Source organism: Vigna angularis, chromosome 6 (genome assembly GCF_016808095.1).
Source record: "Vigna angularis cultivar LongXiaoDou No.4 chromosome 6, ASM1680809v1, whole genome shotgun sequence".
NCBI classification, from domain to species: Eukaryota; Viridiplantae; Streptophyta; class Magnoliopsida; order Fabales; family Fabaceae; genus Vigna; species Vigna angularis.
The window spans coordinates 28,048,196-28,120,284 of record NC_068975.1 but is presented as its reverse complement, the minus strand read 5'-3'; the positions used below and the strand labels follow the sequence as shown (position 1 = coordinate 28,120,284).

The 72,089-nt window shown below is 30.3% G+C and overlaps 7 protein-coding genes across 8 annotated transcripts in view; 4 read left to right on the top strand and 3 right to left on the bottom strand.

Annotated features, from left to right (window-relative positions):
* Window positions 1–368: 368 nt before the first annotated feature.
* Window positions 369–2,012, top strand: LOC108342054 (transcription repressor MYB6). The gene is made up of 2 exons (XM_017579756.2): window positions 369–625; window positions 1,217–2,012. Exons 1-2 carry the CDS (start codon window positions 493–495, stop codon window positions 1,927–1,929), a joined length of 846 nt encoding a protein of 281 aa, XP_017435245.1. The 5' UTR covers window positions 369–492; the 3' UTR covers window positions 1,930–2,012.
* A 6,912-nt stretch (window positions 2,013–8,924) lies between these two features.
* On the top strand, window positions 8,925–9,699 carry LOC108341566 (LOB domain-containing protein 1). The gene is made up of 2 exons (XM_017579235.1): window positions 8,925–9,110; window positions 9,394–9,699. Exons 1-2 carry the CDS (start codon window positions 8,925–8,927, stop codon window positions 9,697–9,699), a joined length of 492 nt encoding a protein of 163 aa, XP_017434724.1.
* Window positions 9,700–23,098: 13,399 nt separating this feature from the next.
* LOC108343585 (uncharacterized) lies at window positions 23,099–26,237 on the top strand. Of its 2 annotated transcripts, XM_052878806.1 has the most exons (4): window positions 23,099–23,335; window positions 23,762–23,809; window positions 24,602–25,362; window positions 25,519–26,237. In XM_052878806.1, exons 3-4 carry the CDS (start codon window positions 24,629–24,631, stop codon window positions 26,000–26,002), a joined length of 1,218 nt encoding a protein of 405 aa, XP_052734766.1. In that variant the 5' UTR covers window positions 23,099–23,335; window positions 23,762–23,809; window positions 24,602–24,628; the 3' UTR covers window positions 26,003–26,237. The 2 variants fall into 2 exon arrangements, with proteins under 2 accessions (XP_052734766.1, XP_017437436.1); XM_017581947.2 differs by lacking the exon at window positions 23,762–23,809 and having other exon boundaries at window positions 23,101–23,335.
* A 1,924-nt stretch (window positions 26,238–28,161) lies between these two features.
* On the top strand, window positions 28,162–30,863 carry LOC108342110 (uncharacterized). Its single transcript, XM_017579816.2, has 3 exons — window positions 28,162–28,318; window positions 29,284–29,366; window positions 30,486–30,863. Exons 1-3 carry the CDS (start codon window positions 28,240–28,242, stop codon window positions 30,513–30,515), a joined length of 192 nt encoding a protein of 63 aa, XP_017435305.1. The 5' UTR covers window positions 28,162–28,239; the 3' UTR covers window positions 30,516–30,863.
* A 5,907-nt stretch (window positions 30,864–36,770) lies between these two features.
* LOC108342335 (uncharacterized protein At4g00950) lies at window positions 36,771–37,937 on the bottom strand. The gene is made up of 2 exons (XM_017580092.2): window positions 37,352–37,937; window positions 36,771–37,070 (listed from the first exon to the last, which is right to left on the bottom strand). The coding sequence occupies exons 1-2, from the start codon at window positions 37,886–37,888 to the stop codon at window positions 36,981–36,983; spliced, it is 627 nt and encodes a 208-aa protein (XP_017435581.1). The 5' UTR covers window positions 37,889–37,937; the 3' UTR covers window positions 36,771–36,980.
* A 9,783-nt stretch (window positions 37,938–47,720) lies between these two features.
* LOC108343202 (auxin response factor 18) lies at window positions 47,721–52,573 on the bottom strand. Its single transcript, XM_017581318.2, has 15 exons — window positions 52,111–52,573; window positions 51,921–52,018; window positions 51,463–51,578; window positions 51,278–51,385; window positions 51,141–51,197; window positions 50,718–50,870; window positions 50,536–50,620; window positions 50,264–50,354; window positions 50,004–50,168; window positions 49,798–49,908; window positions 49,626–49,698; window positions 49,400–49,544; window positions 48,547–49,181; window positions 48,176–48,363; window positions 47,721–48,093 (listed from the first exon to the last, which is right to left on the bottom strand). Exons 2-15 carry the CDS (start codon window positions 51,973–51,975, stop codon window positions 47,925–47,927), a joined length of 2,151 nt encoding a protein of 716 aa, XP_017436807.1. The 5' UTR covers window positions 51,976–52,018; window positions 52,111–52,573; the 3' UTR covers window positions 47,721–47,924.
* A 15,966-nt stretch (window positions 52,574–68,539) lies between these two features.
* The window catches only part of LOC108343076 (exportin-2), a 4,634-nt gene continuing 1,084 nt past the window's right edge, over window positions 68,540–72,089 (bottom strand). The window contains exons 1-2 of the mRNA XM_017581126.2: window positions 70,222–72,089; window positions 68,540–68,863 (exon numbers count right to left, since the gene is read on the bottom strand). The exon at window positions 70,222–72,089 is cut by the window's right edge and continues 1,084 nt beyond it. Coding sequence (XP_017436615.1) covers window positions 70,222–72,089 — 1,868 coding nt within the window. The 3' untranslated portion in view covers window positions 68,540–68,863. The remainder of the gene's footprint in view (window positions 68,864–70,221) is intronic.

The window sequence follows — 72,089 nt, the reverse complement described above, 5'->3', positions numbered from 1 at the left end:
AATTAATAAATTAGAATAGCATTACTCTATTTATACACATATAATAAGATCACAACCTTCCAAATAAGACGCATAGCCATTTTGCGGTAAAAGTATTTAATTAAGAAATGGTTTTATTAAAAGCATAGGTTTATATATATATATATATATATATCATGTTTAGTATTTTTAAACTATGTAACTTGTGATAGAGAATTATGAACAAATCTGAGGTGAGAATTAGGGTGAGAGAAGGGGTAATGGTGGCTGGCTTTCAAGTTTGAATTAAATAATGAATTTAAAATTCAACAACCATGAATCAGATTTGTCGTGGTCCATGGAATAAAACAAATATATTATTTAAAAAGAGAAGAAACGTGGTATTTAAAAGGAGGGTAAGGTGTTGAGAAGCTGAGAAGCTATGGTGTGCTTCCTCATTACGAGGTAGAGAACCTTCTGGATCTCTCTCCATCCACCACTTGAAAGTGAGTTTGGTTTTCTTGTGTGAAGAAGATGGGAAGAGCTCCTTGTTGCTCCAAAGTAGGGTTGCACAGAGGTCCATGGACTCCACGAGAAGATGCTTTGCTCACTAAGTATATTCAAGCTCATGGAGAAGGCCAGTGGAGATCACTGCCAAAAAGAGCTGGTCATAATCTCTTCTTCTTCTTTCATAATCTTCCTTCCTTCTTCATCTTCCATCTCAATGTTCTTCATCTGCTTCTCCCTTTTTAATATATTAATCTCAAATCAACTTCTTCCTCTTTCTTCTTTGCCTTTCTCTCCTATCTTTATTATTTTTTCTTCTCCTTGTTATCATCGTCAAACTTTCGTTATATAATATGTTCCTGATCAGTATGTATGTGTAAATGGCATCTTTCGTTCTTTCTTACACCATTACATCTCATTGTCTTTATTCTATTAAATTTATTTATTTTTTAATTATCATATTTAATAAATTTGTTAATTTGTTGAATAGCTAATCATCATAAATAAGGTTAGTAAAATTTATATCGTGTATTTTTCCGTTTTTAAACATGCGTATAGTGGGGACAACAAGGTGTTCCGTGATAGCTGTCAAAAATTATATTTTCTTGGTAACATATTAATTCAAGTTGTCCCCCACCTTCAATCATCTGAGTTAATTGATTTTACCATATGATCATGGTAAGTTTACGATAGACACAGTGTCTTTTAGTTTTGTTTTGAGCTAGATAATGATGGTTGGTGGTTGATGCAGGTCTTCTCAGATGCGGAAAAAGTTGCAGACTGAGATGGATGAACTATCTGAGACCAGATATAAAGAGAGGAAACATAACTCCAGAAGAAGACGATCTCATAATTAGAATGCATTCACTTTTAGGAAATCGATGGTCCCTCATTGCTGGAAGGTTACCGGGACGAACAGATAATGAGATAAAGAATTACTGGAATACCCATCTTAGCAAGAAGCTGAGAAATCAAGGAACAGATCCTAAGACACACCACAAGTTAACCGTACCACCGGAGAAGAAGAAGGGCAAAAAGAAGAACAAGCAAAAGCATGAGAATAAGAAAGGGAGCTCTGAGAAAACCTTGGTTTATCTACCAAAAGCCGTGAGGGTTAAGGCTGTGTCATGTGTGCCTCGAACGGAGAGCACCTTCACCCTGGATTCGAATTCGGGTAGTGCATCGACGAGCCAGGAGAAAGTTCAAAGCCCAGAAGAAGTAGCAAGAGAGGTAAACATGGTTTGGGGTGTAGGCAACGAAGGAGACCATGGTGGGGTTGGAATTTTCTTTGGTGAAGACCACGACCTAGTCAACACCTCCTCTTACGTGGAATGTCATTCTGATGATGTTCACACTGATCATGGTACGCTACAAAAGCTCTACGAAGAGTACTTGCAGCTCTTGAAGGATGAAGAGAAACCTGCGGATGAATTAGATTCTTTTGCCCAATCTTTATTGGTGTAGATGTAGAAATAATGCTAAACTATATGCTTGGAAAGTAATAAAATAAAGTTTGCTCTAGCAAGCATGTGAGCATTGTATTATTATTCATTCCTTCATCAGCCTTGATTAATTAATTCCAATAACTTTCCAAGTTATTAATTAACAATTATGTATAAATTATTATCTTAATTATAGAGTAGTTTCTAATTTGTTGATGGAATTAATAATTAGAGCCTTTTTTGAACGACCCGTGACATTGGTTTGGTCACTCGTATAATGTTATAAAATTGTTTCCCATACAATTTGATGAAGTTAACTGATCTGATGATGATTAAGTAGAAGATAATGATTCCCATTTCTGAACAATGATTGAGCATAGATTAAATTATGTTGGAGCATTATGTAGATATTATATCAAGATGATCTAGATGAGGAAAAGGGATCAAACAGAACTTTTTCCTTTACGGTGAGTGTGTGAGTGAGGAAGAAAATTTCCCATTTAGTTAATAGGTGATTGTATGTGAGGAGTAACAGAAAGAGAAGTGCACATGGCTATTTTGGCTGTGCATGAGAGACTATAAGCTACGAGCGAGTTAGGTTCAATAATGTCATATTATAATTATAAATTGTGGACTATTAAACTAAGATATCTTACTATGTTAGAAAGTGAGATAAACTTCCAGCGAAGGGAGATGTTTGAAACTTAGCTTCTCACGTGCTTACCTTCTAGCTCCTCATCGCTACAATTTATATTACACCATAATTAACTCTTAGTTAATCTTACGAGTCTGCATGTAAAGAGAAAAATAGTATCATGAAATTCCAAATTACTTTAAGTAGTAGGTTTAACTTTATCAATTCATAGATTTATGTGATGTTTTTGAGTTCCCGAGAACAAAAAGTATAGACTTATATAGATTTAATTTTTTTTTCACAATAATTAATGTATTCGACAATTTGTATAAAATGCAGCGTAAATAATATTCAAATATAAGAAAATGAAAAAAAAATATTTATTAAACTTAATAATCGTACTTAATAATTTATGAGAATTGTCACATTGAAAAAAAAAATGGAGATATAGCATAATTCTAAAATAATCCTAATCTCTTGAAAACAAAATACAAGAGTCACAAAACAATGACTATATATATATATATATATATATATATATATATATATATATATATATATATATATATATATATATATATTAAATTTATAATATTGAATAGAAACTACTCATTTAAAGTGATTGTATCTGTTTTAAAGTTCATATGAACTTCGACGCATGCAATAAAAGAAAAGTGCAACTAGTTTGTGTATAAAAATAGAAAACTACATTTATATATTATAAATTAAAGCAACTCCCAATTTTGAATGATGATTATCAATTATTGAGATTTGTTACTGTAAAACCCATGGAAGAAATCCTGTTATTAGTGATAAGCATGGAGTTGCTGTAGTAATACAAACTAAGGTATCTTAACTTAAATATCCTTATTACTGTATATAAGCTATTTAACAATCTTATTATAATATTTAATTTTTTTCGTTAATTTAAATAGTAAAGTAGAAGCATAAAATAGAGATTGTAAAAAATATATGATTCTAATAATTACTCTAAATATTCTTTCTTCTATTTTCCACTTACTGACAACACCTTCGGCTAAAGTCGCCGAAATTTATGCAAGAGGAAGTGATGTGTTTAATGGATGCGTGTGACATAAGCTGAGTGAAATAGTAATTATGTTGTGTTTGTGTCTCCTGGAAAATCATATCGTGTAACTAATATATGAAAATCATTAATTATTTTCGATTAAGATCTGCGACTGTTAAAATGACTTACGGTAGCATCAATAATACATCCTAACAATTTTCTAGTTGGATTTAATTATCGCCTCTATAAAAAGATATATTTTGTTAAAAAAGGACAAATTTAGAAATAAATGAATTGATGTAATAACTAATTATCATATCATAAAAAATATTTTTTAATAAATTACATCATGGCACCTACCTCCAAAAAGAGGGAGGATCTTATTTTTATTTAGGTTCAAATCAAACTCTATCTGACAACTTGTCATTATACTTTGATATCAATCATAGCAAGGCTTGACACGAATTTAACTACTCAAGCTCTTAAGACTTTCTTACATTTTCTCTCTCTCTCTCTGATTTTAGTACAGTTGATCTTGAAAGTGTTAAAGCGAAAGAATTGTTTTTTCAAATAATTGGTGTTTAAAAAAAAGTTTTTTAGAATTGAATTTTCTTTTAGAACATTTTCAATGACATTATTTATGATAATTTAAACATGTTCAATAAAATTTATTCGTGAAGTACATGATGTGAAAACATAGTTATTTGTATCTAAAATTAAACAACAGATTTGAACAATATGATTCATTGTAAATGCATAGGACAACTAATGTTACTTTTAATTTAAAAAGTATATACTGGTATGTTTTGTGAACTAAGCAGTCCAAACATACCTATAAGTAGGTAATGAACTTATGTTAATGTAGTGGATGAAGCCCCCCTTCTCCAACCAGATACTATTTATTACGATTTTGAAAGCAGAACGCAATCAAATATGAGTTATATAAATAGATGGACAATTTACCATAAATAAGGTTACTCAAAGAGATCAGACGCCTCGAACAAATTCACAAAATAAGTATCATAAAGCCATTAAAAATTAATATTTTTAATTTGTTTGCGATGGGTTTCGATATTAAATTTTAATTTTCCAATTTCGGTTTTAGATTTTAGATTACATTTCCGGTGGGTTTAGCTCGGCGGTGTGAATTGAATCTGTAACATTGCATTTGGAAGTGACAAATTTTTGGTGGCAAAATGGACATGGGCAGCCAATACATTTAGACGACTGCTAGAAAATCAAATGTAATTGCCATAAATATATATGCAGATGAAATCTTCACGAGATAACAGTGTTCATGATTTCTTTACTATGGATTGTACAGAATAGATTATAGGTGTTTCTTTCACCACAATAGAGTCATAAAAATGGTTTGTTTAGGGGTGAAAGTACTGATATAACTACATTGTCAATTTTGGCACCCGTACACAATTTAATAATGTCGCAGTTGGTGGCGTGGCCGTGATGATTATTTTTTTCTTTCGGGTCGATTTGGTCATTAGCAAGGTAAGTTTTTTCTTATTGACAGTGTAATGTTGGATGAGTTGAGTTTTGACTGAATGAGCCAGCACGACTATTCTTCTCGAATTCTAAATTCTTCCTGACCATATTCAACAGTGAGTGAAGCAGTGGAGATTTTGTGGGGAAGACAACTTCTTGTGCTGTCGTAATTAACCTACAATCCTTAATAGATACGTTAATTGGTTTGAATTAAATTTGGTTGCTGTTGTCCTGTTGCAAAAATTTTTCCTGCTAGACATATCACATAAAGACCACTTTTGTTTGACGGGTTGATGAATGTATTCTTTGAGGGTTAAATTTCTGTTTTTGGGGAGACAATTTCATAGCAAACAACAGAAAACTTGCAAAGAGAAAGAGTTAGAGTCGAATAAAGTGACTATATTTTAAAGCGGCAAACAAGTTCTTTGATATTGAATTCAACGGGTATCTAATATTCCTTTCACATGAACAACTGCACCCTCCCATCTAATCTAAATTGTCCGATATCTTTAACTTTTACCATTTTTCCATCCCTACCAAACCACCTTCATCTGGACTCAATTTCCTGCATAGCACAAGTGCACTCATTTTGCACTTTTACACCTTCCTTGCCTCCTCTTAGAAATCGATCTTTTAAAGGCTTAAAATCCACTTTTCTAAGCCAAAGCAGTATATTTAGGAATCTGGGTGCTAGCAGTGTCTCAACAATTCTAATAATACGACAGATACATGGCTCACATTAACATTTCATAATTATATAGTTCTTTTTCAAGTGTAATATTTTTAAAACACGAACAACTATCTAGAATGTGACGACAATATAACGTTTTTAATAAAAAAAAAAGGAAATTTAACTAGAATTTTCAATATCTGTAATGTAAATGTAATTTGTGAAAACATTATTCATTTAATTAATCTAAAATTAATTATTTCCTTTATTAATATTTAATTTATAGGTTATTAAATGTTATGCAGAATGTATTATGTTTCTATTATTTTAAGTATACTATATTAATATTTCATGTTATAATTACATTTTGTTTTTATTTTAATTTTTTTAATCATATTTTGAATTGGATGGTTATAGACCGAAAATCAAGATAGGTCAACAAAACCAAAGATCAAAATAAATTATTTTAGATAGAAATTTGATCCAAACGAAATTTAGTCAACTTCGATTAGTTTATTTTAAATGAAATTTTGTCAAGATTTCGATTTGACACCAATTGAAATTTGACTGAGTTGGTCTAGACTGAAATTCGGGTGAGTTCTATTGAGTTGGATTTGATTAAAATAAAGCCTAAAGTCCAAAACACATAGAAATAACAAAAAACAAATTACTGACACATACTTTTGCCCAACAAAACTCAATCGCTCAATGAATTTAACATTCTGTACAATTAAAATAAAATCACAATTTATTTAACTTTCTATATTATTCTTTAATGTGCTCACGGTTAAGTTACTTCATGAAATATTATAAGATTTTAGAAAACATTTTTTGATTTTTAACCTTGTCATAAATAATTTGAATTGAAAATTTTCTTCCCCGAGTTTTTTTTATATGTTCATGAGATAATTATCTGTTACAAAGTTTAACAAAGAGAAAAGGCAAGGCTATAGAATATGACAATTTCATCGAGTATGGCTTTTCTACATATCTTGTCTTTTATTTTGGATAAAAATTTATTTGTTATGTACATGTCTATAATTTTGACTATTGATTTCACGAATGATGAAGTTATTTACTTTATCATGTTAAAAAGGAGGCTGGATCTGTGTCTGTCCCTCTTATATCCATATCTACATATTACTTAAACACAAAAAATAATTAATTGATCATGTTTTATAAGTGAACAACTCATTCTAGTTTATAATTACATAATAAAAAGTACTAAAAAGAAGAAAAATAGAAAATTGATGATTTTTTTTTAATTTTGCAATCATTTTTATAATTTTTATTAATGATTTAAGATAGCAAAGTACTTGAGTCAATAATTCACAATTACATCCATGTAAATATCCACAAAAAGAAAGACTACACATTAAGACAATTTTTACATTTAGAGTCAATAATTTAATTTGTCTTGCCTTTTCCACTTAATCATATTATATAGACGATACCACCTTACTTCCAACAATAGATACTTACAATAAATAAAAAAATAAGTAATATTTTATTAAAATAAATTAAGATAAAAATATAATTATTGAAATAAATAAAAGTAGAAACATAATTATAAATAAACATAATAAAAAAATTCCAACATATAGATTATAATGGATTTGTTACATATATGTTAAATCAGATTAGCATGCACATAATGCAGTTAACATCTAATAATATACTAGCAAAACAACTATAGTATAAAGGCAGCATACAACTGCACAATTTTTTGTAGTATAAGATAAAGCTAAACTGAATCAGTAAAATATCTCTCATATATGGTCTCCACCACACAGAATGTTTATGTGTCATTGGAAGATAGGATTATCCGCCAAAAACTTTTATCTGAATAAAACATTTCCTCCTCCATTTAAAAAAGAAACAAGTTTTTCCAACTTATATCCATGGCACCTTATTATTCGCATTATCACATCCATTTCATTTGAATGTTCTTTGTACATACAAATACTAAACTCACCCAACATGTTCTTAGAAGCTTTATAAAGAATGAAAAGTAAGGAAAAGACCAGTAGAGATCACCGAATTTAACCAGATCAGGAAAAATATTTACTCTTTTAGAAATTCATGATCTTTTCCTTTCAAATATCCCGTAAATTTGACAGGTTTTGTTAGGGTGTGGTTTTGCTGCATATGATACACATTCTTTTTTCGACAAAAAGAAGAAAATTAGACAGGTTTTGCCCATCACATTATATATACATATAATAAATAGGAAAATCTTTTGACACATGGTCTATTATCAAATAGTTATTAAAAAAAATTGATCTAGTTAAAGTTCTTAGTTAAATTTATCAAATATATATACGTAACTTCTTAGTTAAAGTTGATCTAGCATGACTGGCACCTAGCTTGCGAGCACCGACAAAAAGGGTTTAATTAATTCCACTTTATTTTGAAGATTTTGTTTCGTATATATTTTGCAGTTCCACTGCAGTCAAAGTCTCCCTGTGATTATTGCATATGGTAAACACGTAAGGTATAATAAAACGCTACCTGTCAACGAAAGCTAGCTAACGCTTTTGTTTTTTGTTTTGAATTTTCAAGGAAAGAAACCACTGAAAGGAACACTGAAAGAAAATAATATGTTATATCGAAATGTGCATGGTAAGACATTTTACACTTCCTACTTTGAATTCACCCCTATATATTTGACGTATGGTATGTATGTCCAAAATTCAAAAGATATGCCATATATGTTTTATATATTTTTTCAACATTTCATTAGGTAAAAAATGAAGTTTATTATACAAAACATTTAAACTTCTGACGGTGGTCCTAATGCATTTCCTTCCAATGTAGTTGGAGTTTGGCGTAGCCACGTGGGAGTTTGTATTAATTTGGTGAATCAGTGTGCTTGATCTTATTTGTCTAAACTGGGGAAAACCTAATTGGATTACCTGTGTTAGGTCCCCTGTCCCAACAGTGAGATATACAAAAGTCACAGAATGTTTTCAAGTTATTGTTTTTATGTCTACTTTTACGATTACCGTCATCCAAAATCTGTCTTTTGTGGCCGCCTCTGCATCTTCCTTGCACTTAACCTTTGAAAAGGAGCACACACATGCAAGAACTTCTCTGCTTTTCCTATTGTAATAACAACTTCATCTTCTACATATATAACCTTGATTATACTTATGACACTAATAATATTTCTTCACAACACAAGATATGGCTTTCCATGCTGATGAGGCAAAAACAAGTATGCAACATCAACCTTGCGCAGCTTGCAGGATGTTACGCCGCAGATGTGACAGTAAGTGCGAACTTGCTCCGTATTTCCCAACCGACGAGGTTGAGAATTTTGCCGTAGTGCATAGAGTGTTCGGTGCTAGAAACGTTATCAAAATGATTCAGGTGGGATATATATATATAATGATGCATCCATTTTGTTACTAACAAAAGGTTTATCTAATATTTTAACTAAAATAATCTTCCATATTGTCTTGTTAGACGGCCTTTTTTGTCCAATGTTTACTATATGCCGTGATTGTAAAATCTGTTGTAGAATAAAATGATATCTCTTCTTTAGGAAAGAAAACATTTAACTAACTTAAACCATGAACTGATACATATATATGAGCACCTTGTGTCGTTTCTTACACACGAAGCATGTTAAATAATGTTGTTGTTGTTGTAGACGGTTGAGGAAGCAAAGAGAGGTGATGCAGTTAAATCCATGGTGTATGAGGCCACAGCAAGGCTTAGAGATCCAGTTTATGGGAGTGCTGGAGTTATTTATGAGTTACAAAAGATGATCGAGGAACTTAAGGCTCAGTTGGATTCGATAAGAACACGGATGTCAGAGATGAGAGAAGAAAAGGAGCAGTTGTTGAGCATTGGTAACAACTACGATCCTATGTTTGATTCTGCTATGACCTCAGATCCATTTGATTTTCCTGTGGAAGGTGGCTGGCTATACAGCAATATCTCAACACCCTCCTAGAACACTCCCTGCTCAGTAATATTGGGTGCTCATATTTTAACAATTTTACTTTCTTTTCTAAAGTATGATCCATGTTTTAGAAAACTTTTCTGTGCACCTATGGCAAACAAATTAATTTCTCTACTTGTTACACAGATTTCAAATAAAGATCTAGAAAGTTATACAATAAAAGTTATACAAATTACATTATGTATAAATTAAAAATTCTTTTCATCTTTTTCTCTCTTCAAATTTATCTGAATCAATCCGGAATTACAAAGATAAAATACATTGTAATCAAAATTGGCAATGTGAAATAAACACACCAGAATGTCAATTTTATTTTATTTTTCTGAAAAAAGAATATTCTTTACGATTACTTTATAGTGATGTAAAAGTTATACTGAGTATTTTTTTTCATTTCATGTAAGAAATTATACCAATAACTACATTACTAAACTCAAAATCTATGTATAAAGCAAAACAGAAAATATGTATTCATATTAATTCTAACTTTCAAATATTGTATAAATATATTTAACTTAAACTTAATAGAAAGATAAATCTTTAATTTTTAAAATTAATGGATTTTCTCATAGTACTTTGATTTACATTTTTCACGTGACATTTCGCTACCATATAACCTATAAATTATTTTTTTTTGTTTGAGTTTTGTATTTATTATTTAATTAAAATCTCAACTTTTGAGTTTAATAAATACTAAAAATATATACTTTTCCACATTAATTCTGGCACTCAAAATTTGGACCTAATGAAAAAGATTAAAATATCTCATCTTTGCTTAAATCAACTTTAATTTAATATTTATTAACTAGCCAAACTAATTGTGATGAACCTTTTTTAACTTCAATTCGAATTTGAAAAGGATTTAATTAAAAGAAAAGAGATAAGTTCGTAAATATATAAATGGAAAGGAGAAAAATATAACTAATCCTAATTTTAATTTCTGGCCGATAGAGTTGTTAATTTCGCAACAAACAACAATGTCAACAAAAATCCACTGAAAGAGGCAATGACATTTTACAAAGTAACAAAATAAAACTCATAACCTTAACCCACCCAACATTTTGTTTGCTATACCGACACAGTTGTGGAAATAGAGACAGGGTTCTGAATTTCTAATATATGACAAACAGTAATGGTTGACGTATCTTGGAGACACGTTATCTAATAAATGCAAGGCGGAAAAGAACTCGCACAACTCAAAATGGTTGACATTGATATCCTCGTGCAAATTTGGAGCACATTGAATACCTACTTTGCTAGTCACTCTCTAGCACTTATCAAGAATCCTTACACTGGTATTCATCATATAAAACTTAGAAATTTATCAAGTTTACCCATTACCTATACTAGATCTACTACTCTTTCTTCTTCATTTAATAATTCTAATTTTATTTTACTTAATCTTCTCCATGTACCCACTATCACAAAAAAATTTATTAGTGTTTCCCAATTTGCACGAGATAACAACGCTTATTTTGAATTCTTTCCTGACTATTGCTATGTTGTTCATCAAGTCAGCAAGCAGATTCTTCTTCAAGAAAGACTTAAAGATTGCATTTACGCATTTCCATCATTGCACCGAACTCCTAAGGATAGAAGCAACCTGGCTCTCAAACGGCTCTCTTCACCTCTACCAAGCAAAATATTTGCAAACTATTTTGCATAAAGCTCAAATGAGCGCTGCCAAACCGCAACGTTATATCGAGAAGTTGCTTTTGATGCATCTGTTGCTTTTGAGGATCCCACGTTATATCGACAAGTTGTAGGTTCCCTCCAATACCTTACTTTTGCAAGACCCAATATCACTTTTGCTGTAAACAACGTTTTTCAGTTAATGCAAGCTCCTCAAATAACTCATTGGAAAGCTGTCAAAAGGATTCCATACGTTATATTGCGGGTACTGCAAATTATGGAATTCGTTTTACGTCTTCTATCAATCGCTCCATTAAGTGTTTTAGGAATGCTGATTGGGTGTCTGATCTCGATGATCGTAAGTCCACTTCAAGTTTTTGCTTTTACATTGGTCCAAATCTCATCAATTGGTCATCCAAGAGTTGTTTCTCGTACAAGTACTGAAGCTGAATATTGTAGCCTTGCTTCCCCTGTTTTCAATGTTTCATGGTGGTTGTCGCTTCTTCATGGACTTAAAATCTCATCCTTTTCTCCAACTATCTACTCTGATAATCAACGGGTTGTTCTTCTCACTTCAAATCCCATCATGAACTCACGCATCAAACACTTCGAAATAGATCTTCACTACATTCTTGATCACGTCCAGAACAATATCATCCGTGTTCAACAGATATCAGCTTGCTTCCAAGTCGTTGATGCTTTTACTTAGCTAATATATGGTTCTTCGTTTCTCTCTTTTCGACACAAACATAAGGCCATTGATCTTCAACAACCACCCTAAGTTTGCATGGGCGTGTTAGCATACAATCTTTATGTCTACGCTTTTTTTAGTTTTCATTTTGGATTACGATATTTTAATAACTTTTTTTAATAACTTTTTTTAATAATCTTTTGACAACAACTATGTCTTACTATTTTATTGGTCTGTATATTTGAAACGGACCAATCACAAACTAACACATGTTGTTGTAAAAAAATTGTGGACAAAAGTTGTTAAAATTTTTTTTCCTTTCATTTGTTCTGTTTGTTGTTTGTCAAATATAAGCATGACTTTTTCTCTTCTTACTAACTTTTTTTTACAACTTTTTACGCTTTTTTACAACTTTTTACAATAGCGTAAGTAGTAGCTTGTGATTGGTCTGTTCCAAATATACACACCAATAAAATAGTGACATATAATCTATTATAAAAAAGTTGTTAAAAAAATTATTAATATATGATTGACTTGTTTTAAATATACAGACCAATAAAATAGTGACATATAATCTATTATCAAAAAGTTTTTAAAGAAAATTATTAACATATATAATAAAATCACTTTCAATCTTTATTTCATAAAGTATCTTCTAGTAAATTTTTTCACGTGTTAAAATTTGAAATATTTATGTTTCTAATTTTTAAAAAGTGGATAGATATAATTTTTCTAAAATAATATTACATTTTTTATGTGTTAAACAATATTGATATTTAGATTGAAATATATCAAATAATATATATATATATATATATAATTTAAAATTCAAACTATATCAAAATTTAAGACAAAGTTTATATCAAAATTTATTGACTAAAACATATTTAACCATCAAACAAAAGATAATTCAATAATCATAGTCAAATTATAAATTATCAAGAACTTTTAAAGTGCTACATATTTATTTATTTTAGTATATGAATTTTATAAAACTCTTATTTTTAATGGGTTAAATATGTTTTTGATCCCTTAACTTTCAGTGAAAATTAGAATTAGTCCTTTTTCAAAACTTTGGACTAATTTAGTCCCCAAACTTTATAAATGTGTGAATTTAGTCCTTTTAACCAAATTTTGTTAACTTTATTTAATGTTTCAAACGCATTTCTCAGTTAACATTGAAGCAAAAATGTGTCAAACGGTATAAACAACTCAAATGCTATCATAAAACGCACTTGAAACATCAAATAAACCTAACAAAATGTAGTTAAAATGACTAAATTCACACATTTCTAAAGTTTGGGGACTAAATTAGGCCAAAGTTTTGAAGAGGGACTAATTCTAATTTTCACTAAAAGTTAAGGGACCAAAAACATATTTAACCCATTTTTAATTTATTTTCATTTTATGTAACATCCCAATTTAGTAATATAAAACTACTAAAATGAAACATTACATGGATAATGATATAATAAGAATTACAGATTAACTGAGAACAAAATTCTTCACCTGAAGAATAAAGGTTCAACCTAATCTGCAAACTTCGCTCCTATTCTCCCGCTACGACAACTGAAAGATTTCATCCCTAAGCTCACACCATTAAAGTGATCATTGCAAAAGAGAAAACAACATACAAAGACATACACAGAAAAACAAGGGTAAGTTAGTGTAATTTAATAGTCATGTGAGCATATAATTCAAACATACAAATCAGATAATCATACACATGTATAAAATATATAAACACATATTGACCGACCACTTTAACTTGACTGTCCGGACTAGTATGAATACGTAGCCTTAAATGCCGCACGAGGTTAACCCGTTATAACTCACCGTAGGACCCCTCCTCGGCTAGGGCCTCCTACTATTCTCACGACATGACTTACCCATCTCTACTTGAGACTTGGTAATCATTAGAATGTCAGGATGAACGCCGTGGATTTCGCTGTCCATATTCATACTATAACACCACCTTGATAACCAATCACTGAGACATTCCTCCTTGAAATTCTCTTTTATACTAGTTGGAACATTATGCCTTCTTCGAATATTAATACAATTTCTCATACATAGTAGATCAATTCAATTATAATAAGCAATCAGAGTCAAACCATGAAATCAATATTTGAATACCAAATAGCATTTCGTAGAAGAAGACCGAACGACAACAATACAACTCCTGAACATGATCGAACGGAAAAGATCAATATAACCTACGAACAAGACCGAACGGGAAAACTAACAACACGCGAACATGACCAAACGGTCATTTAAGGCTCAAGCATAAGCCTAACACAATTTGAGGAACGAACAATATAATTAAACTGAACGCTTATAGCTTAGGCCAAACACTTAGAACTTAAACCAAATACTAAGAACTTAGACCGAATCCTTATGGCCTAGACCGAACATTTAGAATGTAGACCGAAAATATCATAAAATCGATTACTAAAGCATGATCGAACAGTCATTAACAGAAGACCCATAGGAGACCGAACGCTAATACAAAACCGAGCACTACTAAGAAATCGAGTGCTAGTACGAGACCGAGCACTACTCAGAGACCGACTACCCACCTAAGACCGAACGGTCATGAACGGGTAAGACTAAAGAGTCTGAACCCAGTTAATGACCAAGTACCTGAACATGGCCGAGCGGCTAATCAGCGCATGACCGAGCGAGTCGAACACAGTTAAGACTGGACGCTAGTAAGACCGAATGCTATATTCAATCGAAGACTGGTATAAGACCGATCGATCATTAACTGAAAAGCTCCACGGAAGCAGAACTTAGTTAAGACCGAACACAAGAGGAAGGTCAAACGATCATCGACTTCCTCTTCTCAGACTACATAATTCTACAGTTATACTGTAGAATTATGAACTACATCTTTACCCATTCCCAACATTTCTCCCAACTTCTAATCCTCCAGACTTGTATCATATACCTATTTACATTCTTCTAAGGATATCAAAACCTTTCTATACATTTTCTAAAGGGTTTGCTACCAGATTCACGATCCAAAACTACATCATCATCATCAACTTAAAGACTCAAATTCGATTCTACTGGTTTTTGGCACAGTTTGAGTGACTATGGGTCTTTAACCAGTCCTAAATATCTTAGCTAAAATCTCTCCACTGACCAATTCAACGTTTGACCCCAAATTCCCCTTTTCACTACCTCACTTCCCCAAGATTCACTGTAAGACAGTACCAGTAACTCAGCATAAAACCAATTCAACATAATCATAGATTTTAACAGTTCAAACAAGCAATACCAATCACCAAAATCACTCAATTACATACACATCAATCTTCAAAACAACAGTTACATACACAGTAAATTCATTAATTAAATTAACTAGCTTCCCTTACCTCAAAGCAACTTGACAGATTTAAGCTTCTTCACAGTTTTGCTAAACCAAAAGTGATCCTAGGACAGCCTATAGACATTGGATTGGTGAAAGGAAACCAACCATCGAATCAGGAACAGAATCAGAACCCAGATGAAGAACCCATGAACATATGTAAGTCGAACAGTGTTTGCATGTACCAGAAATTGCAAAAATTTCAAGAATTAAAGAGAGACAAACTTACCAGCTCTAAAACAAGAAATTGATCGGTGGAATGGAAGCTCTTGACACTAGGATTGCTTAAGCATGATCAGATTGTAGAACAGATGAAGTGATATGGAAGAAATCTAAAGAGAAGGGAGATGGAAATTAGGAAATAGTGGTTCTAGAGAGATAAACAGTTTTAATATAATGAACTGAGTGTTTAGATATTTCTATTTATACTGTTGATATATTTCAACTTTAAAAGTTTAGTTCAGTTATTTTAATACATCTATCTACTCTATTATTCTATTTTCTAGGTCTTTACATTTTACATATTAATTCTTTAAGATTAAAAAAAATTATAACTTTAAATCTCTTTTGATACTTGAAATTTAAATTTTGTATTACGTGAAAGTGTTTATAAAATTTATATTTTAAATGACCTTGTATTTTGAACTAAGACCAAACATATATTTAGCAATTGCTTTTTATTTAAATGACTTAAGGTGATAATTTATTTAAAAAGTTCGTATAATTTTGGATTCAAGGAAAAATATTTTGAAGTGTTTTAAAAAATTAAACCTAAATTCATATAAACTATAGGTAAAAGTAATTTTCATCAAAATAGGCTACAACTTCTTACCTAGCTTATTTTCCGAGTTCTGTGGGCTAGTCCATTGGCCCGAGTCTATTTTTACAATTTCAGCTTTAAATTATTTAAGTTTATTTATTTCTTTGCTAATATAGAGTGTAACATTCTGTGTTTATGATAATATTTGAATAAATTTATACGTTTTTTTTTTCTTTGTGAACTTACTGATGTATGTTGTTTTTGCCTTTATCAAATCTAATTTTTTGCTGGTTTTAATAAGCAATATTATAATTGGAGAATTTTATTGTATGATATCTTATGTATTTAAAATACATAGTTTAACATTGTTTAATTGTTGTGATAAGTTTTAAATTATTATTATTAATTACAAAAATGTGACTTATGATATTCTAATCCAAGAAGGTTAGATAATTAAGTTTAAGATGTGATAAATTTATGATGAGCTGGATTCACACTTGATGCTTAAATGAATTGTGTTTTCACTTTTTTTTAGTATTTATAAAATTGTTTTCTTATCAAACAATCTTGTATGGCACAACATTATATAAGAAGTCTTAGCGTTTAAGTTATAGTGACAACTCTCCTATTTCATGGTTCATGATTCCAATACAAATAACTGTTTCTTTTCCCAATACACCTTATAATCTTTTATAACTAAACACGATTTTATCTCCTAAGCTTTCAAACTAATATTTTATGCTGTACTTGTGTATTTTTATGCCATTTGAAATCTTTGTTTGATAATTTGAGTCATATATAACATAAAGTTTAAGTTCAATTCTCTGTATTTATTTTAATAATATGTTATGTGTCTTTTTTTCTCATATGTAATTTCAAATATATTTTATATTTTATTTCATAAATGTATTGTCATGCACTTTCCTTCCAATGGATCAATAATAGTTGTGATTGGATAGCCCTTAACAGTAATGTTATCATTTAGTTTCATTTTGTGCAATGGAGGTATTTATTACATAAATTGTATTTGTTGAATATAATTAGGGATGATTTTTCATAGGTCTAAATAAGTGTTTTAAAAATAAGTAGAGTTACAAGTCATGATTTACTTAATAAAAGATTTAAAGAATAATTCTGATGTATTATTTTAAAGAGTAGAGTACTATGTATATACATTTAAGGATCCTATAATCCTTCATCTATTAAAGGAATGACAAGTGCACAAATCTCTACAAATTATAATAATATCTAAATTATAACTAACACAATATTTGATTGTCTAATATCCTTTAATAGAATATTTGGCATATCTTAACACCCCCACTCAGGTTGGTGCATGGATATCACACATTCCCAACTTAAATAGAGATTCATTAAACAATCTTCTTGATACTCCTTTGGTGAGAACATAAGCCAACTGCAATTCTCATCTTACAAAAGAAATGAAATTATTCCAGCTTCAAGCTTCTCTTTGATGAAATGTCTATCAATCTCCACATGCTTTGTTCTATCATGTTGCACAGGATTGTGAGCAATTGCTATAGTCGAAGTATTGTCACTACAAACTCATAGCTTCATTTTGTGTAAAGCCCAAATCTGATAGCACATTTTTAATCCACAAAAGTTCACATACACCTAGTGTCATGCCTCTGAATTCTGCTTCAGCACTAGATCTTGCTACTACAAGTTATTTTTTACTCCTCCAAGTTACAAGATTCCCTCCTACAAAAGTAAAGTATCCAGAGGTAGATCTTCTATCATCTTTTGAACCTGCCCAATCTGCATCAATGTACCCTTCTACCTTTAAGTTTTCATGATTTGAGAACAAAATTTCTTTTCCAGGAGCGGACTTCAAATATCTCAAAATCCTTTCAACAGCATCCATATGAAGCTTCCGTGGGTCATGCATAAATTGACTAACAACATTCACTGCATAGGTGATATCTGGACGTGTATGGCACAAATAAATTAATTTTCCTACCAGCCTTTGGTATCTTCCTCTGTCTATGCTTGCTGAATCTGAGCATTGAAAAAGTTTATGATTTTGTTCAATTGGTGTATCATCTGGTTTACTCCCAAGCAGCCCAGTTTCCGACAGTAAATCAATAGTATATTTTCTTTGGCATAGAAAAATACCATGTTTTGATCTAGCTACTTCAATACCCAAAAAATATTTGAGGTTTCCAAGCTGTTTCATCTCAAATTCAGATGCAAGATATTGTTATAAACTAGAAATCTCATCTTGGTCATTTCCTGTAACAATCATGTCATCTACATATATAATCAAAGCTGTAATTTTTTCTTTTCCTCTCTTAAAAAATAAGGTGTGATCAGAGTTACTTGCTCTATATCCAAAAGCCTTCATAGACTTGGTAAACCTTCCAAACCATGCTCTTGGGGATTGTTTTAATCCATACAGGGCCTTCTTTAATTTGCAAACCTTCATTCCAATTGAATCAGTCATGCCTGGTGGAGAATCCATATAAATTTCTTCTGAAATTTCTCCGTGTAGGAAAGCATTTTTCACATCAAATTGTAGAAGAGGCCAATCTTGGTTTGCAGCTAGCGACAAAAGTATTCTCACAGTATTGAGTTTGGCTACTGGTGCGAACGTCTCTTGGTAATCTACACCATAAGATTGAGTGTAACCTTTAGCCACAAGTCGTGCTTTATACCTCTCAATAGTTCCATCAGCTTTATGCTTAATTGTAAAGACCCATTTACAGCCCACAGTTTTCTTCCCTTTTGGTAAGGACACAAGATCCCAAGTGTTGTTTTTTTCTAAAGCTGTCATCTCCTCAACCATTGCTTCGGCCTATCTAGGATCTGCCAAAGCTTCCTGTACATTACTAGGAATAGAAATTGAAGATAATTGAGATACAAATGATGCATATGATTGAGATAACCTGTGAGATGACACATATTTACTAATGGGATATTTAACTTTGGCTTGGAGGTCTGGTTCATATTTAACTGGAGGTTGACCACGGTTAGAACGAGGTGGAAGAATATATTGAACAGTAGTAGACTCAGTGTTTGGTGTGCTGGTGGTCTCACGCAGACAAGAATCAATTCCATGATTAATTTCATCTAAATTGGTATTATCAGAGATAGGATCAGAAGGTACCTCTGAAGAGTCAAGTTGAACCTGTGGAGAAGATTGAGCCAATTGGTTATGATCAGAAGACACTGTATTATCTAGAAAAGAAGGGTCCATATTTAGGATTGGCTCACTTCTTGCAGAATGATCCTCACACAATAATTTATCTTCACAATCAAACATACCAACATCATGATTATGCACTTCACTTTCATTGCCTCCCTGAAGTGGAGAATCAACATAAAAAAATTCATGCTCATTAAATGTCACATCCATAGAAATATAAAATTTCCTTGATGGTGGATGGTAAGCACGATAACCTTTTTGAGTTGATCCATACCCAACAAAAACACATTTGATCGCTCGTTCTTCAAGCTTTGTACGTTGATGTGGGTGTAAGTGAACATATATAACACATCCAAAAATATGAGGTGGTAAATAAACTATGGGAGGAAGGATACAATGATCAGATAACACATGAAAAGGCCTTCGAAAGTTAAGCACACTAGAAGGAGTTCGATTAATTAAATAAACGGCAAAGCTCTCAGCCTCACCCCATAAATGAGATGGGACATTACCATCTATCAAAAGTGATCTTGTCACCCCTAATATATGTCTATTTTTCCTCTCAGCCACTCCATTTTGTTGTGGTGAATAAGGACATGTAGTTTGATGTAAGATGCCTTTAGAGTTCATGAACTCTATTAATTCAGTCTTAAAATATTCTCCTCCATTGTCTGATTGAATGACCTTAATAGATGTGTTAAATCACTTTTATATTTAAGCAAATATACCCAGGTTACCCGAGTACAATCATCAACAAAACTGATAAACCATTTTTTTCCATTATGTGTAGATTGCGGGGCAAGGCCCCAAACATCTGTGTGAAAAAGGAAAATTAGTTTTGTTATTGCTTAAAGGAAACACAACACGATGATTTTTTGCCAAAACACAAGTTTCACAAAAAAAATCAGAAATATTGCATTTATGAAATAGTGATGGAAATAATTTTTTTAAATAACCAAAAGAGGATGTCCCAACCGTCTATTCCACAACCAAATTTCTTTTTTGTTTTTATCTTGTATGTGATCGTTCGCAAGACAAGTCAATCCTTTTTTATGGTTTGATTATGAGACATTTTCAAGATAATACAGTCCTTCACTCTCTCTACCACTAGCAATCTTCTCCTTGGAATGGATGTTCTGAAAAAGACAATGGATTGGGTAAAATAAGGCAACACAAGAATGTGATTTGGTTAACTTGCTGACGGAGATGAGATTACAGTTTAATGTAGGAACAAATAAAACATCAGGAATCGATAAGGAGGGTGAGAGGGATATAATACCTATACCTTCAATAGGAGATGAGACCCCATTGGTATTAATAATAACAGTTTTAGAACAATTAGAGGAAAAATTAGTAAATATATGAGGATCACAAGTCATATGATCAGTAGCACCCGAATCAATTATCCAATCAGTATCCTTAGTAACAACAGAAAGATTAAGGGCAAAGTTAGATATACCTGACTTGGTCACAAATCCGGCAGCCGTAGAAATATAACTCTTGGAAGCAGCGGAAGTTACAGAATCATGTTTCTCCGATTGATTGTCATCAGAAGAAGCCATCAGAAATATTTAATGAAAAAAAAGCACTGATTCCTATATCTTAGAGGATATCAGTGTTGGCTCTTGATACCATAATAAAAGATTTAAAGAATAATTTTGATGTATTATTTCAAAGAGTAGAGTACTATATATATACATTTAAGGATCCTATAATCTTCATCTATTAAAGAAATGAGAGGTGCACAAATCTCCACAAATTATAATAATATCTAAATTATAACTAACACAATATTTGATTGCCTAATATCTTTTAATAGAATATTTCACCTATCTTAACAAATCAAGCATCTTATAAAGTTACTATATTTTTGTGGGATTAAGTGGTAACAACTATCCCATAATACGAATAATAAATATAATACTATGCAAATATGCATATTCATAATCAAACAAGGGTTTTATAAAAATAAACAATTTTAAAGAAAAAGCTTTATACATCTATATATATATATATATATATGGCTCATTTTGGTTGGTCAAGTTTTGAGTGTTAGCATTATGCCATGTGATAGTATTTGATTGGTCAATTTTAAAAGTGATAGATAGTGATAAGAAGAATGTAAAATAAAAATTATTAGCGTATTTATCATAATTTGCTAATTTTTATTTTATTTTGTAACTTGAAAAAATTTATTTTTACATTTTGAATTAATTATAATTTAATTAAAGATGCACCAGTAAATATCAATGTTTTTTTAAATATTAATGTGACTAAAAATTATTTTTAATACATTTTTATTTCATAAATTCAATAAATCTAATTATCATAAATCATAATTAAATCAATTATCATAAATCATAATTAAATCAATATTTTAAACATGAAAATTCGATTAAAAATCTAAAATTAAATATTAAATAAAATCATAAATATCTATTTATTAGTGTGGTTTCTTAAAAAATTGTACTCTTCTAATATGAAATGTGTGAATTAGTTTGAGAATTTAATTTGGTTAAACGTTGTCTAAAACTTTAGTTATTTAGAAATTGTCATAAAATCATTTATCTATTGATTTGAGGGTTAAAAAAATGATTTTATATTTTATGTATTTTTTTGTGTGAGAATAGTAATGAATTTATCTCTCATTTATTTTTTGGTTGTTTTATTGATATGCAGTTATGAAAACGATTGAGGGAAATTTTTAAAAAATTGCTGTTTTTCTCTATTAATTTGATTTTAAGTTTATAAAGTCTCTTCCTTTTAGTTTTTTTACTTAAATTGATTAAAATAGTTATCATTATTCCGATTATCGAAATTATTTGAAGAATAAACAATCATATTCTAATTGTTTTTATTTATGATGTTTTTCAAATTAATAAATTAATCCGAATAATTAAAAATAAATTAACTAATCCTCATGTATTTATTTAGATTCTTTTATAGATATAATTTATTTATATTTTATATATTATTTTTACTACATGAGCATATGTCAAAGTCGATAACAATGCTTAACCTAAATTATTTGAAAGGCGAATGTGTGTGTGTATATATATATATATATATATATTCATGTTCACCTACTGCATGCGTAGTGAACAAATCTTGCTATATATCGCAGTTATTGTTATTTACTACTATTAGTTCTGGATTCCACCATAAAACAAAACTTCTAAGCTAACGCAAGCACATTGTTTTATAAACCCACCCAACTAATGCAATTTTTATCATAATGCTCCGTCACCTCAATCAATAATAATTAACTGTTACTCCATACTTTTGTAAATCAATAATCATGCATATTTACCAATTTTTTCATTTATTAATCTTAAGTTAATTTCCTACAAATAATAAGTAGAAAAATTACAAAAATAAGTTGTTGGTGAACAAATTTCATAACTAGACCACCAAAGTTAGAATTTATAATATCTTTACCAAATTAATTAATATTTAATTCCTAGGACAGGCCGAAATGCTGTTTGGCATACCTAGAGGATTGGGATTTTCCAATGCCATTGTGCACCTTCATTATAATAAGAAAGGAAAAAAGAAAAGTTAAAGCTCACTCTTGTGATCTAAGAAAGATAAGACTGCTTACTTAATTCTTATCATATGATGGCCCGCTGGAGAGATAATCAGCCTTTGATTTTGGCGCTCACTGCCACGTGTCACTATCGGAGCGTACATGAAAACCTCTTTAGATTGATTTCCCGTGGGGCCACCATTGCCAAGCGCACACACCAACCATTTGACAAAGACTGCGTAAGTAGTAAGAGATAATGCCGAAAACGGCGTCGCTGTGGTCCTAAACTTGGGTTGTTATCGTGTCCATGACGGAGCAGAAAAAAGGGTGTGTGAGAAAACCGACAGCATAGAGTAGTAGAATGATAACGAAAACGAAAAAACAAATAGCATCATCTCCTTCTTCTTCTTCACTCGCTCATTCAGTTGGATCCATTCATCCCTTCATTCACCTTCATCTGTGATCTTCCGCTTTCTTACTTGGTTCGTTCACTCAATCCTTTTCTCTTTTCTCCGTTTTCGTCTCAATTTCTTCGTATGTTTGCATATTTTGTGTGATTAGTCCCGGGATATGGTCGTTGTTTTAGTAATATGTATGTCTGTACTTATTTTAGCAATTGACGTGTTTTTGGTGGCTCAAATTTGTGGAGTTTGTGTTCATTTTCTTCAATTGCTTCAGATTTCATTTTGGTGTTGACTGATTTATATGCTTGTTATGAACATGGTTGGGTTTGACCATTTTTATCTGTTTTGGAGCCTTGGAGAGGCACTGCTGCGCAAGAGGGTTTTCAGTTTCTGTATTATATCTTCCCCGCCCTTTTGAACTACTTATATTATTTGGTGAGCGCATGTGCAAAACCCAAAAGTCTGTAACGGGTTTTGTGAAATTTGCGTCCCTCTTTTATGCAGGGTACGTTTACATTTTCAGTTCAAATGGTGGTCTCCATCGTTTTCCAGGTTTTTAGTTATTTGCATCACAGGTTTGGTGATTTAGATACACATACACATACACTGGAAGCATGTTCTATCAATAATTTCTGGCTATTGCGACATTATTTGACTTTTGTTATTGTATTTCCTTTGGGGATAGATTAAAAGAAACCGAATACGAGAACTATTTAATGAAAATTAACAAATGAGTCTTCTGAGTTTTCCCACTGGGTGGGTTTCCTAATAATAACAGAATTCTAAATGGTTAGTTATCGTTCCCTGAATAAAGAAGAGTCAGATTTGTTCCTGCTATAAAAACCTTGCTGCTTACTTGGCTTAAGTAACATCAATATGCTGTGGATTTGACGTAGGCTGTCCATGGTTGAATAGGTGGGAAATGTAAATGTATTTGCTTATGACAAAGATGGTATTTCAAAAATGAAGGTATACTCGGACATAGCCTTTAGTTACAATCAGGGACAAATGCAGAAACGAGTTAGGGAAGGAGTCAATAATGGACAAACTTTAGCATATATAATTATATTTTTAAATATTTAAGTTTATATTTTTTTTATAAAATTAGGGTATACATATACTATTCTTTAACAACAAAATTGAGTGGTTGGGGTTGCTTGCCAAACCTTGGAACTCATTCGCTTTGAGCATGTTGTTAAAACATCGTAGAGTGTGTTTGGACTTCAGAGTTTGGGCTTCTAATATACCATTATATGAATTCCTTCTTGCATATTTCTTTTATCTTTTGTGTAAATGTTGTATAAGTGTAGGCTTTTTAACTACTAATTATTCTATTTTGTTCAGTAAGTATGAAGAAAGAATAGATAAACGATGGCAGGAGCAGAAGCAAGGGCTCTGTGGCAGAGAACTGCAAATCGTTGCTTTGTCCAAGAAGATGCAAAGAGAGCTCCCAAGTTGGCTTGTTGCCAATCTTCATGTGCAACATCTAAAGTGGTTGATATTGAGCCTGCCAGTACAGCGGATGAATCTGATCATACTGCAGTTAATGTTACCCATTTTAACAGGAAGTCATCAGTTTCTAATCTATCACCAGACTCTAGGTGGTGGTTGCATTTGCAGCCTAATTATGGGTGTCAAAAGGGTCTAACATATGAACAGTTAAATGCATTAGATGAAGAGGTAGAAACTTTGATAGCTAGTGATGTAAGTAAGAATTCTCAAGAATTTCAGGAATTAATGAATGTGATGGCAAAACATGAGATAGTGGACATTGAATGTGTTGGCTGCTCAGAATCCTCCAAGAAAAGTAATGAATTTTCATTGGAATCAGATTATTCTTGGATTGAAAGTGATAAAGCCGAGCCATGGTGGCGGACTACAGATAGGGATGAATTAGCTTCGTTTGTTTCACAGAAATCACTCAACCACATTGAAAATTGTGATCTTCCCCCACCACAGAAGAAGCATCTTAGAGGATACCCATGTGCACGCATGAATAATTGCAAAACAAGGACGGGAAGTTTAGATTCAGGATTGATGCATAAGAACCAAGAGCCTTCTGCCCGTGAAGGGCTTTTATATTTTGCTTCTGATAAATGTTCAAGGTATTTTGCTGTTGATTTCATTTTACTGCATAATGATATATTCTACCATAGATTTTATTCTGCTACTCTTTTATTTTTCTTTTACTCGAGAATTCATGCACATTTTGTGCTTTTTATTTGAATAATATTTGTTTGTCCCTGCATCATGTGTTGCAGTGATACCCCAAAGCATGAGGATTCAAAAAGGAGTCAACCGATTTTCGATGAAAATCCCAGCAAAGCTCAACTAATGGAAGCATTGTGTCACTCTCAAACACGTGCAAGGGAAGCAGAGGAAGCAGCAAAAAAGGCCTACGCAGACAAAGAGCACATTGTTACTCTCATTTTTAAACAGGCCTCACAACTTTTTGCCTATAAGCAATGGTTACAACTGCTGCAGCTCGAAACACTTTGCAGTCAGATTAAGAACAAGGATCAGCCAATCTCTACTCTCTTTCCAGCGGCTCTTCCATGGATGTCCTATGAAGGCAAAATCTCACGGAAGAGGAAACAGAAAATATCCAATGCCAAACAAGAAAGGCAAGTCAATGCAAAATGTGATATTACAACATATGCTGTTGCCTTTGCTTTAGGATTGAGTCTTGTAGGAGCTGGCTTGCTTTTGGGATGGACAATGGGTTGGATGTTGCCTCGTTCATAATTCTGTAAGATTTAATCGTAGCCCTGCTTGTCATATAGATTGATGAACAAAGGCAATTTGGTTACCAGGGAGTGTGGCTACAATTATTTTACCGGATATGTATGTAATTTTGTAGATTTGTTAGTGCTTCTTCTATTGTAAATTATAAGTTGTGCTTTGGTATTGAATCTGTTTTGTTGATGAGATGATGTACATAAACTGTGTAGATAATGTGAAAGAGCTATTTTTCTTTAGATACCTCCCTCCATGGGAAGTAGATTCTTTATTGAGCTATTTTGTAGGTACTAACTGCCAAAATTTTGTAGATTCTTTATTGAGCTATTTTCTTTAGATACCTCCCTCCATGGAGATGACTCTTTGTTGAGGAGAAAGGTTAACATCTTTCGTAGTAATGGAGTTTGTTGTATTATGTATCCAATCTTTTTAATTTATAAGACGATATCTTGGTTTTATGTATTTGTTCTTATTTTCTCGGATCCTACCTGTATTAAACTAACTTTTCTGGCCAAGTCTAGTCAATGGACGGCTCCAACAATTTCATTAATTTAGATTGACAATTAATTGTCACTATAAATTTTCTAATATAAATTTATTTTTTTAGCTTGCATTATGTGTAGTTCATTATTGAGCTTATGGATCAATTATATTTGACCTAGATTGTTTCTAGTGAAATATACAAGTTTTTATAAGAAGAAAAAAAACATTATGCTTAATTTCAATCTTTTACAGAATTTTTAGCTAATTCAGAATTTTCTTTTAATAGTGAATTTGGTTCTGTAGTTAATTATGTTCTACTCATAACTCAAATATTTATTTTCTACTCAATTTATGTGAATTAAATCGATTAAATAATTCTAATAAAATTTATATTCAAGATTTACTAAACTAAGCATCAAATTTTATCTAATATGAAAAAATCTCTAACTTTCTTGTCTTCACATCTTCACAAATTTTATGATTTTGAAGTTCTAAAATTGTATTTCACCACGACTACATTGTAAACATTCAAACATTTGAATAGAAAATAATAATTTGAGGATTGTTAGAAATAAAGGAAAGAATAGCAATGCTACACTTACATAATTTTAAAAATAAATTAAAATAATTGGTCCAAATGATTTGAGGATGAAAAATCTGAAACGATCTAATTTTAAAGGACAGATATACTAGCAATACAATTTTGTATACATACATAAGTTAAAATTTATTGGAATTTACAAAATTGTGAGTCCTCCTAATTATTCTATAAGCATTTTTATTAATTTTATAATTCTTATTAAAAGTTAACTCATAATAGTGTGTTAGAAATATGTTCAAGAGAGTGCTACTAATATTCTTCTTTAAAAAGGTACAGCCCTCATTGAAAGAACTGAAACTATGATAAAGTCTTTATCATTTGGATTCATAAACCTAACATATTTGACATAATATTTGTTAATTATATTTAATCTGTCCAAAAATTATAAGCAAAGACATTGTAGACGTCACATGAAGAGGAAAACTAAAGAAATGTTGAACAGTTTTCTTCCCCTGACCAATAATATATTTCCTTCCAAATCGTCTTACCTTCGCATAAATACAATATACAACTCCAGAAGGTAGGCTCCCTCTGTCAGTCTGGGTCTCCATTGCAGGCTCAATGTAGAGTGTTTCTCTCTACACTATATTTCATATTTTTCTCTGCACTTTCACATTTTTTTTTAAATTCTAACATTAAAAAAATCTTATATCCCACTTATTTTCTTCAACTAATTTTAAAATTTGTTAAAAAAAAATATTTTAACAGATTTCGAAATCTTTTGAACAATATATAAATATTTAATAAATTTTGAAATCTTTGAAACTTCTGAAAACTTTTTTAACAACTTTCAAAATTTGTTAAAAGTTTTTTTTTCAACAAATTTTGAAATTTGTTAAAATATTTGTTTTTTCAATAATTTCAAAATTTGTTAAAAGATTTTTCGAAAGCTTTAACAAATTTCAAAATTTATTGAAAAATGTTATTTTTGGAATATTGATATGTAAAAAAATGTAGGGTGGTGCAGCTCATTGGCACCATTAACAGCCCATTACCGGCCCAATATGCTACACAGAAGAATAGATGGGCCGTGTAGGTTCAGCAATGTAAAATTGAGAAGGAAAAAAATAAAAATAAAAACCCACACGAGAAGAAGGTAGAAGATATACTAAATTGAAGCAAAGAAATCGAAAACGAGAAAGAAAGAACGAAATCGAAAATGGCAGTGATGGAGAAGTTGAAGATGTTCGTCGTTCAAGAGCCTGTTGTCGCCGCTTCCTGTCTCATCGCTGGCTTCGGTATTCTCAAAAGCCCTAATCTTAACTATCCCCCTTTCGCGAATAATTTCATGTCAGAAACTCCATTAGTGGTGACTGATTTATCTTCTATCTGCAATTACATTTTGGGATTCATTCTTGTGAGATTTATGAATTCTGCACTGGATTTTTGGAGAATTATAGAACTTTAAGTGCCAGTATTTCAACGGTTTGGATGTAGATTTTAATGTGATTCGCTATCTGTCAGAATACCCTGGACATTCAGCTTGTCTATTGTTAATTAGATGAGTATCTCCTAGACCTAGCAGATTATTTACTGTGCTTGTGAAATTTCTTTTTATATGTGTTTTTACTCGTTTTGTTTGTTTTAGTGTGACTTCAGTGTGCATTTGATGCCTGCGATATTAGATTTTTTACTTTTGCTGTTCAGAAAACTGTTATCGTGAGTCTTAATCCTCCTTTAATCAGGCTAATTCAAATTGGCACAATCATTAAAATAATTCCTGTCTTTCTAACATCTTATTTGCTTGAATATGTTATGCTTTTATATGATAGGACTACCTGCAGTTTGGCATGCACCATTTGAATCACATTGAAGAAATTGTTCTAGTCTGAAGTTTGTGCATCCAATTGCCTGAATCTTTTCTGCTTTTATTTGATAAAATTGCCTGACTGATAGGGACGAATTCAAATTGCTCTTTAAATATCCTTTTAAAAAATTAGGGCCGAAAATAAAAGCATAACGTTCTATTTGTGGTTCTTGGCTCCTTTCTCTTGGCTCCCCTGGTGTGTCTGGAAGGGCAGAGTGATAGTGAGAGTTCTGCCTCTGGTTTTAAAATTTCTTTTGATTAATGTTATCTATAACCAGTGTATTTCTGTAATGAGTCTACTCAAAATTAGAATTAGTTTAAAATTGTGCATATCTTGGTCATAGTTATTTTCTACTGACAGGCTAATCACTTATCTTGCCGCGTAATCCCCCGCAGGTCTATTTCTTCCAGCTGTTGTGAGACCCATGTTGGATTCATATCAGGCAACCAAGCAACCTCCTCAACCTGCTTTAAGTGATGTAAGTGTTGCTTTTGACACAAATACACTGTTTTCAAATCCAAGTAGTTCCATAAATCTAAATAATATTTTTGTTTCATCGCTGATAAGTAATAATACTATTCATACTAAAATTGTTTTTGGTGGCGCTATCTCCTAAAATTTAAATTTCCAGAGTCCAGGATAAGCTTCAGTTGTTACTGATGTCCTTAGAGAGAATACTCCGTCCCCTTCTTTCTGAATGTATAACTAATAAAAGGTTGTTTTGAAACAACCGAGTTTCAGCATCAGAACGTATGATCTGCGTTTTGAAAACCATCCCTAACTTTCGTTTCATCCACTCTCGCTCAACATTAGACAAACCTTCATGATGTTTTTGTGCCCTCCGCATTGGATGTTAACCCTCCGTTAGTAGCAAGAATTGCTCGTTTTGAAGGGTTATAAGAACATTTCTAACGGGAGCTAATGGGAGTTGCATAAGGGGTCGCTCTTAAACTCTAGAGCCAGTTCGTATGTATTATTGCCGTTGAAACAATTGCGCGACAATTCTGATATAAAATCGTAGCTTATACAAAGTATTTTTTAGATAATTTTTTCCTATGAATACTTCCAAAAAAATTAAATAAATTTGATTACGTTAAAATTAATTTATTTACAAGATATTTTATATAATTTCTTTCGTGTTAACTTTTTAAAGCAATTATGCATAATTTCATTTTAGTTTTTGAAGAGATTAATTTCATTTTTTCTTATTTGATCTTAAAAAGTGTTTTTTGAAAACATTATTCAGACAAATGACCATTTTTTTTTATTCAGGCATAAGTAACTATGCATAATTTCATTTTAGTTTTTGAAGAAATTAATTTTACTTTTTCTTATGTGATCTTAAAAAGTGTTTTTTGAAAATATTATTCAGACATATGTCCATAAACTATCACTCTTAACCATCCTTAAAACCTGAGACCATTGCATCCTTTTTATGTTCATTGAATCGATACTGAGACATTGAAGTACTAAAATCCAATGTGAAATTTGAGATGCAATCCCACCGTAGTTGATCATTAGAAATGCTATAAGGACTTTTCGCCACCAACAATACCACATTAATGGTTTCCTGATATTGGTGTCTCGTTTATTGCAGGTGGTTGCAGGTATGACTGGTAAAAAGTAAATGTGATTTACTTGAGAGATGCAAGGGAAAAATTGCTGACATGCTTGTTTGAACTTATTTTAATTGTCAATGTGAGAAATAAGACTACGGAATATTGGATTAGGTTCCCTGTCTGACGGTCTCATCTGTTCCGGAATCAGTCAGTGGTTTCAATTCATTAATTTCAGTTATGAGTGGGTTGAAATATCAGTTATTTCTGCCGCTTGATTAATTCTGCTGTACTAGAAAATATGATACCTTGAACTGTTTCCATGGATCAATTGTGAAGGATCTTTTTATAGGTAAACTCATGGATGTTATTTTGGTTGGCATTTAAATATTGAAACATTATAACATCTTCACGAGGTATAGGCGGTTCTCTTGAATACTGATAATTTAAGTATCCCCAAGCAAATAAAAGCATTCTAGCAACGTTCTTGCTAACTAGCAATCACACATGTATGAGCATATTTTAACTCATCCATAAGATTTTTATGTCATGTATTGATGCAAAAGACTTTCTAATTACAATTTTTTAACATAAAAATATGGTTCTAGTTTTATTCGAAATTCGAACTGAGGATATAATGATATTTGGAACGATACATCATTTCTTTTTAAGTAATCATATCTGCAATACGGTTTATTAAAATAAATGTGATTATAATATATGTTGTGAATAAAATATACACAATTTGTTGCTTATTGTTGAATATAGCAAACACTATATGATTAATTTCTTGTGTTATACACATGATACTCTATTTATAATATAAAAAAAGTAATAATTAAGTTCAAAATATAAATAAAAAATTAATTAAAGATAAAATAAAAATAATATATTTAACATTCCATTTCAAGCTTGTGTATATAAATTATAGAAGACGAAATAACAATAAGAAAACTCTCTTGAAGAACAAATCTGGGAGATTGTTCCATATACTTCTTGCAAATTGTTGATGCGTTGTTGACATTTAGTGGATAAAGAGATCATCATTGAAGGACCACCACGATTATAAATAAACTAACAAAAGTCATCTTTGTCAATGGAGAAAAAACATATACGGACAAGTTAAATGCAATGGTGATAAAAGGGAGGTCATAAAAGACAATAGCAGAAGAAGTCATTGATGAACAAGAGAGATAAATCCTAAAAACCTATAGAAAATAATATTGGACAGCGGTGGACAACCGCGAAACTTCAACTAAGATGAGTTTGATAAAGGAGATTACCATTAGTAGTGGATGATGACCAACAATGGCTGAAAGCGACACACTACACCGGACTAGGTTACTATCAACAACAGATGATGGCCTGTAATGAAATGACAGACAACAATAGACTGCAAGGAGTAGATTGTCATCATAAATGGATGGGGCATGTATTGCCAGACAAAGATAGACTATAGGGATTACATTGTACCAGATAGAAATATACTCTCTCCCACAACAAATAGCGGAAATGATGGCGCGTTGATGATAGACAATTAAGGTGGAAGATCTGGCTCTTCAAAAGAATGATCTCCTTTATTCATCAAAGCACCTAGAAACAAACTCTCCTCACGGGGAACGACGGTGGACAAAGGTCGCCGATAGTGGACGTCAGTGAAAAAGACACTATAGAGAACTGAAATTAAGATAGAAGGATTGAGGTACTCAGACACATGTGTTGAAATACAAAATTTTTAGAACGACCGACTAAGACAATCAAAATCATTTGATCGAAACTAGAACTTCGACAGGAACAACGTCAATGGACGACACCGTTGTAGCAACAAGTGTAATGACAAAAGCCTCAAAAATATTTTTCTCTAAGAAAAACTAACTATATAAGACTAATTTTTCTTATATTAAATATACAGTATATTCTATTTATAATGATAAAAATAATTAAATTTAAAATATAAATAAAAAATAATAACAAATTAACTAAAGATGAAAAAAATAAAAATAAAATAATATAATATATCTAAATTTATTATAAAAACATAATTAGTTAGATTTTATATTTCACATTTATAATTTTTATTAAAATAGTATTTTGTTTACTTTCAACCTATATAGACCAGAACACCAACACCATTTGGGTCAATTGTGAATTTAATTTTTTTATTGGGATATAAAATCCATTTAGTGTCAGAAAATGAAAATTTTCTTTTCGCTTATACATACTAAAATATAGTGTGTCCCACAGGGATCTTTTATTTCTCTCAAACGGGCTATTTGTGTAAATAAAATTTGAGAGAGTTTATTGTGTAAATTATTCTAAAATAGATTTATTTAAGAAAATATTTTTATCATCAATTACCTATTAGTTGCAGTTAACTATTATTATTGTTTTATTTGAATGTTTTGAAATTTGCAATAATAAAAAAAATTGAACATTCAGTTTCTCGGTAGGAAACAGGAAATAGAATGAAACGGAATAAAATAAGTAAATACATGGTCTACTTAATAAAAAAAGAAAAATAAATATGAGTGATGTTTTTATTAAATAATAAATGAAGGATGTATAGAGAGAAAAAAGTCATGGAAATGCATTTTTTTCATTTTATTCTTAAAGCTAAATTTATTTATTTATTGTCTTTTCCATAAAATATGAGATATTGAAGTTACTTTTTAATTTTATTTCGAAATTTTTTTCCATATTTTATCTTTTGTAACATCCCAGATTATATATAAACATATAACATAGTAAGTCCACATTTAAATAAGAGAGAACAGTTAGAGTAGACGGTAAATAAAGTTAAGCTTACAGTCATCCCAAAACGAGGCAGAATTTAAAACTTAAGCAAATGGAGTATTTCAAAAGGGTAAGAATCACAGGTGGATTCATAACAACTGAATAGTAATTCCAAATACCAAAAAAACAATTATAGAACCCTAAGGAGACTAAGCAGCAACATCGTCTTCCTCCAAAGCCTGCTCCATAGGCACCTCATTCGACTCTGCTCACATCCAAATAGATGATCATTGCAAAAGAAAGCATACCCAAGCAAACACAAACACATAAGCAAGGGTGAGCTAGATATAAAAGTCATGTTATAGCAATCATACACAATAGACAGTTAAATACAGATACTAGACCATACAAACTTGACTTGTTACACTTAAACTTGACTCGTCCGGACTAGAATGATTGCCGAGCTATGGCGGGTTATGCACTCGTGGTGGCCTCTACTGCTTTGCAAAGCCATTGCCAATGGGTTTCACCCTACCACACTCACGAGGTTAGTCCGTTATCACTCACCTTGGGTCATACTAGAAGCACCCAAGACTAGGACCTCCTGCTACTCCTCACCACATGGATCAATCCTCTCTACTTGAGAATGAAAGACCATTGGAGCGTCAGGAAAACCCCCAATACTGAGCTACCATGCAAATCATTCTAAACATTAAGGGCACCACCATGAATCTTCTCCTTGAAGATCATGGAATTACGTCCAACACTATAGGGCACCACCATGTGACCTCCCTTTGAGATCCATGGAATTACGTCCATTAACCATACTTGTTGCACTTATGCCAATCACAACTTTGTTTCATATATACTTTCAAACTATAATTCACATACAATACACATACCCTCAATCATGTTGCAAAATCAAGCCACCCAAATCAGTTATATAGACATACATACACCCTGGCAGTCAAACAACATCAAACAGCTCAAACAGATGAGCAAAACTGTGAAACCCACTGAACCAGGTCGCACAACGCACCACCCTTGATGCGTTGGGCGAATTTTCCTGATAAGGGGACATCTAAAATTCGCATAATGCACCAAGTTTGTGCGCTATCTAAACTAAAAATTCTAATACAAATTATCACACCCTAAACCCTCGCATAGCGCCCCAAATTCACTATTCGAATTAATTTAGCCTTTTCTCAGGCAACCCCCAGTCGCACGGCGCCCGGATTCGCTATGCGAATCACCAAACAGAGGGCAACCCTCTCTAGCCATTCGCACAGCGCACCAACTCGTTGTGCGAATGATCACACAGAGAGCACCCCTCTACGAGGACTCGCTATGCGAAAACATTCGCTTAGCGAGTCTGCATAATCTGCAGAATGTAAGTTTTGCTAAATTATGCAACTCACACACCCCTTACCATTTCTAATCATTTTTCCCAACTTCTAACACCTCTAATTTATATTTTATACTTAATTAAACTTGTCTAGATGATCTAAAATCTTCCTACTACCATTCTAAAGTAATTACAACTCAAATTCAACTCTAAAACGCCAATTTCAACCACTTAGGGACCCAAATTCGATTCAACCATTTTGCACCTGTTTTGATCAGTTTGATGACTCTAACAAGTCACAAATAACCTCCCCATATTGTCCCAACAGACTACAAGAGCCCTAGACCCTTAACTCTCAAATTCACTATCCCACTTCCTCTCAAAGTGACCTAAGAACTATATACACTCCAAATTTCCTATCCAACCAAGGTTATACAGACTTCACACTTCACTCACTTCCAATTGATCAATTATAACCATTCCAAACCCATCCAAATCAATTCCAAACATCACAACACAGTTTCATAACATATGAACAATACGTACCATTTGATACACTCAAAACTTAACATATAATCCAAACAGCAGAATATTACAGATTTCATCACACATGCACACCATACAATAAAATCAAAGAATGTCTAGCTCCCCTTACCTTGTGGTTACAGTACAGTATAGCTCACAACAATAGAAAGGCTTTGATAGCTACACAACCAACACCCAACAAGACCCTACAATACACTGAAGTGGGGACAACACAGCTCTTAGAGCTAGAACAGACAGAGAACCAAAAAGGAGTACAACCAGTTGCATGCAACATTAAAGCTGCATCCCCTAGGTCCAAGAGGAGAGTAGAAACCAACTTACCCGTCCAAATGAAAATCTAATCGGATGGGTATGAAGCTCTCAGCTCCGTGAGCGAAAGGACACCACCTAAACCAAAATGCAACGGTTCAACTCTGAGTGATGGTAGAGAGATGACAGAGCTGGTTTAGAGAAAATTGAGTTTAGAGAAAGAAAGAGAAACTGGAAAATGAGCTCAGAGTTAGAAAATGAAGAAACTCCTTCTAAGGTCATGGTGCCCTTGGCCCTTTGGACCTGGCTGCCTCAGAAAATAAGGCCTAATAGTCCTTATAGTTTCCAGGACCTTACATCTTTCACCAAATAAAAAAAAAATCTTTATTTATAATTGTTTTTTTTCCTGTAGGAGAAGTGACCAAATTAAAAAAATATGTAGAAGATTAAATGTGACTGCTAAATTTTGCACGTCAAAGACTTCGATAATATTATGTGACCAATTATTTTTGTAATAGTGAATATTAAATTTAAAAAAACATGAAAAAACAAAATTGTTTTGGACATAGTCAAAAAATCATGATTAACATTCATTTATAACTTCGTCTTAAGTTTTCGTTATAAAATTATCATTAGTTCTTTGGTCTTTATACTTCAAGTCGAACCAATAGATATCTATCAAAGATACTAGAAGCTCAAGTCATTTATATGTATTTGATTAATTATTATAAAAAAGTCTTAAATTCATAATGAAAATAATTTTCTACCTCTTTACGTTACCTTTGTATCTATAAGTTTTAAAATAGACTTTTAAATAGAAATAGTCTAATCACACCCCAAAAATCGATAAAAATGTTTTATTTATAAATATATTAGATTTGTAATACTAATGCTTAATAGTAAAATTATTGAGAAGCCGATTTATAAAAACTTGAAATTGAAAACCACCTTTTTCCAACAATAATTGATCGTGTGATCGATCAACTACATACCAATTGGTTATACAGTACAAAAACTAAATATATTCATAATAAGTAATGAAACTAAAATAATGATAAAGAAAAAATGCATGTGTGTGACAAGTATTAAAAAAACCAAAAGTCTGATAACAACGATTTACAAATATAGCCATGCATAATAAATATTCCTAAGAAAGCAATAGAGAAAGACGATAGCATGGTTTTGAACTGTTGTGAGGGAAGAAAGAGAAAGACAAAGACGTGAAAGAAAAATATTCAAAGAACTCGTACAATAAAGAGCATGTGTGAAATATTTAATTTGTTAATTAAGCCCCCATTGATATCGTACCGACAAAACATGAAGAAACTTGTGAACTGTGATGTGCGTCCATGTCATTTTCCCTGGGCCATGGCCATAAGATAAGATGGAGACTTTAACGATGCCTTCCCAGGATTTTGATAATCATAATATACCTACTTCAATTTAACAACAATTCTTACCAACTAAACCAAGTAAATAAACATCATGTACATCTTTCCAGGTTACAAGCATCGTAGCAGCAGAAGAAACAGCCTTTCTGTCTGCAACGCTTCTATCTGTCACAGTCATCTCATAAAGTAAAATATAATCAGATACATTGGATAGCTCCTAAAGAACTCATCTTTCACCACACAATGCATTCCAAAGAAATTGAAATGTGACCCTATGGTTTAAGGACACCGCCACACCCATCTTTCTTCACTTTCTTACTCCTCCGTGGAACCACCAGCTTCAACCCTTCACAAATACTCGTCTGCAAAAAAAAATTATACATTGCAAGATCAGACACCCTTCCCATTTTAACGACAGATCTGACATAAACACACACAAATTAACTTTGTCACATAACTTTCGTGACGCCGAACCCTTCGATTTTTACTCCACTAAAAGTAGCAATTTTAAAAGTAGCTTTATTAAAGTGAAAGACTGATAATACAGGCTAAGAATCGAAGTCCCAAGTGAAGCACTGAACAAGTAGGATAGCAGTATTTCCGAAACAGAGGTGGGATGGAGAAAGGAAGAGTAAAAGCTTACCCAGACGCCAGAACGTTTGATGCTTTGGATGGTGTCAGTGTCCTTATAATCAGTGGAAGAAGAAGAAAAGGAAGGAAAGACGTGACTGGCCCCAGTGACCTCTCTTCTTTTGAGTTTGAAGGGCTTTTTTTTCCAAGAACCAAACCAGATAGAGTCCTTGAAGTCCCCGGCTTTGGAGAGAACCATGGCCCCAAGCACCTTGGTATCAGAACCATAGCAGTTGGAGGCAGTGATTGTGAAGGAGGGAGAGCGAAAGGTGTTGATGGTGGAGACATAAGGAGAGGGTACGAGCAACCTCGGAGGGAGTTCCAAGCACTTGGGTACGATGTCGGCGGGGTCGGAGAAAGGGATGAGGGCACTGCATGGTCGTGGTTTTCCTGGTTGTTCTTCCCACCGGAAAGGAACAGCTGCAGAGGTCTGAAGTGGCGGAGTAGCCATTCCTGATCTCTCTGGGGACGCCATTCTTGGGATGGAGAACAACGCTAACCGTCCTATGTTCTTCTTTTCCTCACTTTCATTCTCATTCTCAAAACCCATTCTTCACAGCTGCTAATATTGTTACTTTCTCCTGTCAAACCTTTCTCTGTTAGATCTTATAAATAAAAGTTAACAGAGAATATCTCGTCAATAAAAGCTACCAAATTCAATATTATAATAATAAGTTCTTTCAACAAATATTATTATATTACAGTTATATTATTAATGTAACAATTTTAATTATGTTATTTTATCTTTAATACTTATTACGTGTATTTATTATAAAAATTAGTATTAATATTGAAATAATTACTCAACATTTAAAATTTATAAAAAAGAAGGTAAAAGTTAAAAAACTATATTAAAATTAATTTTTATTTTGTACAATAATTAATAAAATAATATGTTAATATCAACAAAACTCAAATAGAATTATAAAATTATAATATTGTATTAAAATAATGATATAAATTATTTGTTAGATCTATTTTATCATTCTTTCTTATTTAATTACTATTAATGTTCCGTCTCGTGTTAGAGTTATACTGAAAATATATATATATATATATATATAAATCAAAATAATATTAATTTATTCAAATATTTAAATGCTATTGAATTTACAGCACATAAATAAATGTTAATTTTACTTTATAAATAATTTTTGTAAAATTAAACTAAACTTAATTTTTTTTCTAAAATAAAATCAGAATAATTTAAAATATATTCTAAACAAAATTTGTAATATATTAAACTTATCATATCACGTGCTATTATGTTTATCAGACCACGTTTTATATATTTTAGATATACATATATGATAAGGGTGTTAAATAATATTAATTATAAATAAGATAAATTTATAATACATATATGAATGAATATTAATCTCATCTTAAAAATTAATTTTAAAAATTAAATTAAATTTAAAATATATTTTTGAATACATCAATTTATCTTATCTATCTATGTCCTATTTATTTATCTTGTAGAAAGGAGTTAATATAATTTTGTTACTAATGTATTGGATAGATGGAAGAAGATGAATGTAGCACAGAATAGTGGGTGAAATGTTGTGTATTGATGTTTCTCTCTTGTTGTTTACTTAAGCATTATTTGAGTGTGGCAGAAATTTGTGAAGATGTCTCCCATAGACACCCGTGCATGGAAGACCCTTATTTATCATTACACCGTCACAAGAACCCCTTTAAGAAAAGATTGTGTTCTTCTTTATATACATCTATTATTTTCTTAGTGTTTGTCTCTACTCAATATGCCTTATCTTGTAAGCTTTGGATACCAAATTCGAGTGGAAATTTAGTTACATTAGATGAACACAACACATAGTGAGATTCCTAACGTGACATGTCGTTTCAAAAATAAATCTTACCTATCAAGGCTAATAATGTCTCTACAACTATCTCTACTATTATATAACTTTTTATATATCTTTTATTAACTTTTTTTTTTCTAATAATTTTAGGTACATGGTCATTTATTTATTTTTACCTGATCCATATTTTATAAATAATTAGATAACTTCTGTATTCAATAAAAATTTATAATAAATTTTCTAGCTACGTTTATTTAGATAATATAAATCACTTCACAACAAAATCAACCAGATTGATTTTGCAAAATCATTGTACGTTTAAATCTTGCAAAATATTGTTAAAAATACTAGTTGTTTGCACTTACTATCAATTAATCTTGCATTTTTGTTATACTTTATACGTTAATATATAAAATATTAAAATTAACTAATAACTAAAATTTAATATAATAATTTTTTAAAAATAAACTTTAAACTTAACTCAATCTTACAAAATCAAATTATAAAATTTACATCATTTATATATTATAAATTAATTTTAGGTTAACTTTGAAAACTGTGGGAGTTTTGAGTTTTATTTTTCACGCTCAAATCTCTCTGTGTGTGGGGGTGATGAATTAAGAAAACTGAAATTAAGCTTAGAAACTGTAGACCGAAAAGACCACCAAAGGAAGCACTCTTTACTCTCTTGTTTTATTCAAATACGTCAAAATTCATCATTATGTTCACCACCACCCTCACAACTGCAAAGTCAACAAGTATATAAAGTAAAGCAGAATATAGTACTATTTTTTTTATTTTATTTTGTAATCCTTCTAAATTTTTATTTTCGATTCTTGTTATTTTGTTTTAATTTCTGAAAAATATTTGTTTCTTTTATTGTAGTAGTTTTTATACTTTGAATTAGTTCTTTTGAAAAATATTTGATATGGACTGAAAAACCATTATTACATATTATAGGAATAAAAAAATATATGCTTCCGTTATAGATTTTTTTCGCTGTCAGAAATAGCAAACCAAAATTATATTAATATAAGTCAATGTTTATGAAAGGCCACTTTCAGAGAGAAAAGTAATTAATAAAAGGGTCAGTTTGTTAATTTAATTAATTGACTTGTTATAAGCTCAAATTTTATAATGTAAGAAGAAATTTAATGTTTATTTGACAAGCTCTGCAGGTAAAACATGAATTATCTGTTTTATTTTTCTAAAACGTAAAAGTTCGAGCCAATTTTTTATAAAGTGCCATATAGATATAACAAACTATACAGTATCACTTTGTGTTATTTTTACTTTTTATAACATACAATAAACAATATAAAAATGTAAATAATATAATGGTATATGAATTATTTGATAACATTTTCAATATTTTATGTCATCAGCTTTCTTCGTACTATTTCATTTACCTTGAAGTGGGTAAAAAAGAAAGAAGATTTTTGCCTATAGAAGACAAAACAAAGTCGGTCGTATGGGACAGACACGCACAACACCGACACTTGCAGACAGTCATTGAGTAATAATGCAGATAACCAGTTTTTTTCAACATTAATACTATAATATATGTATAAAACCTTAATTAAATAAAATTATGTTTTCTTTCAATTTAAAATTAAATTACATTGTTAAAATAATCACTATATATATATATAATATTATTTATTTCAAAAATTAAAGTTTCGTTAAAGTTTTATTTTTAAAAATATATAAAAGATAAAAAAATAAATAAATATTTCAATTATCTTAAATTTTAACTTCTCTGAACAATGAAAACATATATTTCAAACAAAAAGTAATAAAGAACAGAAGAAGAAAACATACTGCAAAGAACTTTTCTCTCATTTTGCAATGAAGAAAAAAATATAGATTTTTTTTATTTGTAATGAAACTTAATTATACATGGACATTTATTTATTTATTTAGAAAAAATTGAAAATAAAGGATAATATAAAAATAATTGAATGGAAATTTTGATATATCTCTTTATATGTTTTAAAATTTTGTTAATAATCTGATTTAATAAAAACTATATTTTCTTAGAAAAATTATGTGTTTATGTTTTATGTAATACATATTAAAATATTTAAGATTCTCCATTTTGTTTCAATCCATAAAATCTTATAAGAACGTCTACAAATATAAACAATAAACATATAGTACAAAACAATATATCGTAAGCAGTATTTAATACATATATTTCATTTGAAAACATGTTTTCGTAATATAAAAAAAAAAATATCATTTTTACATTTTTGGTATGATATCCGTTTACGTGTCGAAACTCGATAAATTTTATAAAATCCTTACATTATTGAAGATTCGAGATTATTTCATTATTTTTATTTCTCTTGACAATAGTTAGTTAAGATAACTCATCCATAAGATTTTGAAAGAATAAAAATATTATTTTATGAATAACTTATAAAGGTTAACAATCTACAATAAGAAATTGAATAACGTGCTTTTTCTGTCAAGACGTGGCTTAGTTAAAAGGACGTTTTGAAGGAAGCTATCTTAAGAGAACGTTGTAAGGTTCGAGCATTGATTGTCCTATGTACTATTGCCTTATAACATTCAATATTAACTCAAATAAGCAATGTTTGGTCTCTACAAAAACATAACTTTCAATACAGTTTGGCCTATTTCTCTGTGCTTCCACTTAGCTTCAATAAAATGTTTAGCTTATTGAGACAAAAACTTGCTCATGTTTTGTAAGATTTTACTTAGCAATAATAAAATAAGAAACATCAATACTTTCTTCCTCAAAAGAATGTGTAAAAAAATTTATTCTTTATAATAAAAGCTTCATGTTACGTCAAATACAAACAGCAATTAGTCGTAGCCGTCAGATTTCTTAATACTCAAAATGTTTATAATAAGCTTCATCTTAACTAAATTAAGTAATTTCACACGTCTCTCTCTATATATGTAACAATTCAAAATAACTAAATTAAGTTATTTCACGCTTCTCTCTCATGTTATATAATCATTGTAAATTGTCATTGACAATGTTTCCGCCAATTTTGTGAACCAAAATTTCCAGATCTTTGAAACGCGCCAATTTGGACTTATTTACCACCAATAATGATTTAAAATATAATAATTTTTTAAGTTGGGATAGTTTATTTATCTTAAACTTTCATTTTGATATCAATGTAATTCAACCATTTCAAATGAAAATTAAATAATATTCATAACATTTTGAATCTAATTAAAAAAACTCATACTACATATTATTTTCAAGTGAAATAATGAATTATCTTTGCTTTACAAACATATTTAACTTACATCCTCCTTCTAGAAGGCAATTTAATTCAACCATTTCAGAAGATTTATAAAAAAACATTAAAATTCTATTGGTTATCTATAATGCTCAAATAATTTTTATACCATTTAAGTGTGTATAGACAACTTATATTTATGATGAAAAAAACATTAAATCACTCGTATTATTTTATATGATTAAAAACTAAATTAGTTAATTTATTAAAGTGATTATCTTTTTAATGAAAAACTTTGATATATATATATATATATATATATATATATATATATATATATATATATATATATATATATATATATATATATATATATATATATATATATATATATATATATATATATATATATATATATATATATATATTGTTGGGTTTATGGAGAAGGATGTTCACCGGAGAGATACAAACACCAATAACATTGGAATCCAACCATATAAGGGATTGACACAACTTTTTATTCAAAACTTTAAGGCAATGAGATAATGAATCTTAAGGGTGAGTCTCTTCCACATAGGTACACTCCCCCACCAGCGGAAGCATTCCCAACCAACCACAACCACGAATAACCATTTCCAATCGGTATAGGGAACATTATACTCGTCTGAGCCGATCACCAAGACAAATCATCGACTCTGATACCATTATTGAGTCTATGGAGGAGGTGGTTCACCAGGGAGACAGAAACACTAGTGAGATATGAGTCCACCCATAAAAGATTGACATTATTTTCTACCAAAAACCTTAAGGTAATGAGATAATGGGATCACACAAGTAGAATATATTATTAAGAGATTTCGTTCAATAAGGGATGTGTGAATTTGATATAAACCTTCTCTCTATTTCTCTCTCCTGACTTCCCCTTAGTTCTCTCCTCTCTGAAAATCAGTTACTCACACATCATCATATTCTTTCTCCTCAGGTAGAACCATCAAGAACAACAAGATTCGTAATAGAAGATTTCCTTATTTTTTTTGTTGCATCATGTATTGTTGCTTTTCGTTTGTATTTGTAAGCAACGTTCATATTATATTACTTTGATAATTTGTTATAATAAAAATCCATTCTTCTAGAGCTAAACACTATATATGTTTTAAGCAATATTTTGAACGTAATGTATATCCTAAACATTAACCAAAAGAGTCTAGCATTAACATAATACATTACTCTAAATGAAACAATTTGATAATCAAACTAACATAAACGCTATAATACATGGACCATGCTAAATGCTATAATGAACGTATAATGTTTTAAATCCAAATGTACTAACAATACTTCTTCGTTTGTTGTGTTATTTCTCTTTATCTTTGTAAATCATATAAGGTCAAATGCTTTATTCAAAAGTTTTGTAGTGGTTCATAAGAACATTAAGAGATGTGAAGACATTATAGAAATGTTTCTTCAATGACTTCTGTTTGCCAATCCGTACAAGCAATACAGTTGCCCGCAAAAACAAAGTAGCATCATAGTACAAAAGGCTACAACACTTACATCAAAGTCAATGCTTATGACTAATAGACATATATAAAGAAAACCACATGAAGAGAAGACAATGAAAATAACAACTATTTCACTGCATAAATTCTCTTGCATTTGCGTCGTCTAGCTATTTGAAAAAGAAAATTCTTTGTAATAAAGTTTTTTACATAAACTTTGTATTGCTCAAATATCCTCTCTAAAAGAGATTTTATCTGTATTTTTTTTTATAAAAGCACTTTGTTGTTTTTGTAGAATCAGAAGTGATTTAAAATACTTAGTTGTTTAACTCGGGGAATTAAACTTTATAATCAATTGAACTACTTTTTATACCACGAACAATTATACTCGTCATAAACCATGAATGATAAAACTATATAAAGTAGTCTTCTTCTTTGTTATTTTTTTTAGTGGCTTTCTAAAAGCTTTATAAAATTTCGTAAGTATTCAATTGTGTAGATTGTTTACTTAAAAATTTAAACTCTACTCAGACTTCCTCTCTAGAATTTATTTGTGATTTTATATTTAAGTTGGTATTTATATGTTATTTAGTTTTTCATGAGTTTCTTTTTAAGGTGTTACTTTTCAATTAATTTGAGTTGTAACATATATTAATAATTTCAAGAATATAATTTCTTTTTTCATTTGAAATTTTAGATCACATGCACTTCAGATTTTCACGCATACAACTAGATACGTAAAACTCCATTTCCTTATATTTAAGTTAGTGATAATTATATAATAAACTTTTTATTTTTTTTAAATATATATATATATATATATATATATATATATATATATATATATATATATAGATATAGATAGATAGATAACTTTACAGACTATATTGTATTATTCACCGTAATCCAGCCACGGTCGGTCGTACACTAAACAATAAAATTGTTTCAACTAGTAACTTATTTTAAAATAACAAATTGAATTTTTTTTTTATAACGTGTGTTTTAATCAGATAATAATATAACACTGCTTTCCTATAACGTGCTTTTTTTATTGTTTCTTTTTACCTATAATTTTAAAGTCAGTTTGGTCTTTTTAATGGGTTGTTTTTTGAAATTAGGTCGATCCATTCGGTCGCCTTTAGTCTAACTTGGGTTTAAGTAGGAAGACAATATGGGCCAAGTTAAAAAATACCCATATGGGAGGTATATAAAATATATTTTTTTTCCTACTAAAATATATAAAATTTAAGATATATTATTTTTTATTTTCTATAATTTTAAATTTTGATTCATGTAATAATATTCAGTTATCGTATCTCAAATTTTTTTGTCATTTATTAGTATGTTTAATTTTAAAATATATTACTTTTTACTTTCTGAGAGGTTTAAAAATTCTTTGTAAAAGAAAAAGAATTGGAGACCCTATGAAATGGTTTTTTATTTTTGAAATTATTTACTGAAAATTTTACATGGCTTCGATTAAACTCTAATAAATAAAAAACACATTTAAAATGGAAATAACTAAAAACCCATGCAAATGTGAATTTTGAAACAAAACCCCCCTTTTTTTCCAGTCGGTTCAAGTGGCCTCAAACCCAATCCACATGTGGTATCAAAAGAATTTACATTTTTTATATGATAACATTTTTATTTATGAGAATTTCACTTGTTTTTAAATAATCTCCCATGCATAACAAGATATATTATTATTATTATTATTATTATTATTATAATAATCAACCAGTGATTGTAGTATTCGTTTATCGTAGCACTAAGGATGTAACTAAATGTAAAATATTATCTTTATTCATAAACACAATAATAAACATCCTTCTTTTGGCAGTTTTAAGCAAAGTAAAGTTCAACACTATATGTTAATTTGAATTTTAAATTTGACCTGACATATCAATAAAATTATATATTTTAATTTCAATCTTTATTTGTATTTATAAATTTTACTTCAAATTAAAATATCAAAACAATACACGAGAAGCATATTAATTTATGTTTAAACTATACTAATTTTGGGGAAGTAGTCGACGCTGGATGTATTATTTTTTTCAACCAAAGAATTCTATAATTTTTTTTATCTAACTTTAAAAGAAAGTGTTAAAAAATTTATTATATTTGTACTTTGTAAAATTTGAAAAAAATAATAATATGATTTTGATGACTTTTTTAAGAAAAAACGAATCCTAATTTTTTTTTAAAAAAAGTTGTTGGTACTTAAGTCATGAATTTGAATGATTAAAATGTGTTTTTAAAAGTCGATTTTTAGTTACTAATAAGTTTGAGAAAATGAATTTATATTTTTAAAATTGAAAAGACTTTAAGAATTTGAGAAGAAAATTATATTTATTTTAAAAATGAAAGAAGACATTAGGTTTGAAAAAGATTATAGAAGTAAGACCTTTTAAACGTGCAAAGAAAAGTTAAGGGTGTTGTGACGCAAGAAAAAACGAAGATGCTTCCACATCCATTACTCGTGTTTACTTTTGATTCATCTTATGTTAGATCACCTATATTTAGTTCTACACTTATTGGGAAATCATACCATGGTCCCACTTAGATTCTCTTGTTTTCACCAACTTAAATTTGCATTTAATTTTCACCACCAACTTAAATTTGCATTTATTTTTCACCATCTTCATCAAAACATGCTCGACAATGCCTCCACGCTAAATAATCACAACCTATTTTTCAATATTTGCTTACAATATCTAAAACTAAAGTTTATTTGATAATAGATAGAAAAAGAAAAGGCAAAGCGCAAAGTGTTGTGGTGACCCAATTTTGAAAGAGAAAAAGAAGGTGAAACCCAAAGGTGAGATGCATCTAGAGGAAGCGACAGTGCTTGTCTGATTATTGCACTTAAAACAACACATTTCCTTTTGACCTCTTATCAGCACACTTGCTTTGACCATGCCATTTTCAAAAATAATCTTCCCTATTTTTATCAAAACAAAATTTAGGATATTATTCTTGGAAGCAACCTTAGCCTCCAATTTTTAGGCAACTTACCAGGTACAACACCATGCAACAAACATAATTCTATATTCGCACAAACATTTGTATCTCCTGTCTATAAATCTGTAACATCTCCAAAAGTGACATTCTCCGGCGCACATGGAATAAATTTCTCGTTACGTATCATCATTCAATATGCTTTAATTTTATTTAACAGCTTTACAAAAGACATTAAATGAAAGACAATAACAACTCATAATGAAATAACTCTACATCATAATCACTTTTATTTTATTTATTCACGGATACTTTTTACCCACATTACAGATATACATAGAAAAAGACACTCTTATTGTAATAAAATAAACCTCCATTATCACTTTAATATTTTAAATATATTTTTTTCCATTACAAACAAGAGGAAAAGGCTATGTCGATCAGAATTGTGATCCATAAGAGAAACCCCAAAATATAGCATAATAAAGCAAATCTTAAATATACGGTATGATGATTACAAGGGTAAAATTATGTAAATACGAAAGGATTTCGAAAGTTAAGTGTTGGGTCGTTACCCAACACGGAAACATTTAAATGTTATGCCAAAAATAATGATGACAGAAGAATGGGCATTGTTATTTGTTCTGGTATGAATTGTAACATCAGTAAAGGAAAGCGCCAATCTAATAATGTTTACCTTGTTGCAAATAATATCAGTGGTGATTCTGAAAATGTAGACAAATTAGTTCTAACCACGTAAATTTCGTATGAATTCGTGCCATTGTCGTTGGTAATGTCATCTCCCAACAATAACATTCATTCAATCAATCAATCAGAACATGCCTAACCCATTAAAGCCAAATAACTCAAAGGGAGAAAAAGAAGAGGCGTGCTTGTTTATGCAGATGGTACCACCCCAAAAAGAGTATTCACAAATAAAAAGTTCCTAAATGTAGTAGTTATATTATATTAGTCCACTTACACACCTTCACTACTCTACAATTTAAAGTCGCATAAAACTAAACAAATCAAACCATCAAGCACCCTAAACCCCTCCCAAACCAAAAAAACTAAAAAGGTTAAGCTGTCAAATCGCAAGAGATCTGCTGAGTTTCCTCCCTATTCTGCGAATCTTGACTCAACAAAGTCTCCTCACCCTCTGATGAACAACCAGAATGCTTGCTTTTCAACTTCTTCACATCTTCCCTTGAACAAATGAAAATCCTCTTCGCCATAGAACAGAATTCACTGCAAATGAAAAAAAAAACACAATTAAAGTCTATTTTTTTACGAATCAGATAATGTTGAAGCTGCCAAAATTACTACTTACGGCCATGGATCATCACCCGCGAGCATCATGTCATTCTCATCATCAGTGAAAGTAATAACCCATTTGGTTTGCATTCGAAGCTCTCCCTTGATATCAAAAATTTTCTCAAGCTCGTCTACGAGAGCCTCATAATCTTTTAGGACAGTGAGGTCAACAGCACGACCAACAGCAACACCTTGCATTTGCACCTTCTCAAGAAAAACACTCACTCATCAATCAACATGTGATAGAAGTTAAGCAAAAAGAACCGAATTAAATCCCAAATTTTTTTAAAAAAGCGTTAATCCTGGGTTTTATTTGAGTTTGTAGAAAATAGGAAAAGGAATGCTTAGTTAGAATATTATTAGTGTTAGGATGAAAGATATGGGTACCTTGGTCCGAGTCCTGGTGGATGGTACTGTGGTCTGCTTGGCGTGTCTCTCACTGGGTGATCCATCAGAAATAATTTGCTTCTGCAGCTTATTGGACAGTGAATAATTGTGATTCTGACCAGGCTGAGTTTCACATGCAGCAACAGGAATAGAATCTTTGGGACCACTAGGAATTATTATAGGTGGACATCCTAGTTCTTTATCAGGGAGGGCAACGTTAGTAAAATTGTTAGTCAAATTAACTCCAAACACCCAACAGTCCATGGGATTCTCACTTCTTTTACCACATTCCACGGGATCATGTGCCAAATCATCATTCGGCCTAGATGAAACAGGGGCATACCCGGAGACAGTTGATTGTGCTGTGACAGCTTTGCTGTTTTTGGGGTCCGGAAAAAGGTTCGAAGAGACACTCAAATGTGGGGAAGATGGCCACATTCCTTCCACACGGACTCTGCTCGAGCTGCTCTTGTTACCATTCATCGGATTCACATTTATTTCTTTCATCCTTGTACACCATATTACTGGGCTTTCATTGCTTTGGACCTCTGATGTGCCACCCAATGCAGTAGGGTCATGGGATAAGGATGGTCCATGATACCACAAACCCGCACCAGGGGAGTTGGGGCCTATTTCTACATCCAACCATCACATTATTTAACTCCATGCTCATTTAATTTACTCCTTAAACAACCAACACATCTTTATCTACCTTTTCTCTTTCTTTTTTCAAAAATTAAATAAATAAAGCTTTTCTTGCAATTCAGTTTTCACACAAAGTATCTCATCTAATTTCTTCAAAACTACAATATATTTAGTCTAATTAAGAAAAGTCACGTAAAACATCTAGTACCAGAAGACGAAACCTCAGGCCTGGACCTTTTGCTCTTCACCACGGGTTGAGTGACATTCAAAGCAGTGGAAGCAACGAAAGGCTCTATCTCCCACGAAGAAACCCTCTCTGGCCTTGGAATTATTGCCGGTTCATCCCATTGAACCTGAACGGAAAAAGGATTATAAATGCTAAATTGAAACAGAATAAGAATTCAGATGGAATAAAATGTAGGTCTTAGTTCAACCTTCAACGAACGCCACTGAGAGTTCCGCCATCCTGGAGATACATCCCCAACCCCAACAATGGTACCAGAAAATCTGACCAAAAATTTAAAGCAACATGACAATAAAGGACCGACTAATACTCAAGCGGACCCTAAGTGCTTATGACAATTTCTTGTGTACTAAAGTAGATACCTTCTCTCAGGTGAGTCCTCCACCTCAAATCTCATCTTGAAACGCATGCCAACTGAAAACTTGTTCACTGCCTCCAGATATTTGTTTAGACCGATAATAAACTGGCTAGTCCTGAATGTATCAAAACACATGTGGGTCAAACATTCTGTTACATTTTGTTTATAAGGTTTGTGGCACCGAAAACAAACTTCAACATGTTTACGAACCTAGGTTTGTAATATACCACAAACATGGTACTGGTCAAAAATGCATGAGAGGCGGTGGCAAGCACTCCAAGATGCATACTCTGACTTGATATCACAGAAGAAGGCATGGGACTTTGCTGTCGTGCTACACGCCTAACACCGACTCTCAGTTCGCCATTCTCTCCCCTGCAAGAATCATGTCAAAACCAAAGTACACACGACCACAACAGATGAAACAACATGAGAAACAATAATACGATAAGATTCCTAAGTTTTAAAACCTCAGAAACACAAAAGCATCTCCGGCAACAAGTCTCTTGGATGTCACAAATGTACTCCAGCCAGTTGTGAGCAGGTGCCTCCTTGGTTGACCTGGTCATGTTTACAGAATGGGAGAAGCAAATTGGCCACAAGAAAAATAGTAGATGCAGAGTTTACCTCACAGGCCTTAATTTCATTTCATACTAATTATGGTGTTAACTCATTAGAATTTGGATATGGGTCTAGGTCATAAATCCCCAATGAATACTTGAAATATTAAAGCAAAAATTACCTCGGAATATATGCTTAAACTTCCACTCAAACCCATGAAGATCCTTTGCTGCCAATTCCTGAGTGGGGATAGTTTGGGTCATGTCCTACAGTACATAGAAAAAAGTAGCAAACGTGAAAATAAGGAAAGTCGGGTTTTCGTTAAATATATAGAGGCTAAAGGAAACTGAGAGAGGTAAATACCAATGGAGGCAGACACTCGGTAGCATGCCTCCGAAGAACTGAAAATCCTCCGTGAGTGCTAGTATCAGAAGCAGTTAATATTTTACTGAAAGAGTGAAAGCTCTGTTTCTGGGTCTCTGGTGGACTTGGGTCTGGACTCGTTGGCTCTTCTTGCTGAATAAAACCACAAAAATAAACCAAGATAACTCCCTATAAAAAATACTATCAACTTTCAACCTGAAACTATTTTCGTATTATTATGTATTTCACAGTCGCAGAGGAAATCGTAAAGCAAGCAAAATACAAAACAAACCCATTCCAGGTAGAGTAATAACGAGGGAATTGGGTTCAAAAACTCAATAAAATTCTCTAAGAGTGACTAAACGGATCCGCACGACCGAAGAAAAAACAAAAAAAAAGGATGGGAAACACGAATAATCTCACATTTGACTGCGGAAGCAAAGTGATACGAGCATAAACTTCATCTGTTTCTTGCTCCGCCTACAAATTAACATAAAAGCGTATGATAAGTACATGAATCACAATAATAAATATGCAATGAAAGGTATAAAAAACATTACCAACAACTGAATGTGAACAACACGGCAGAGAATCTTGGACGGGAGATTGAAATGAGGAATTTGCTGGCTCAGCTCCTGGTTCGGTCCCTGATTAGTCGAAGCTTGCAACTGCGGAAAACAAAGACCAAAACTCGTAAATTTCAAAGCAAACAAAAACCCGAAAGCTACAAAACACACACACATACTTGTTCCATGTGACCCTGCGGAAAGTAGAAAACTCTCTCCCCTTCGCAAGGAACATCCACCAAAGGCCCCGCACATAGCTTCCATAGCTGCGTGTACAGATCACCATCTCCCACACCTAACCGAACATAAATTAAAACAATTAAGTAAGATCCTCGTTTTCACAAATTAAAGCCAATGCTCTGCGTGGTTTCTCAGAAAGTAAACAACTTCTCCCCTTCACTCTCCTTCCAAAACACTGCCCCAGTAAGGAAGACACAACACATCAACAATTGAACCAGAACCGTGCAGACCCAAGTTCCTCTAAACCACAAAAAACCTCGTTGAGAACCTTACAAACTGCTTCAAACATAAAAAAAAGAAAAAATAAAACCCAACCAGTTGTTTTTATTTGTCAAACTTTCTAAGCAACCAAGCAGAGCAAGGTCCAGAAAATCCCCACGAAGCATAAGCCATTGACCTGTTTCTGGCTGAGAAGTGGACACAGTTCTAACAGGAGCTTCCAGATGTGCCATTCAAAACGACGTCGTAGAGGGAGAAGAGAAAGAGAGGCAAAAGCTGAAAGTAGGTGCAGAGTGAGAAATAACAGATGAGATTACCCCATGAATACAAAGGAGAGAGAAATAGATGGCGAGACAAGACAGTTATACGCGAGTGAGTGAGTGAGTAATGATGAAGAGTTAACAAGTTTCCTCCTTTTTGCCTCTCGTAACGATCCTGCCACAGAATTTATCTCATGTGCTTTTAACTCCCTCTCACTGCTTCCGTTACAGAACACAAGGCCGGTTTTTCTTTCTCTTTCGCTCCAAAAATCCTTTGGAATGACCACCAAAGCTTCTTTTCTGGTGTCGCCGACGATGATTATTCCGCTCCGGAGACAGCTGAATCGTCGTTTCCAAATTCTAAAGAATTGGTGTCGTACTCTTTTTTCTTCTTCTTCTTCTCTCTCTTGTCTTCTCTGTCTATCTATTATAGATTGATTATAAAGTATGGTCCTCTAGTCTACAGAGTCAGCTTAGCCTACTGTAAATTGTTCTCATGAAATGAAACTCATTGGCCATCATTTTGGTGGAAACCACACTTCATTATTAAACAACAAACGTGTTTTTGTTTCTATTTTCCATTATGTTACAAAAATACTCATATTGTTCTTTTCTTTTTCTTTTAACCGGTACAAAGTTTATTTATGAAAATACACTTCTCCTCCACTTTTTATCATGCGAGTTTATAATTTATGTTTATATCCTACGTAGTGCTGTTTGAGTGTGTATGGTTGTACTTTAGGACATGTGGGTATATTTTTTAAGACAAAAAAATTCATATCCTAATTCTTCTCTGTCAACACCAATCCCTTTTATCCCTTAGGTACTCCTAGATTTGTTTCAACCAAACGATCACTAGTAATAATTACTTTTTTTTCTCCTCCAATTAAAATCGATCTTCCGTTTCCATAATTTACTTTAGCTTTTAGTGCCCATCTTTATATACAAGTTCTTAAAGTAAAATTAATTAAAAAAACATTATAAATGTAAGCTCCAATAGTTTCAAAATTATTTTTTATTTTGTATTTTCTTCAAATAACGTTAAGCATTAAAACATTATACAATATATGCATCGTTAAAATAACGAATAAGTTAAAAATTAATTAAACATGAATTTAGAGAGTCAAAGTTATAGTATAAATAGTTGAGATTTGTAGATGAATCACACCGAAGCTATATGATAAAAGTTTCGAGTTAACTATTACATTTGTAAATTTTAACCAGAATTGTGTATGGATAAAAAGTTAGGATCGTTTTTGTTATTGATTTACTTTTTTTAGAATCACAGAATAAGTTACTTGAGTCTATTTACACCAAAGAGTGTGAGTTGGTCCATTAACCCATTTATATATCATATTTATTCCTATTTATAATTTTTAAAAATATTATTTTTATTCAAAAAATTATTTAATTCTAATAAAAAACTATTTGCGATTCAAATAACAGTATTATATATTTACGTCCTCAAATAAATCATTACAGAAATGATAATGATTTAAATTATAGTATTTTTCTTTTAATAAGTAAATTTTAATATTTTATGCTTATAATATAAAAAAAAAAAAACTAGGCATACTATCACTGATAAACAAACTATGATGGATAAAACAAACGAGCTTGTTAATTATAGTTTCATCCCTTACTTACATTGATTTCAAAAATTTATTTTCTGAGTACATAATCGATATTTTGTGGGAAAATTTGCATTGTGTTTATTAGTATAATAAAATATGTATAGTCAGGGTAAATATTTCCACGCTGGCGTGTTTATTTTCAAATTGTAGTTTTTTTTATTCTTGTGAGTGTATTTCAGAGCACCATGATAAGAAACACTATTGGTTAATTAGGCTTGTTCATGGTTTAAAATGTATTTGATTAATTTTTCACATATTTTTAGAATAGTTTTAAAATTTTAATTAACTGAAATAAAAATGGAAACTACAATAGAAATTAGAAAACTAACTTCTCTTATTCTTATGGAAACAATTTTTTAGTAAAAAAAAATATTTTTTACAAAATTATAATAAGTATTTTTCTTTTTTCACTTTCATAAATTTTGGAATATACAAGTTGTAAAACAAACGCCTCCTTATCCTCATATGAACATCGTTGATTGATGAAGAAGAAACTCTTTTATTAGTTAATTAGTTGAGAATTTATTATAATAAAAATGGTAACATTTATCTTGAACAATGAGTAATAACTATAAATTAATTTATGTAGAAACATGCATTATCATCTTGAAAACTATTTTACGTTTTTGTAAAAAGAATATTCATTCATGTACCCATTTATCCACTAAAATTTATTTTTCAAGAAATTGGTTTTTTTTAAAAAAAAAAAACAGGTACAAATTGATGTAATTTTCATATGATGTGAATAGTGAGAGAAAGAAGAGCTAAATCTACTAAGAGCATTGAATTTTATTTTATTATCATTAGTGGATGTTAGTTGTTACGCTTTGCCGTGAACCAACAATACCTAATCTATTGCTATAATTTCCCTTAAGAAATTATTAGTATAATTTAGTCGTACAAGACGGAATTATTTTAAACATAATAAAAGCTAAAACCAACTAATGTCGTTATTATGAAGTAAAACGTATTTGTAAGTTAATTCCTACTCTTAATTAGAAAAGGACACAGTAGATTAAAGAAAGACCTATTTTTATTAATTATATATTTATTACATTCAATTTAATCCTTCTGTTAATGATGGATTCAAATATATATATATATATCTTATTTTGAATATATTAAAAAATCACAGTGTTGTACTTTAAAAGGTTAAATATTTCGTTCAACATTTGATTAGTAGATAAAAAAAATAAAAATAAAAAGTAAATTTGGTTTAATAACTTGTTTTCGATATTTAGAGTTTTCATGTCATTACTTTATATGTGCTCAGTTCTTAAGCAAATACTTACTTGTTTTTCTATATGTTTAGGGACCTTGATATAGATTATTTGGATAAACAGCAAATTGTTCTGATTTTTTTTTTTTGAGTAATTATATATGATTTCTTATCATAATAGTTCTTTCAAATATTAAATTTAGAAGTAGATTTGTGAAGTTCATATTTTATGTTGATCTTCTAGAGTTGTTTTCTTTTTATTCCTCAAAATATATTGATGTTGTGTTTCATCCTTAAATTAAATTATAAAATATTTAATCTTTACACTTTATTAAAATAATGTAAAACATTGTTCTAAACAAAATAACATATTTAAAGTATTTTTTATGTAAAAAAATTCACAATGATATCATTTGTTGGAAAAAATATTACATAAATTTTAAGAAGTGCAAATGAACTAAATATTTATAACTTAGTTTGTGGACGAAACACAATTTTTTATAATAATTTAGACAATAAAACATATTTAACTATTTTTTTCTTTAATATATATCACATTTCAATCTCAAGCTAATAACATAAGAAAAAAACTTATAATAAAATGATACTATCCTTAAATCAATTTCTTTCCTATGGATATAAATTTTAATAAATCTACGACCTAAATCATTTGTCAAATATTTATGAAATAAGATATTAATGATAGATTAAATAGACCAATTCTCAAATACCAAATATTAAACTTCGTAGAGTAATAAGTTGATTATTTAATTGCACAATTTTAATATTTTTTTCTTCTATTGTTATTATACTTTTTTTTTTCCATCTTCACATCAATATGAATTTTTTTTTTCTTTCTATGTATTTTATTCAAGGGTGACAAGGTGGACTTATCCAATATGTTTAGGCCCGTCCCATAATTAGGTCACAAAACGTGAGTCAGGTTGGTTCACCCCACTTTGAAAATGCAAGCTCAATGATCTAATCTTCAACCTCCTAATTCAAACACTATTATATCATTCAAAATTATATAATCACTATAATAATATATCATATTATCAACAGAAAAAAATTTAACCATAAAATAACATCGAATTTTAGAAACAAATTTATTATAAACAAAAATATTTGTTGATAGTTAAAATCTTAAAATTTGTCAATAAAATTTGTTAGTAAATTTTATTTTACCAATGAAATTTTTCTATTAAAAAAATCTATAATAAAAATTGTGTCAAAGTTCTCACTTTTACTTTGGGTATCTTATAGAAAAACTTCTTGAGAAATTCGTTATAGTGATTTAAAAAAACTGTCTATAATTAATATGTCGACAATGAAATGTTTTAAAAATTAATTTGTAAATCATGACTAATTGAATTTTTTAAAATTTGGTCAATAAATCTATCAATATATTTTTTAAAATCCATTGATAAATATTAACATGTGCTTTAACTTTTTTACCAAATCTGATTACATATGCATTTTGAATAAAAATAGTCAACAAGAAAAAAAAAGAAAAAGAGAAAAGGAGGAGAATGAGTAAACGGAGGAGAAAACAAAGAAAAAAGAAAAAGAAAATGAAGAAGAAAAAAAAATACCAAATTATGATAATTATATAAGAGTTTACCAATAAAAAATATATGGCAGTAAATAAATATTTATTAATTGATAATTATAAGAAAAATTAAACTAAAAATTATCAACGAATTTTAGTAACAAATCTTTTATTTTTGATAAATTATGATTAATATTGTTTTATCAACAAATATTTTTACTTTGTCATTTTTTTTAGTAAGTGTCACACTTATATAAGTGGATAAAAAGTTGACGTTAGCAGTGAATGTTTAATAATAAAATTCATACTTGTTCTATCTGTTCCGCTAATGACATCATGATCTTCCAGATGAGAGCTTACAAGTTAAAGTTGGATGGGTTGAAAATAATGAGAAAATATAATTTATATGTTTTTGCTTTGATATCTGTTGAAAAAGCAGTCAAACTGTAAGATTTGCACAGCAATAAGTCCATGAAAGCCTATATGGTGTGTGGAAGTCTTGGACTTAAAAAAGAATATATGTATGAAGAAGTAAAAGTAGATAAAATAATGAAAGTTATAGTGTATGTTGTTGGGTGATATTTAAAAAGAAATTGGTGGTGACACTTTGAGGTTGATTTTATTTAAGAAAAAGGAGAAGTTGGTATCATAAACTCCCAATGCATCGGACAGAAAGGATCTTCTTTTCATTAACCTAACTATTTTCTGACCCTTTTCTTAGGCTGAAAAGCAATAGAGTTAACATAATGGAATTGATTTGAAGGATGAAAATAGAGATCTAAATTCTGCAATGGACCACACTTTTTTTTCTTTCACTTTTCCTTTATATATTAGCGTTGCCATAAGAGGAAGAGAATGAAACTGTAAAAACAAAAGGATCTCGGTGGCTTTGGGCGGCAAAATATAATAATTTTTTCCTAATGGTGCTCTTATCTTCTTAAGCTACTTGTAAGAACCTTTTTATCTCATGGAATATCTTATTTCTTAGTATAATTATTATTCATTCAATCTTCTCACAAAGTAGATGCCATGCAACATATATATATATATATATATATACATATATATTACCCTTCTTTAATAATCTTATTCTTTTTAAATGTCCTATAATTACTTCAAATTACATATAAATAATTACCAACCTTCACGTTTTTACTAAAGGAGACCATAGAAATCCTTTCGGGCCTTTTCAAACAAATCTTTATAAAAATTTTAAAAAAATGAAAGATTTGTTTAGAAATTAAAAATAACTTATGCAAATATTTTTCTCTCTCTCTCTCTTTTACTTCTTTTACCATAAAACCTTTATCGACAAGTTTATTCTAGTATCTTTCCTTGAAAAACAAAGTTTGGTAACTTAAAAATCACAGATGTTAGATATTTGTGATATGAGTCTACATATCTAAGTAAATCATATATTATATATTATCTATGAGATTTTGATTCTATTAAAGTAGATTTGGGAAAATAAATTTATTGAAATATGCAATACTTCATTTCATGTAGACTCTATGACTTTAATCATTAAGACAGGAAAAAAAAGATGTTATTCATGAAAAAGTGCAAGTGTTTTAAAACATTTTATTTATGGAAATGACTCTTTTCTATTGTAAATATGAATTTTACTGTTTAACTCCCCTTATCTAAAGAAGAGATTGTGAATAAGAAGCTGAAATACTAAAGTCATATATTTTTTTCTTCTTTAAACTCTAAGTTTCAATCTACTTTTGTTCTCCATCGTTTTCTTAATGTGTAAATTTGACATTTATAATTGCAGTTTTAATTCTTTTTTGTTTTTCAAAATTAAACAAATTTGATTTACTAATAATATGTCAATTAATTACTAACCAAAAACGCTACATGTTTTCAACAATAACAATATTGAGTCGTGCTAACAACAAACTTTAACCTGTACTATCAAAATAAATATGTTTACATTTTATATTAACAATTATTTATATCTTAATGATGGACTACAACTGTTTTAATTTTGATGAATTAATGGATTATAATTGCAATTAAAGTTTTATAAAACAAAAATTACTTGTTCACAAAATTATTGGGAGTAAAAATAAAAGCCTAAAAACACTGAAATCTAATAAACTTCCATTTATTTGTGTATTCTCTCATTTTAATTAAGCATAAAAGCATCTTCCTATATTTTATCAGATGGCTATGTAACACGTACATGTAAGATATGACTAGAAAACCAAATGTTTCAAAATTGATAAACTAAAAAAGAACATGGATAATCAATAGTGTTAATACTTAAAAGAACAAAAGTTTATAGTTATGGAAATATTTTCTGCGGAGGATATTCTATAACTATACATTAATTGATGTAAAGGATAAATTTTATTTGAACGAAATAATTTTTCTCCTATTTGAATTTTCATTTTTCAATGATAATACTTTTGAATTTATTTTTAAGTTATTTAGGAGTGAGCGAAAATAACTAAGTTGAATTCAGCTTTTAAAATATCTAATAAATTAAACTTGTAAAACTAAGCTATTTTTAAAAAAAATAAAAATGAACCAAACCACTTTGTTAGTTTAGTTTAAATACTGAACTACTAAATAGTAGTTAGTTAGATATTGATGAATTGCTTTATCACAGTTTAAAAATAAAATTAAAAAAGAGCACGAAGGTTGTTGTATTTAGTCATACAAATAATACAACAAGATCAAACGATATTTAATTTAATTTTTTTAAATCATTGACTATATATAAAAATGCAATTCAACTTCACGAAGAATTATGTTATTATTTCATATTTAAACTTATTAATACCAATAAAATTGCTATGATTCAGATTTTTAGATAAAAAAACGTTAGATTTGAAAACTTTTATGCATTATTTGGATTTAGTAGACACAAATGAGTAACTTTCTGATATTTTGAATATTTTGTCTAAAAAAATAATGAATTAGTTTGGACATAATTCCATTTAATTAGTATGAAATTTATGTTGATTTGAAACTAAAAAATAGTATTTTAGAATGAAAACCAATTTAAAGCAAAGAAAACTTAGTAGAGTTTAAAAAACACTTCAGTTTAAATATTTAAAAAATAAAATCCCAAAAGATTGCAAATAGTTTACCTAAATTTACTTAATTTGTTTTTTTAATTAGTTTTTCAATTTATGTCAATATATGTAGTATAATTTTTTACCACTTGTAATATTTGTTTGTGTGTGTGTTATGTCTTTTAAAACATTAGCATTTCATGTATAAAAAATATCATTGAAAATTCATTTTTATTTTTCTAATTTTCTTATGTTAAGGTCTTTCGTAACATTTATATATAATTCTTTACCCCTTGATATTTGCTTAAGAAATTATATTTCAAATTATATCAATCAACTGTCACACACATTAATTAATGCATGAGTGACTAAATTTTTTGTATTTATAAAAAGTTTTAAAAGTATCATACACTGTCGTTTTATTAATATTTGAGACCAGTTAATTACTTGAGTGTTGAATCTCTAGAAAAAAGATAATTGTTTAAGCATATAACTTGTTCAAGTCATAACTTACAGATGTTTTATTATTTGTTATGTCTTTTAAAAATTAAATTGTAATAAAACTTTGAACTTTAAAGTGAATACAACTTCTAATATAATTTTAAATACGTGATTAATAGTAATGTTATAATTTAAGATCGAAACACTGTTCATACTACTTTTTTACTTTCCCAAGACAATAATTTAAAAAATTACTCTGGTAAAAAAATTGTGTGGAATATCTTGATTCAATGATTACTCTCTTCAAGAATATAACCTCATCAAGATATAAACAACTTCTCACCTCAAAATCTTAGATAAAGTTTACACATGATGTGTATAATTTCTTTTTAATAAATTAAAAGTGAACTTTTATAATCTATTTATAAATTTTTTATTCCTATTTATTTAAAATTATACCTCTAAAGAAAAATTCAACGATAGGTATTTTTATTATTTATAAATTAATTGTTGTTATTTGACCAAAGGAAGGAATGAGTAAACACCATTGCGTTACCATATCAATGTTTGATCATCTACTTTGCTTAAAATATTACAGGGATCACGGAGGACCGTTCTTTACAACCATCTCATGAATATGGAACAAAATAATATTCTATCATTAGTACAACAATAATTATAATTATAATTGTTATATATATATATATATATATTTTGGTATTATTCAAATATAGTTAAGTTAAACATATTAATTATCAGGTTTCACAAAATTATATTATGATTAAACTAATTTTTATTAAAAGTTCATAAAAAAAACTTATAAATACAAGTTAAAAATATGGTTGTTGAATTTTTTAAAATGTATTTATTACAATATTAATTGATAAATCGATCTAATATTAAACTGATATAAGTATCATACTATATTTAATAGATACACTCACTTGACTAAAGAGCTGCATGAAAAAGACCACTTGAAGTATACATTCAATTCTATACATCCAAAATAATATATAAATAATTAAATAAAGAGACACACGAATGAGAATATAAATGTAGATTAATATTTGCATAAGTTAATTATGTTGAACCCTTAATACGCAGTTCTTTGGTGATATGTTTGGCTAAGCTAAGGCAAGAAAACAATTGGCCTCTCTTTTTTTTGTTGACCCCAATCTGTTGTGATATTTTATTTGAAAGATAACAAATATAATACGTCAACATTCCTTGACTACCGTTTCAAGATACCGTCAAAGACAAAAGACATCAATATCAAACTCAAAGTTAACAACATGTACAAGTTTGTCATTTTGGCAAGCATTTAAATTAAACTCATCAAAATGGAACACGATACTCGCAGATCAATTTTATATATATAATCTTCATTGTTTATCTTATATTTTGTTAAAAATCAACAATAATTGCATGATCTGTATTTGTATATACGGTTAAATATCTATCTATATACATAATAGTAATTTTAGATAATAAATGTTTCAATTTTTAAGTCCTTTGACTGGTTAAAATTCTTAAAATTTAAATTGTTTTTAATCTCAATTCTTACAGTGAAACTATTGAATCTCACAAATGTTAATATTCTGATTCCAAACCTGTCTATTGGTATAGTTACCGTCAATTATTATACATCTAATGTATTATTTACTTTAGAATTAGGAGCTCTATCTAAAATAAGTATTTAAATTATCTTTAACGTTCACTCCTAAACAATGTAAGTAACATTTACATAAAAATATGTATTCATTTATTAAGATAACAATCATATTTACGGACTTTTATATTAAGACAAACTTTATTTATCATCTACATACTATATTTGAGTTTGTTTTAATTTATATATGAAGTTGATAGTACGATATTTATACCTACAATTGTTGTTGATCATATTAGCGTGACCAATTTGATGTATAAATCCATCACTTGAGTACCTTTTTTATGGATAATCACTTATTATGTGTTTGGATTATAAGTAAAATGGGAAAATAATGCAAAGATTGAAATAAAGAAAGTAAAAGAAAAAGAACAGTTTCCATGGATAAAAAAAATAGTAAAATAAGTTTAATTTATTTTTACTCGTTTAGTGTAGTGAACAAGAATAAAAAATTTCCGTAAAACAATACTTCGTACGAACTTAATGAGTTGAATGCACGCGCCATGCGGAAACCTCTGCTAGTGAGGTCTATGTTAGGTTTGTTCACTTTAATTTTGTTAACTACCTTTGCTTTACTTTGATTTATTTATTATTATTATTTTGTACTAATTGAGTTGGATTGATAGTGCAGTCGATGTGTGCATACCCTATCAAAAAATAAAATTAAAAATAATACCCCTGAGGCTTTATTTAATGAAAACTCAAGTAATCGACGTTGAAATTAATGTTAAAATATGTGAGGACAACCACGAGGATTGAAGTAACACCACCATTTTCATCTTCATCTTGTGGATGGATTAAAACTTATGGAAGCACATTTAGAATAACATGTATTCTATATTCAAAATTAGATTAAATATTTTTTTACCCTAAATTTTAACGTGAAATTAATTTTTGTTTATGTTTTAAATTTTGATACATCTTAATTTTTAAATATTAAAAATAAATTGGATTAAATATTTTTTAGACTATAATTTAAATGGCTAAGTTGAAATATGGTTTAACAAGTAAAAAAAAATCGTTAAATTAAAAAAATTATGTTAATTTATTTTAAAATTTAAGATCAAATTGTACTAAAGTTTAGGACATAGTCAAATTTTAATTTTGCATATAAGTTTAGAAAATACAAAAATATTTAAACCTTAAGAATTTAAGTGTGAGATTTATATTGAATATAAATGAAAAATTTGATCATATAATTTGTTTTTGAGTCTGGCATTTTTTGTCAGTTTTATCTTTATAAAAAGACTTTTCAAAACATAAAAGAGAGGTATTTGTATTTAAATTACCCATTGTAAATTATCACTTTGAAACTCATATTACAATTTTGTTTTTGAAATATGTTTCAAAAGATATAAAATAAGGGAGATGTATTTAAATGATCATTCACCTTAATTCTTAAACAATGTGCATGGTGTTGTTCACTTTGGAATATGAAACTTCTATTAAAAATTTTAAGCTTAACTTTTAAATATGTTGGAAATTTTAGGATTTTTAGAAATATTAGATATAAGAGATATATTATATGAAAGGAATTGTCATATTTTATCTGTATACTATATATACATGTAAAGATAGTAAAATATTGGAGAATGTTAAATATAAAATATTTACAATATTTCAATCTTGACTTTCTAATTCTAAAATAATAACTAATTTCTAAAACTAAAATATTTTCTTAAAATCTAATTTAAATAAAAAAGATATTAAATAAATATTTTCAACATTTCTACTTGTTTAATATTTGTTTATTTGAATTTGAAATCTTCAAATTTGAATATCTTTTGGTTTTTTATTTTATTTTGCTTGTAATTTTTGTTTTTCTCATTCTTTCATGAAATCTCATCTTTGTTCTATTTGACATTTTTTATTGTATTTATTCTTCTATCATCATCATTGTTTCCGTTAATTGTGGATTTAATAGTCATATATTTGACCTTTGATTAATGTTAGAACGTGGATCTTTATGTACTTTCTTCACTTTGATATCAAACTTTTTCAAGAGATATTCATCTTCTTTTGATTTTGATCTTTCTTTTGTAGATCAAATTCAAAGCAAATCTTTTGTCTTTCATATGAACTTTGAATACTTGTAAGTTGTTAGCATCATACAAAGTTCATTTTCAAAAGAGACCTTATAACATTTCTCTAAGGTTTGAGAAACACTTTGAGTAATCTCTAGAACATATAAGACATCCAAAACTAATTTAATACTTGAATGAGTTTTAATTATGTTCATTTCACAGTAAGTTGTTCTCCATTCTCAATTATTTCTTTGAAAATATCTGACCTATTGAGCTCCTTGAAAAGTTTCTTGCCATGATTATGGTTTGTGCAACCACTATCTATACTCCAATCTTTTGTAGATATGTTGGTTGTAACACATGATGTTGCAAGGAGTAGTTTCTCCTCGGATTCATTCTTTACAATCTTGACATTTTCTTGAGGATTGTGATATTTGCATACATTTTTCACATGTCCTAGTTAATCGCGTTTGTGACATTTTACATTTGGCCTCCACCAACACTAATTGGGTTGGTGATTTTTTTTTCTTGCAATAGGGACGAGATGGAATAAACTATGTGTTATTGTATTTGCTCCTTTCGTTGTTTTTTATTATAAAAGCATTCTCTTTTGTGTAAATTAAAACACATTCAACCGCTTCTCTTACTAATCTTAATTGTTTTTATCCTTTCAAGACATGTATCACCTTTGTCAAAGCAATTGCAGACATCTCTTTTTGTGCAACTAAGAAAGCAATAGATGTTTCATATCTTCCAACACCGTCACCAAAATTGTCTGAAGAGTTTGGAATTTGGAAAGTCCTTTCCAAACAATTTTATCTTGTTGGCAATACCCAATAATTTGTTTGAGTATTCCTTGATTGTTTCAAATTCCTTCACCTTTTGCATCTCGAACTCTCTTATCAAGTCTAAAACTTTCATGCATTGAATCTTCTCATTTCCTTCATATTCTCATTTCATATAATCCCAAATTTATTTGGGAAACTTTATAGGGTCACGATTCTGGTAAGAATAATTTATGAAACGCATACAAACATGACTTTACTTTTGTTTTTTTTATCTTATTTTTCTTTTGTATTTTAATTTGAGTCATAATGAAATTTTCAGGCAATGAAACATCATCTTCCTTTCCTACTTTTCATAAATCTAGTCCTTTAAGATATGTTTGGATTGTTACTATCCATAGATAAAAATTTTCACCATAAAAAAGAGTGAAATAATAACAATAAAAATCTTTTAAGACTTTTGAAAATAAGAAATGTGAAATATATGAAAGATATATTTTATGAAAGAATTTATTATATTTTATTCATATACTCTATATATATAAAGCAAAATGTAACAAAATATAAAATATAAAATATTTACAATATCTTAATCTTTGATTTTCTAATTCTAAAACTGAAACATTTCTTAAAAATGAATTTAAATAAAAAAGATCTTAAATAAATATTGTAGAGAAATTTTTTATATACTTGGAAAAGTATCCTTGGGAAGAAAAAATAAAGCAAAAATCAAGATTTTCCGTACAACAGGTGAAAACTTTTTGAGTTATGATGGATTGTGTATAAACTTTCAAGTTGTTTGATGAGGATTCCTCATAAGTCAAAGCTATTGGATCGACGTTGTCATCCTCATCAGCCTTTCCCACTCCTGTCAAAAGGTCTTTACCACACTCCACTAATCCAAAATTAGGGCTCATAATTCATTTATCAAATTTTCTACTGTTTGTAGTTGGATTCGATAATGGAATTTAACATGATTGTTTTCCGAACAAGTAGAAGAGAATAAATTGAAGAAGGACGAATATTACTACAATTAAATAATTAAATTATGAATGTGCAAGAAAATAAAATATTAAAGAATTAATGATTTGGTGGAAGCCCGTTTGGCAGTGAAGCACTTAAATATGTAATCAGTGGAGCCAAGTGTTTAAGAAAGTTGGTTGGGCCATAGAATACATGGCTTCATCTCTTTGGTGCCATTTTCTGTACTCATTTTGCCATTTTATGAAATTGCAATGAATGAGAATGAGACTGTGCTTAACAATTTTTTGTTCTTCTCAACAATTTCTATCAATGATTTGGTTGAACTAAGTTTTTCACGCCTGAACACAACTATTTTTTTTTTTACTTTCGTCCTCCATCTTTAATTTAAATGTTATCACCGTTAATTTTGTCACTCCAAGTTAATGTTAATGGGTTACAACTTGCGGGGTAATTCGGCCCGGATTTGAATTGGATTGAGTTTGAAAAGAATATTTTTTTAAGCAGGTCAATTTTCAACCGGTTCATCCGGGTTGAACCAATGGTGAGCTGAGTTGGCTCACCAACCCGCCTAATTTTATTTTATTAATTTATTATTTTATGAAACCATAAAAAATATTCTCACTGTGACTCTATACCAGAAAAAATACCAGAAAAGAGACCTCATGTTCCTCGCTCGAATCTACTCTACTCTCGTGAATCTACTTTGCTCTCACGGTGCTCTCCCTTCACTGTTCCTCAACCCCAAATCCAGGTTAGTTGTTGTTAATTACCTCATATTGTATGTGGAAAACTCTTTGTATTTTTCAAGACCCAAATCAAACACACTGCTCGCATGTCGTGCAAAGAATTTATCCCTCTTACTTTAAAAATTGAAAGCAACAAATAGCGAAAAGAGAAATTGGAATTGAAAGAACATATGACAGGTGAAATCGAAATAGAGAAATTTGTTTATGCTTAAAAGTAAAGAATATATATTTTTAAAAAATATTTAAAAATAAATTAATTAAGTGAGCCAACGAGTAACCCACCAACCCGTGGCGGGTTGAGTCGGGTTCAAATTTTTCTACTCACTAATAAATTAGTCAGTGACCAACCCATGGTGGGCCGAACCGATTAGACTAGATGACCCGTTTTGACAGCACTAAATTTTATTATGAAATTATATCATGTCATTTCAATATAATTGTTCAATTAGAAGTGTTGGTATCACAAAAAATGGCATATCAATATCATCACACGTTAAAACATTTTTTTTTTACAAAAATAAAAAAATATAGAAATGAAACAAAAATAATTATAAAAAAAGTAGAATTAAAAGTTATATATTTATAGAGATAAAAGAAAATATTAGTCAATGTATACACATAAGCATTTATTGAAAAAGTAATAAATAAAGTTTATAAGCTGACTTTTCAATAATAATAAATATTATGACAGTTAAACGAGATAAAAAAAATTGTAATAGTAGCATGGGCTAATTTAACTACATTTCAATTAAATGACTGAGAACAATAGAACAATTTTAGGTTTCAAAATGAATTTGATATAGTAGGTGACTCTAAATATTTATAAATACTCATTATAATAGTAAAAGTAAACTAGGTATTTTTTTTTATCTAGTTCATTTACCCTGTAAATCCAAAAGGTTTATATATATTTTTTTCAACCTATTTGAAATGTTAAAAACCACATTCATGCTTAAAATTTCTTTATTACTTAATTTATTTCAAAATTGATTGATAATTAGACACTCATACTAGTTCTAATCATTCTTTTAAAAGTTTATTAAATTAGTCACCTTTTATATAACTTCCTTATATTATAAAAAAAACTCATTTAAAGTCATCTATATTTAATTTTTCTTCAATTTTAACCTTTGCCCTTCTAAATAAATTGTTTTTATATTTAATCATTATAAAAAACATTTTTAATCTCTACAGATGTTACTTATTATTCAAGTTCCTATAAATATAATGTAGTTGATAATGTTATAAAATGTCATTGATTTGACCATTTTTATGTACATAACATTTGAAAATATCATGACATCATTAACATTGCAATTAGGCTAAATTTAACGCTTTATTGTCTGTAAAAAATGGAACTGACTCAGAATAAAAAAACAAGCTAAAATTTGTGCGCAAACGTTTTCTAATTTCTTTTAATTTTTTTAATTTATATATATAATATTTATATAATATTATATAAATTGAGTAATATCTTTAATTAAATAAATTAAAATAATTATTACATTTACATATTAAATTACTATATTATAATTATTGATTAAAATTAAATTTATAGGTCTTAATTATATAAATTACAATATTATTACATATTCATATTTTTCAAAAATTATAATATAAAAAATACTAATCTTTCAAATTATGTATTATTTCAATTTTTAATTAAAAATAAATGGAGATCATCCCAACCCAACTGTCTCATCAGTTTGAAGGCTAACTAAATTAAATAAACTGACGAGTTGAAAATCATGATCTGCTTTACCACTTCTAAAAAAATAATAAAAACTAAACCAAAAAACCCCCCCACTTATCACGAATGAAAAAGTTAAGGCTAATAATAACTCCATAATATCATTTATTTGTCATGACATCTAATTGTCACTAAAAAATTTACAGTCAACATAGAGGAAATCATGAAATATATTTTTACATTTTGAGTTCTAATTATTTTGGTACGGTAGATTTGGCTTTTTGGTTCACTCATATCATAATACTGAATCTTAACTACTCAACAGGTTTATTCATGTCAAAATCACTTTTTCACATGTTTAGAAATATAGAGAGGGAAGTAAATGAGTGAAAAACGTGAAACCTACAACTGGAAGATTCCATCTAGATGTGGAAACCACGTTGATGCAGGACCAAACACGTAATACGAAATACATCACCTCAAACCTATACCATCATCAGGTCCAATCGCACATAAACAGAAACATAAGCCTATACCATCAACCAGACGCTAACATTGGAATGCAACTAAATACAATACACTTACAATACATTAGTAATGACAAATAAAGCCGAGTAACACTCCAATGAAAAGTTCACCAAAAATCAATCTTTGGGCTATATACTACCACAAAATCAATGCTACTGAAAAGTAACAAGCTATGAATTTTACTCTTGATCAATTTCCCTAGTCTTAACAGTGTTGCAAATAACCACTTTGCGCTCAAATGCTACAATTTCATCCTCATATTTCATTCAATATCAGTTGCACCCCCAAAAAGAGAAATGCAATGTGTTCCGAAGCAGATATCGCAAAATACCTACATAAATTTTGTACTTTAACATGCAAGTTTAAACAAAATTGACGGATATATTCATTACAATTTGCTCCAGAGCGGCTGAAAAGCAATATCAGCAACAAAATAAAAGGGAGCATAAAATAAATATACATTAAAATACCAACATATCACACTGCACTTGAAAAATATGCTTTGGTGCTCGTGGATTCGGACTGAACCGTACTTCGAAAGCCAAGTACATTCATCAAACTAACTGCAGAAAAAACAAACGATAGATTGTTCATTGAAACCCCTTAGCTATTTCATAAATGCAGCAGTAGGCTCTGACTAATAGTAAATCCATACTAATACTATATTTAAGCATTTTAGTATAACTCATCATTATCACACAAATGGGAAAGTTGAAAGCCCAAAACAAATGCATAAACGTTCATACGAGTAAAAGTAACAAGATTGAAAATTAATTCCTCTTTTGGTAAAATAATATCGAACAGATGAAAGTATAGCGAATGATGCAATTGACTTGTACGATACACACCATCCCAGCCACTCTTCTTATAACATGAAAGTAAGTTCATGTGTAAAAATGATTTTTCAACCTCTACAAAACAAATTAAAATTATAAAAGTTGTATCCAACACCATTTTTAAAACCAAACCTGTTTTCCAAGTTCCATCTTTTTACCTACTAAAATATGCCTACATCAAAGAACTACCACAATTTTGTGCTTAGTATTACAATTTTGTAAACGTTACCTCAAATGCTACGAAACTAGTAGATGTAAAAGTAGCGATGGGAATTCCAAAGTCAATAAGTGTATTGGCAAGGTTGGGACCGATAATTTGTAACTCACAGACTCATTCAAACAAACTTCAATACCTAGTAAAAATAATGGAACTGTAATTCGCAACTCAATCTAATCCATCCCACTGGCAAGCAAAAACTTATATACTGTAACAATAGTTGACTATGAAAATCCCACCCAATCGTTAGAGTCCACCATAGAACATATAAGCTAATTCCATACTTAATCTCACACAAAGTTGAAAATGTCATTGGTGTCCAATATTTAAAATCTGACAGCCAAGACACTTGATTTTCATGATCAACTCAATTCCATATTCAAACTTTATTACCTACTAAAACATGGCTACGTTACATTTGTAACTCAACTGTTACTAAACCACTGACAGTGTTGAGAAAACCTAAAGCAACAACTGTCTTGGATGATAACTTCTGTCAAGTATATGAATAATTTTTGTTTTTATTCTGTAAGGAAATACAATACACCCTGTACTCACCGTCCCATTGAAGCAAATTTAAACACCTAGGAAGTTAGGGCAATGAAACAGTAGTTTGTAAAGGAGAAGGTTGTCCTCCGCACTGGTCAGAAAAAAACCTATGCCTTATCACTACAGTCGTTGACAACCAAAATCCCACCCAGACTTGAGAGTCCATAACAGAACACATAAGCTGGTTTCAACACAGTCTTAGTAATATTTGCCAACTTCAAAATGGGGTCCAACATTTTAGATTCTAACAGACGGAAACTTCAACAAAGCAAACCTACCAAGCAAGATTGATAAAAACTAAGGTGGCTCAAGTACTTACTCAAACAATTGTGAGATTATAGGCGTTGCAGAGCTGAAGTAGTGCTGCTTGATTTGCCGGATCTACCACTTCATTGATGACCTTCGGGTATTTCCCAGGGGAAAGTGCTGACAGCCGAGACAACGAGGCAACAAAAAATTCTTTGGGATCTCTTATATCTTTTAGGGGATCTTCTTCTTTCCTCCCAGCATTGTAAAGACGAACAAATGTAGCAGTATAACCAACATTTTCTGAAATATCTGGCACATCAGGCTCCTCATCGGCCCTTTCCTGTTCTGGCCGTGAAAGAAGAGTGACAATGCTGTCCACCATCTTACCCCAGGATTCAGCAGCAGCGAGATCCAAAAGAATTGGAGATTCACAGATGAGTCTGGTTGAGGCAACAGCAGCCAACTTAAGCTCAATAGCTCCCGTAATCAGCTTAAGATTAGGTATCCAGAATTGACTCAAAATCACATTAAAAATATCTGGCTGCACACCGTTCATAGTATCAACAAGGTTTGAAGATCCGTGTTTAATCAGAAAAAGTGAAATAAATATCAGAAGGGACTTTATGAGTTTTACTGTTCGTCTTCTTTGGAGCTCCCTGAATAGAGCAGCCCAGATATGGGAAATATAAGGTCTGATAACACCGTACTCAAGACTCTCAATGACAGTGTTGAGCACATAAAATCCCTGATCAGATGTGCTAGAAGATTGTATAAGTGTGTCAAATATGCCAAGCACCTTAGTCAGTCTATCCCCCTGGTTGATCTCATTAGGTGCCTTTTGAAGGAAAGCCTGTAGTAGACGCACAAGTGCAGGAACATTTGGGGATCTTTTCCATGAATCAGGCGACAAAAGAATCACAAATATCTGCATGTAAATGGGCGGAATGGGTGATCTGTTTAGCTCAACAAGCTGAGCAAGCAACTGAAATGTGTACGGAAAAAACTCGGTTACATCATTGGTCAAAATTATTTCCAGCTTAGGGAAAAGGCTTGTCTCGAAAACAGCTACAGGCAAGCCATTCTCACAGCCCCGCTTCACAAGAATAGCAACAGACTCAAAGAGATAATGATTGAAAACGGGATTTTTAGGATTTCTGCAAACTTCTCCAAGAATAAAGGTCAACCCCTCAATGCAAACTCGAGCAACATCAGCAGAAAGATCAGCAACCCCAAGAACCCTCATAATACATTTCATCACATATTGATTCTCCTCAGACTCTTGGTGCTTTAAGGCACTGAAAAGATTGTTCATCAGCACCGGGAAGATGGGATTGATGTCTGCTGAAGTATAGCGAGACCCACCCACCTCATCCTTCACCAACAAAAGCTTCTCAATACAACTTGCAGCGTAAGAATGTACAACATTTGATTCCGAAGCAAGGAACCGAACCAAATCCGGGAAAAACTTCAATGCCATGGATTTGGATATTTGATTACGGAACATAGTAAAAAACTTTAGTGCACCAGCCTTAAGCATGGGATACCCATTCACATCGGGACTCTGCAGCTCAGGGACAATTACGGATTCAAAAAAGCTCTGAACGTCAACAAGCTCAGTGGAGACGTAACTGGTTCCAGCCTTTTTGGTAGCGAGAGAAACAACCAAGTATATGGCACAGTCCTTGTCCTTCCAATTACCCACAGGGTTGGCAGCAAATGAACTCAACAAACTCTGTATCTGCGAAGAGACAATGTTCCTTACAACATCCCCATAATGCGTAGCAATTCCCTTGAGAAGCTCACAGGCAATCCTCCTCCTAGTATCAAGATCACTACCTTCCATATCCCTTCTTATAAACTCTATATAATTCATCTCAAAAAGCTCCTCATCGTCATCCCTCAACTTCACATTGGGGATCACGATGCCCTGACAGATCT

Excerpts from the sequence above, each read along its gene's own strand:
- LOC108342054 (XM_017579756.2), top strand. The coding sequence starts at position 493 with ATGGGAAGAGCTCCTTGTTGCTCCAAAGTAGGGTTGCACAGAGGTCCA. Across the intron at positions 626-1,216 it reads ATCACTGCCAAAAAGAGCTG|GTCTTCTCAGATGCGGAAAA; the intron begins GTCATAATCTCT and ends TGGTTGATGCAG.
- LOC108341566 (XM_017579235.1), top strand. The coding sequence starts at position 8,925 with ATGGCTTTCCATGCTGATGAGGCAAAAACAAGTATGCAACATCAACCT. Across the intron at positions 9,111-9,393 it reads ACGTTATCAAAATGATTCAG|ACGGTTGAGGAAGCAAAGAG; the intron begins GTGGGATATATA and ends TTGTTGTTGTAG.
- LOC108343585 (XM_052878806.1), top strand. The coding sequence starts at position 24,629 with ATGGCAGGAGCAGAAGCAAGGGCTCTGTGGCAGAGAACTGCAAATCGT. Across the intron at positions 25,363-25,518 it reads GCTTCTGATAAATGTTCAAG|TGATACCCCAAAGCATGAGG; the intron begins GTATTTTGCTGT and ends CATGTGTTGCAG.
- LOC108342110 (XM_017579816.2), top strand. The coding sequence starts at position 28,240 with ATGGCAGTGATGGAGAAGTTGAAGATGTTCGTCGTTCAAGAGCCTGTT. Across the intron at positions 28,319-29,283 it reads CTGTCTCATCGCTGGCTTCG|GTCTATTTCTTCCAGCTGTT; the intron begins GTATTCTCAAAA and ends AATCCCCCGCAG. Across the intron at positions 29,367-30,485 it reads CTCAACCTGCTTTAAGTGAT|GTGGTTGCAGGTATGACTGG; the intron begins GTAAGTGTTGCT and ends CGTTTATTGCAG.
- LOC108342335 (XM_017580092.2), bottom strand. The coding sequence starts at position 37,888 with ATGGGTTTTGAGAATGAGAATGAAAGTGAGGAAAAGAAGAACATAGGA. Across the intron at positions 37,071-37,351 it reads TCAAACGTTCTGGCGTCTGG|ACGAGTATTTGTGAAGGGTT; the intron begins GTAAGCTTTTAC and ends TTTTTTTTGCAG.
- LOC108343202 (XM_017581318.2), bottom strand. The coding sequence starts at position 51,975 with ATGGCACATCTGGAAGCTCCTGTTAGAACTGTGTCCACTTCTCAGCCA. Across the intron at positions 51,198-51,277 it reads TTGTTCACATTCAGTTGTTG|GCGGAGCAAGAAACAGATGA; the intron begins GTAATGTTTTTT and ends GTTAATTTGTAG. Across the intron at positions 50,871-51,140 it reads CTTTGCTTCCGCAGTCAAAT|CAAGAAGAGCCAACGAGTCC; the intron begins GTGAGATTATTC and ends GGTTTTATTCAG.